This window comes from Chenopodium quinoa, unplaced genomic scaffold (assembly GCF_001683475.1).
Source record: "Chenopodium quinoa cultivar QQ74 unplaced genomic scaffold, ASM168347v1, whole genome shotgun sequence".
In the NCBI taxonomy this organism is placed as follows: domain Eukaryota; kingdom Viridiplantae; phylum Streptophyta; class Magnoliopsida; order Caryophyllales; family Amaranthaceae; genus Chenopodium; species Chenopodium quinoa.
Window position 1 is genome coordinate 717,658 of NW_018743014.1, and position 72,089 is coordinate 789,746.

At 37.4% G+C, this 72,089-nt stretch overlaps 4 protein-coding genes across 4 annotated transcripts; all 4 read left to right on the top strand.

The window, feature by feature from the left end:
• The first annotated feature begins 8,610 nt into the window (after positions 1-8,610).
• On the top strand, positions 8,611-9,069 carry LOC110729924. The gene has a single exon (XM_021909716.1). It carries the CDS (start codon positions 8,611-8,613, stop codon positions 9,067-9,069), a length of 459 nt encoding a protein of 152 aa, XP_021765408.1.
• A 15,290-nt stretch (positions 9,070-24,359) lies between these two features.
• Positions 24,360-24,830, top strand: LOC110729926. Its single transcript, XM_021909717.1, has one exon. The coding sequence runs from the start codon at positions 24,360-24,362 to the stop codon at positions 24,828-24,830; it is 471 nt and encodes a 156-aa protein (XP_021765409.1).
• A 5,760-nt stretch (positions 24,831-30,590) lies between these two features.
• On the top strand, positions 30,591-31,448 carry LOC110729927 (70 kDa peptidyl-prolyl isomerase-like). The gene has a single exon (XM_021909718.1). It carries the CDS (start codon positions 30,591-30,593, stop codon positions 31,446-31,448), a length of 858 nt encoding a protein of 285 aa, XP_021765410.1.
• Positions 31,449-48,362: 16,914 nt separating this feature from the next.
• LOC110729928 lies at positions 48,363-48,983 on the top strand. The gene has a single exon (XM_021909719.1). It carries the CDS (start codon positions 48,363-48,365, stop codon positions 48,981-48,983), a length of 621 nt encoding a protein of 206 aa, XP_021765411.1.
• Positions 48,984-72,089: the final 23,106 nt, after the last annotated feature.

Sequence of the window (72,089 nt, forward strand, 5' to 3'; positions counted from 1 at the left end):
CTCACAGGAAAATCACTCGTTAAAAAACTCACCCATCACAACCACAACCACCATCGCCATAGTGGCGCATACGAGTTTAGTTGTGGTAATACCCCAAATCACCCATTTCAATTTAGCCACAACAAAAAGACCCATAAAAATAAAGACTACACTAAATTTCCTATTTATGAGGAAGTTGAGGGATGTGAAATTCAAGCCGTCAACAAAGTGCTTGAAATGATGATTAATTCAAATTGTCAAATCAACGATGTTGAGGGTTCTCCATTCCCATATTTCTACTCACCTGTTTTATCCGGGTTTGGGACAAGCCGAAGCCCAATTGTGAGGGTAACCGACTCTCCATATATGTTGCATGATGTAGAAGCGGGAAATTATAAGGTGGATGAGGCTGCGGATGAGTTTATTCAAAGGTTTTATAACAACCTTAACCAACAAAGGATAATGGATGCTTAAAATTTTGTGACAATTTTGATTATGCATGCTTGTACGTAGGATGTATCTATAATATATAGTGATCCTTGTAGAAATTTTTCTTGCACTTCTTTTTATAATTGCGCTTTTGTACTCGCTACACTTATCTATCATGTAAATTATCTCGAGTGAAGAATAAATCAAAGAAGAAGAAATATAAGAAAATCTATTACTTTTTCTATAACTACTAGTATTAGATAAAAACAACATATATACTCTTTAATTACATGCTCTTTACTCTTAATTAAGTAATGTTGGATCAAAGATAACTCAAAGGTATGGAAAACAAAATTGGGTGGAGAATTGCAAGTACGTCTAATTAAAGTTGGTGTAAAATTGCAATTAAAACCTGAAAATTAACTTAATTATATTTTTGAGTATCATGTATGGTGTGGTTTCTAATGTAAATCATTGATCATTAATTTCTTTCAAATAAAATACTAATTTTGTTTTAAAATTATTCTCTGTAATTGAAATAAATCTAACAAGAAGTAACACACAAATTAATACTCTCATATACTACAAGTATGTATAATATGATTATGATAAAACACAATTAAAAATTTCAAGCTTTGACCCAAAGAAAGTAAAAAAACAAGACCTAAAAAATAGAACAAACGTAAATTAATCAATTTAAGCATTTCCCCCCCCCCCCCCCAAAATTTAACCCACCTATGTAGTATGTAGTCATACACTCATAAATGTCTATGTATGTACTCCGATGACTTTGAAAATTCCAACATCGTGACCTAGTTTGTCACTTTGTATAAATTTATATACCTACACCTTTTTGTAAAAATTTTAATACCTACACATTCCTAAATAATTATTTACCTGTATATACATGTTAAGTCATCCTAAAATAGGAACTATACATTTTAAATTTTAATTTGCTGATTAAAATAATACTCATTCAGTCTCTTTTAATCTTTATACTTTGATCACTTTGCTCACAAAAAAATTTCAAAAATGAAGATACAAAGAGATGGAGTGAGTAGCGTGCATTCTAAAAATATACTACCAATTATATTGGGATAAATGAGATATGTTCGGTGTGACTCAAATTTTATAGGCCCATTGTTTTGGTGGATTATTATTTATGCATGCTCTAAAAACTTCTGGATACATTTAGCATAATTAGCACTGCTCTTTATTTCTCTGGATTATTTTCAACTAGCTTATGGACACAAGCTTCTTAAACGATCTAGAAAATTCTTGACATTGAAAGCAATTAGAATATATGGTTTATGAGATTAAATTACTAAACACTATAGCTACAAAAATGTAAGATGAAGGAAATTCTAGAATATTCTTGTCATTTCTTTCAACCTCCATCTTCAAATCTAAATATTGGGTAATTAACATACAATTAAAGGACACGCACATAAGAAGTCATATCAATACACAAATCTTCCTACGAATCCATTATTCTTTTGTATCATTCCTTTTTGAGCAATAGTGAGAATTATTAAAATACTATTGAGTACTCACCCCTAATATTTTACAGTAGTTGTACTTCTTGTTATTTATATATATATATCTATATATACACATTGTGCGTCCATTTCTCTTTTACTATTTATCTTGTCTTTACTTGTTTTTCTCTATTAATGCTTCTGAATTTCTATATATTTAATTTGCTTTCGCTACACACTCACCAACCATAACAAGATTTATATGTTTAAGAAGAATATGACAAGCATTCCTTTGATTGAAGTGCATTAATGTTCAAAAGTTATTGACTTAATAAAGTTGTTTTGTTGGAATGTGAGCCATTTGTTATGTGTCAATAAATAATGAAGCTTTATCAAATGTGACACATTATTCAATATGTTCACTAACATAGTAACATATATATAATTGATGTGCCATAAGAGATGGGGCATAAAAACTTGACTAATACGAGTGTATATCATTACACTTGTGTTTGTCAATGATAAGTTGAGGATTTATGAGATTCATTTTGACGTAATAATTTATTTACAACAATCCAATTAGAACAGAGACTTAGTTGTATTCTCAATTTTGAGGTAACCAAATCAGTATAATAAGTTGTATGTCTCTATTAATTGTTGTTCTTGTTGTACCTCTTATAAATCTATGTGACAACGAGATTACTAAATAAATTATTACATATTTAGAGAAAGTAAGTAAGTTGTAATTGATATCAATATGATATTATGAAAATCATCTATCCCTCTTCTGCGAGTTTAATCATCTAAAATTCGCTATTTAGTTGAATTGCGATGAAACAAACAATTGTTTTATTTTAAAATTGGAAGGAAAATTGAAATATGTAAAATCAACAGGATGGTTTAGTTGAATCTAAGTACTCTAATTGTATTCTTAGAAATAAAATTTTAGATTTTGGTTTGACGATAGAAATATTACAAATTATGGAGTAGTAAAATTCATAATGTTTACTAGAACCCGTCTACCTGTCATTCATGTACGCAATACAACTTTAGAAGTGGTTTATGTCTTATTCTCCATATAGATTTCGTTTAAAGTCTAATACAAGGTGACCTCCGTATCCTTGTTCTTCTTCAGCATCTAAACAAGTATTGTTGAGCCAGAGTATAGGATAATCTGCTGGTAATTATTAGATAATAATGCCCATCGAATAGCTTAAGGACAGGCTAAAGATTTTTGATACGAGGAAATGTTATTGTATGTTTATGTATCATGTTAAATATTATCATATGAGTAATTAACCGGGTTTGTGGTGGGCTAAAACCTCCCCTGTTTAGGTTAACTGGGGATGTTAGTGGGGCAGGTTAAGTAGGAGACTCGCCCTAATGGGGCGGAGATGGGTCTCGGTTTGGCGGGTGGTGGGGCAGGGATGGGGATGAAAACCATACCCGCCATGGGTGATGGGGTGGGGGTGGATTTTAGGTTGTACCCGCCCTATTCCCACCCCGCCCCGCCCCAACTGCCCCACTTCATACACGCCCCATACCCACATCTATTTAATTTTTAAAACAAAACTTTATACTTTTATACTATTTTATAAATAAATTATGTAAAATAAAATTGTAAATATAAAAGTTTGTAATACAATTATATTATAAACAAAAAAAAAAGTGTACTATTGTCATTGATTTTTTTTTATAAAAAAAAAAAAATTGTATTCTATATTAATTATGTAGGATTGTGTAGCGGGGATTAGGCAGGTCTTGGGTGGGGTTTAGGTGGAGGTGAATATCCAAGAGGGGGTGGGGCGGGGATGGTTTTGGAATTGTATCCGCTGGGACGGGGATGGGGATAAATTTTTGACCCACCACGGGGATGGGGATAGGGATGATGATGAATATTTTAGTTGGGGATGGGGATGGGAAAGCCAACATCCGTCCCGACCCAACCCATTGACATCCCTAAGGTTAATTGTTATATGTTGCAAGTACTTCGTATTATGTTTGAATATTATAGCTGAGTGAATTTAGGCCCTGTTCTTTTGAGTTGTTCAGCTCTGCTCTACCTTGCCCTACTATGCTTTGCTGGAATCTGTTCTGCTTTGCTGAAATCTGCTCTACTCTGCTCTGCCTGCCCCGCTCTGCCCTACCCTGCTCTGCTTGAAAATAATAATTAACAATAATAATGATAATAATAATTATATTTAATAAAAATTAATAATAATAATAATAATTATTAATATTTAATAATAATAACTAATATTTATAGATAATAATAATTAATATTTAATAATAACAATAATAATTAATATTTAATAATAATAATAATTAATATTTTATAATAATAACAATAATAATAATAATAATTAATAAATAATATTAATTGATAATAATAACTAATATTTAATGATAATAATTAATATTTTATATTATTTAAGACATTTCCTAATGTTATAAAAAGAGTAAAAAAATCTAAAAAAAATAAAATAATAATAAAAATAATAATAATTATAAGAATAATAGTGATAATAATAATAATATTAAAAATAATAATAATAGTAATAAAATAATAATAATAATAATAATTATTATAGTAATAGTAATAATATTAATAAGAATAATAATGATAATAGTAATAATATTAATAAAAATAATAATGATAATAATAATAATAGTAGTAGTAGTAATAATAATAATAATAATAATAATAATAATAATAATAATAATAATAATAATAATAATAATAATAATAAAATCTGCTCTGCTCTGCTGAAATCTGCTCTGCTTTGTCCTATCTTGCCCAAAAGTTCAAAATAACACGACCTTAGGTGAATATAGATATCCATTTTCTAGCTTCCAAGTTTGAAGCCTTTGTTTAATACACTATATTATTATGCATAAATACAACCCCTCTAATATTAGTGGGACCTATTTGAAAGGGGTCTCTGCCGTCTATCTTGGATTATTATGTGCACTAGAAATCCTTCATCAGAAAGAAAGTGATGAAGTACAAAGCCGTTAACTAAAGTCCTCCAATCAAATTTTTATTTTTATTTTCTCAATTTTTTTGGTACGTGTAAATGTGTAATAAGCTAAATCTCATATTGCCAATTAAAAAAAAGGATAAATATCATACTCGTAAAACTTTTGGTTTTGGATCACCTTCTGTAAAACATGGTGACCGTGCCGCTATAGGACTAATGTGTGAAAATAAAAGAGAGTTGAAGATGGTGATACTTCCTTGAATATTCATTTTCATATGGTACAAAAAGCATGGTAGTTTTTTCTTCATTTTATATTATAATGTTATTTTTTTTAAAAGAGATGAACATTAAGCATGATAGGCTAAGGTTAATAAGGCACTACCATACACTCACTCAACTTTTGAAAAAGTTAGGGAACATATGTGAGAATCTTAATAGAATTTTAATAAGATTCTCTTCTAAGGTTAGTATGTACTAAATGTACTTGATAATTCATGATTATTATATACGACCCTAATAAGTCCTTAGCGACTTTGATTGGTTGATCTCAAATCCTTAATAGATTGAATCTTTAGAGGATTTTGTTTAGTGTTTATACTTAATTTATCAGCTGATAATTTTTATTGGGCGAACACATGATTAGTAATATGAGAGTTTGACAGCATGCAAGTTCAACATATCGAGTTTCATTCTAAAATCAATTGGTAATAGCTAATAATATTTTCATTGGCTTTTCTTAGGGATTATTAGTCGCTTCCTTATCCCACACAGCTAATATCAATGGTTAGTTGAATATAAGTAAAAAATTATCATTTCTCGGATAAATTTAATCGCTAAATCTACCGATTTTTATAGACAAAACATGGGACCTTCTTACTCAAAATTTAACACTACACTACTTTGAGCTCTATTCTAGAAGTATATCATCAATCAAAAACTTAAAAAATTAAAAGACGCCTCCACTTACATCAATTCATGTTTTAGTGGCACGTATTAGTAAAAGAAGAAAACGGCCAAAAATAATGGCTAAAATATATAGCCCACCATTAAAGCACCCAAATAATTGTGCTCCTTATTATTAGCTTTATTAAATTAATTTGTCACTTTTTGCCACCTTACCATCAAGCAACCTCAAAACCCAAGAGCAAGTAAAGTAAAGGCTTGGATTTCTTCCCTCAATCTACTCTTAACAATTTTTAAAATCCAACAACTCCTCCTCTCATTTCTTTAATTACTCAATCTATATCTATATTATTAATTAATAATGACTTTTTTTTGGTGGAAGTCGAAATAATTAAAGCTTAAAGAAGGGCCAAAAAAAAAAAGGCTAAGTTTTGTTATATAAATTGATCATACTGTTATATTGTGTGGTGCATAATCTAGGTGCATTATATTATATTCAAACAATTTTCACTTATCAGAGCTTATATAAAATTGTTTAAACTTGTTTTAGATGCATGTACTGTGTAAGTTGATTTTGTATAGCCTTTATTAACTCATATACTTCCTCTGTTTTTTTTTATTGCATCATAGGGGTTTTGGAGGCAAAATTTGGTAGTGGGAAAAAGTAAGAGAGAGAAACGTAAAAATACAAAATTGTCCATGTAATGTAAGATAAAATAAAAAGTAAGTGTGAAAAAGTAAGGGTATGTTGGGTATTTGCAGTGTGAACATAGATATTTTTTATCCTAAAAAGGAAATGATGCAATAATAAGTAAACTTCCTAAAGTAGTAAGTGATGCGATAAAAAAAGAACAGAGGAAGTATAAACTTAACTTAAATTGAATTTATTAACCCTTATTTGAATTGGATTTACTTTTCATAATTAAGAGTACATGAGGTGAATAGAACATGACCTTAATTACCATATCTAGCTTTATATTGTCGATAACTTATGTGACGTTAAGGCGTTAACTAGCCATATGCACATGCTAATTGATCATAGCACAGCTGATTTTGGCAAATTAATATGATATATGGATATGGATGAATTATTGAGGTATCTTTGATTTGTTGGTTCATTCCTTATCCACATGTATTTGTTTAGCCTGATGAATCATTTATCCTTAACTTAGCTTGTATGAGTTCCTAAACTAGTAGTTATTTTACTTTTTACTTGTCTACTTCTTTACGAAAAGAATGCCTTACTGTTATAAAATATGATGGGAAGGAATGCCTAACAATGAAATAGATAACGAGGATATAATTTAAAGTTTGTAGGCAAGATTTGGATAAAAAATACTCCTTTGCTTCTTTACATTTATTCCATTTGCAATATTTCTATTTAAATCGAGAGAAACTTTAACCACTAAATTTTCTTCATAAATAATATATATATAAAAAACTATCTTTCTCATAATTTTAATAATATGTATCAAAGATATTATTGTACATGTATAAAAAAAACTATCTATTTTAATAATATGTATCAACGATATTATTGTTGCACAATTCAAATACAATGTGTATTTCCTCCAAAAAAAAAAAAAAAAATTAAATAAAAATAATACAATGTGCAATGAAAGCATATGAAACAAGGCAAATGAGCCAAAGAGAGTATCATATTAGATTGAATTGATAGGCATGAACAAGGTTGATAACAACATGAGACAAGGTTGAGCACTTGAGCATTATCTTAACTTGAATTGTCTTGAACTTAATTATTCGGTCTGATGATAGGACCTAATCAAAACCGATCGAACCTTATTTGGTGTTGTTCTGTTCAATTATTAAATATATATATATATATATATATATATATATATATATATATATATATATATATATATATATATATATATATATAATAAATTACAAATTATAATAAAAATAATTTGAATCCGATACGTCAAAGAACACTCGAGCCAAGTTCAAGTTTCTCACAAATTGCTTAGGCTCTTTATCAAACCCTAAGCAAGAGAGTGGTAGAACGGAGTCTCAAACTCCAAGAGCACAACAATTCAACAATATTGTTTAATGTATCTCAATGTACACTTGCACGCTTGTTGTTAGAGTGTCTTCTCGTGGGAGTTCATATGATTTTAAATTTAATGCAAAGCAAGGACTGAGCTAAATATAGTAAAAGCCATAGAGTTTATTTTGGCGTTGCTCTAACAATATTGAGCTCGAGTTATATAAAACCTTGTTTATAAGTGTACAATAGTACAAAGAGTCAACTCACAAAAGACAATGTTTTTGAAGAGATCCAAACATATTCCTTAACAGTTTAACTAATTAATATAGCTGACATTATATTCATGCTCAAACTAATCAAGGAACGCAGCCTCTCCAATAATAGATGCTTGATGGACATACCAATCATGCAATAAATTAGATAATTTTAAATATTACTCCATTGTATAAACTGAAAAAGCTAAAGCAAGGCGAAAAGGATAGATACGAAACTATTTTGCCTTAAAGGTGTGCTAGTAGAGTGGCCGGTGTAAAGATTAACCTTTCCCAAATCTTAATCAACCTTTATTTGTAACACTACTAAAATTAATAAAAAAAAACGCCAATAATTTAACGTTTCTATAATTAAAACCTTCATTTCCCCTTCATATAAATACACCCATAACATTGTCATTTCTTTTCAACACAGCAAAAACATCTCTCATAAACACAACATTCTCACAAACATCTATATATTTTTATTGTTAAACCTAGTTTGTTTACAACTATTCCAACAATCTAGGAAAAAGATGGAGCAAAACCTACCAATTATAACAAAAAAGCTATATAACATGGTTAAACTAGCCATCTTCATGCTAAGAAAAGGTATCTCCAAGAAGAAATTACTCTTGGACCTCAACTTGATGATGAAGCGAGGAAAGACGGCCTTTACAACCTTCAAAGTCTCCACCACTCGAGGTGATGGTGTTATTGGTTTCGACGTTCAACAAGAGTACGAGTTTAGTTGTAGTAACACCCCTTTATACCGTCATTACTTCACCAACAAGAAGAAAAACCACTACTTCATGCCCTCACCGAAATTTGAAGATATTGATGATAGCTTAGAAGCTATTAGCAAGGTGTTGGAGACCATGGTGTCTAAGAAAGATCGCGGTGTCCGGCCTCTAAGGGTGACGGACTCCCCGTTTCCTTTGCAAAATGAAGGAGATTGTGGTGACCAACGTGTGGATGAAGCTGCTGAGGAGTTTATTCAAAGGTTTTACTTGCAACTCAAGGAGCAAAACTGCTAGTAGTATTAATAGTTTGGTTATTTTTATGGTCAAACTTTTGGTTGCTTATATGGTGAAATTTAGTGTAAGATAGTAGAAAGATACACAACAATTTAGAAAACAGTGATGCTGAATATGTGCGTCCGTTTTCTGAAGTATCATGCTAGAGTTTTGGACTAGCTTATAAGGTAAAAAGACTTGTAATTTTGCATTACTTTTTATTGTGTGTGCAAAATATAAAGTATATGGCATAATCAGTGGCAGATCCATGATTTCCGATATGGTGAGTCACCATCAATTATTGATAATCTTTTTTCGAGTATGGTTCATAATTGATTTCAATTAAAAAATTATATAAAAGAAATTACTCGTGATTAGGGGATTTTTCCCCACCAATCACCATCTGACAAGTGGACCAATCAGGTTCCGCCATGTGTCCGTCACATGGGCCAATAGGAGTCTGCCACGTGTCAAGCAATGATCCGTCCACTATGGACCAATTACGACACGACACGTGTCCTTCCCATGACACCTGGGATAACCGGTCACCTAGGCCCAACTTCCGAGGGAAGCCCAATCAGCCCAAGGTTAACCTAAACCTAGATTGGCACGTTTCCCGAGGTTATAAATACCTCCCTTAATCCTCATTAAGGAGGGGACGCGAACAACGCAGATTACACACATTAAACACTCTCACCTAGAGAGACCCAATCACTTTCATTTCCGCATTAATTACTCCTTAATCAAGTACTAACTTGACCGTCGGAGGCGGATCTCCAATCATCCGGAGCATCCGTTTGTTTTGCAGGTACAGGCGTCCGGTTCCAGTCTCGGAATTGTAACTCTCCCGCAGGACATCAGAAAACCCCGAAACATCTTGGCGCCGTCTGTGGGGAGAGTACTTCTGAGATGGCATCCACGTTTGTACCGGCTCCTGAAGAGAGACGTCCCCTGGACGACCCTCTAGTTCAGTCGGACCACGATACTGAGAATGAATTTGAAGTTGAAGCTCACACAGCTTCAGACGGGACCCTAAGGGCCCGACGTACCCGTCATACCGAAAGGAGGGAACGGGAACATCTTCAAACTGGAAGCGAGCCAGCAGGCGCACCGCCTGTTCGGCAGCAGCCGACTGATGGGTCTGCTCCCATCACAAGGAACGAACTCATGACCTTCATGAGGGACTTCAAGGGAGAAATTCAAGAGTTAATCAACAAGAAGCCGCCTGCTCTGGACAAGGAGCAGTCGGCTAAGAAACCCTCCATTTCACGGAAGAGGAAGCCAGTTCAAGGGCGAGAGGCGACCCCTCATCCTAAATCTAGGAAGTGGGAGCCACCTGCCCTTGATTTCACAAAATACCGTTTTCCTACTCCAGGAAATAGGAAACCTGTTCGTCATATTCAGGCGGACGGGTCGAGGAAAACATACACAGACGCTCGGCTACTGCTAGAGCAGAAGAAGAGTGACCGATTGTCAGAGTCGGCCTCTACTTCAAACTTCCAAGACAGTCTGCGAAATACCTCGATGAGGCATACTCAGTCGTATCATGAGAGTCAGTCAGGCGGCACCTCCCGTCAGTCCGGCTTTCATAGCGACCAGGCGGTACCAAACTTACCGTTTGTACCGCAACAACAGTATTTTTTACAGCCACCTCCGCAAACAATCGAAACCAAGAAAAATTCTGTGATTATCACGAAGATGTTGGTCATCACACCAATGAATGCATCAGTCTCATGCGGTATCTGGACCGCCTGGCTGAGCAAGGTGATCTTGACACTTATGTCAAGAAATCTACGGGGAACACTTCCTCGAAAAAGCAGTCGACCAAAAAGAATCAACAGGCCGACAGCTTCGATACAGATGATGCAGTCGTCTACACCATTGCAGGCGGCTTCTCAGGAGGCGGCCCCACTATTAGGGGCGACAAAGACAATATCAGACGGTTAGATGTAAATTCCGTTCACCAAGAACGGCCCTCCAAATATTCATTTCCTGAGATTGTCATCACTGAAGAAGATCTAGGAGGGGTAAGAGGGCCGCATGACGACCCTATCGTTGTTGAATGTAAAGTGGCCAACCAGAGAGTTGGCCGAATCCTCATAGATACCGGAAGCTCCTCATATCTCATCAGTAGAAAATGTCTGTCGAAACTAAAATATCAGACTGATTGCATACATCCGGCATCCCACCCTTTAGTAGGGTTTGGAGGAGGAGTCGTCCACCCAGTGGGACGAGTGGATTTACCCATCTGCCTGGGCGAAAAAGGGGAAGGACGACACATGGTAGTCCGGTTCCTGGTAGTAGAAGAACTCTCGGCCTACAACATGATTCTGGGACGACCAACCCTGAATAATTCCAAGGCTGTTATAATCCCATCTCTTATGTTGCTCAAGTTTGAGAGGGATAATGGAACAGTCGGGTCCCTAAGGGGAGATCAGAGGATGGCCCGAGAGTGCTATCTCTCGGATGTCAAGCCCACTGTTATGGCCACTGGGTCGAGTGGTGGAAAAATAGACCTTGACAATGTCAAGGAGAGTGTGCCTGTTCAAGAAGCAGGCGGCAAGAAGAGAAAGGCATCCCAGACAGGGGCCGCAAGAAAAGACAGAAAATAGCAATCATTGGCAGAGGAGCGGTCGGATGAATTCCGCCCTCAGCCAGCTGGTGAGCATACGGACCTGATGTTAGATGACTCGCGTCCTGACAGAACAATCAAGGTTGGGACGACTGCTCTAAGGGACCTGGGTGACGACTTTCACAAACTATTGAAAGAATACAAGGACATCTTTGCATTCGAAGTCCATGAAATGCCAGGCATTAGTCCTGATCTGGCAGTACATAAACTGGCCGTGGATCCGAAAAAGAAGCCGGTACGGCAGAAGAAGCGGAACCATGGCGAAGAAAGAAGTCAGGCGGCAGCCGCCGAAGTTAAAAAATTACTTGATGCAGGGTTCATTCGGCAATGTTACTTCCCAGACTGGGTTGCAAATGTGGTGCTTGTTAAAAAGCCGAATGGAACCTGGCGAATGTGTGTAGACTACACAGACTTAAACAAGGCGTGCCCCAAAGACAGTTACCCTCCGCCTAAAATTGATAACCTGGTCGACTCAACAGCCGGCCATGCTTTGATGAGCTTTATGGACGCCTACTCTGGTTTCCATCAAATTCCTTTATGGAAGAAAGATCAGGAGAAGACGGCCTTCGTCACTGATCAGGGGTTATACTGTTACACGGTCATGCCGTTTGGTCTTAAGAATGCCCCGGCCACTTTCCAGCGAATGATAAACACTGTGTTCTTTGATCAGATTGGGAGAAATGTCGAGGCATATATTGATGATATGATTGTCAAGTCTAAACTTCAGAAAGATCATCTGTCGGACCTCCGAGAAACTTTCGCCACACTCAGGCGGCCCCATGTCATGCTCAATCCCAAGAAATGTGTCTTTGGAGTTGAGTCTGAGAAATTTCTCGGATTCCTTATCAATCAGAGAGGAATAGAGGCGAACCCTGAGAAGGTGCAGGCGGTCATCGACATGCAGTCGCCTCGTACCATCCGAGAGGTTCAGAAGTTAACAGGTTGTCTGGCGGCCTTGGGAAGATTTCTAAGCCGATCAGGCGACAAATGCCTATACTTTTTCCAAGAAATTAAGAAAAAGGCAAGGTTTGAATGGGGGCCGGATGCTGAGGCGGCCTTCTAGAAATTGAAAGTTCACTTGCATTCCTTGCCGAGGCTGGTCAGCCCTTTGCCCAAAGAAGTACTCTACATGTACCTGGCCGTCTCTGATCATGCGTTAAGCGCTGTTCTCCTTGCTGAAAGAGACGACTGTCAGCTCCCGGTCTACTTTGTCAGTCATGTACTGAAAAATCCCGAGTTGAGGTATCCCTTAGTGGAGAAATTTGGTCTTGCACTCTTCATGGCTGTTAAAAAATTGAAGCCCTACTTTTTAGCACATGCAGTCGTCGTGTATACAGACCAACCTATCAAGCGGCCACTGACCATCATGGAGTCGTCAGGCCGAATGATCAAATGGGCCATAGAAATACAGAGCCTCGAAGTTACTTTCGAGCCTAGAAAAGCAGTGAAGGGGCAAGCCTTTGCTGACTTTATTGTTGAGATGACTCGTCCTCCTGACTCTCAAGTTACAGACCAAGTCTGGAAGGTATATGTGGATGGAAGCTCTACTTCAAATGGTTGTGGAGCAGGAGTCATATGTCAGTCGCCAGAGGGCGACAGGTACGAGTATGCTTTACGCTTCAGTTTTCAGGCCTCAAACAATGAGGCAGAATATGAAGCTTTACTAGCCGGAATCCGCATGTGCAAGGCGGCAAGAGCAAGAAAAATAGACGCCTGTTCCGATTCACAATTGATAGTGAGTCAGTACAATGGCGAATACGAAGCAACCCATCCGGCCATGATCAAGTATTTACAGGCAGTCCGACAAGCAGTCGGCTCCCTTGAGGATTTCCATCTGACCCAAGTGCCGAGATCAGAAAACAACCAGACGGATGCACTTTCAAAATTAGCATCATCCGCCTCCTGTGATACTCCTCGAACTGTTTTTTGGGAAGTAATGGAGAGGAGAAGCATTGACTAAGAACCTATTGGAATCTTAGACAGAAGCTCAACCTGGATGGATCCAATCAGGGCATATCTGACAAATGGTACCCTGCCGGATGATCATCAACAGGCGGCAGCACTGAAAAAACGAGCAACCAGTTTTGAAATAATAAAGGGAGAACTTCACAAAAGGGGGTACCTTTAACCCTTCTTAAAGTGTGTTACTCCAGAAAAGGGGCGAGAGATATTGGACGATCTTCACTCTGGTTACTGTGCTTCCCATATAGGCGGTAGGACGCTTGCTCAACGGGCAAGGCGGCAGGGCTACTTTTGGCCTACTTTAGAAGCAGATGCGATGGAGATGGTGAAAAAATGTGACAAGTGCCAAAGGTTTGGCAAACTAATTCACCGTCCGGCTACTGACCTCACTACCATTCATAGCCCACTACCGTTTGCTAAGTGGGGCATGGATATTCTGGGTCCATATACGCCTGCTACAGACGGAAGGAGGTACATACTTGTTGCCGTCAACTACTTCACTAAATGGGTAGAGGCGGAGGCTGTAAAGGGAATCAAGACGAAGGATGTAATTTCATTCATTTGGAAAAATGTCATCACTCGGTTCGGGGTTCCCATGTCTATGGTTTTTGATAATGGTCCCCAATTTGAGACGCCTGTTCTCAAAAGCTGGTTGGGTGACCAAGGAATTGCACACTACTTTGCATCTGTCGGCCGTCCACAAGCAAACGACCAGGTAGAAACCTTTAATAAAATCATCTCAGACGGTCTCAAGAAAAAGATTGAACGAGCAGGCGGCCTATGGGCGGATGAATTACCACATGTTCTCTGGGCCATTAGGACGACTGAAAAAGGGGCGACTAGAGAAACTCCATTCCTCCTAACTTATGGTGCGGAAGCTGTTCTTCCAATAGAACACTACGAGCCGACTCTTCGAGTAATGCTATATGACGAAGAGGCAAACTGGGAAGCCATGCGCCTGGCATTAGACTCACTTCCTGAAAGGAGGGGCAATGCTGTCTTGCGCCATGAAATTTACCGCCTGAGAATGACTAGATCATACAACAAAAAAGTACACAGGCGTCCACTCAAAGTGGGGGACTTTGTACTTAGAAAAATGGAAGCAGTTGGTAGGGCTAATGAGTCTGGCAAACTAACTCCCAACTGGGAAGGACCCTACCGAATCTGTGAAGAGGTCAGGGACGGTACCTATCGTCTGGGAACACCAGACGGACAACCGTTGCCTCGAACTTGGAATGTAGATAATCTTAAGAAATATTTCTTTTGAATGATGTAAATAGTCAAGGGCTACTTAATTAAAGTTTGCTGTTTCATTCAATTTTGTACTAAGAGGGGCACGCCTACTAACAAACAGTCGGCTACTCTCGATACTCAGTTTTCATTTTTACTGAAGAGGGGCATGCCTACTGACAAACAGTCGGCTACTCTCCATGTTCAATTTTTATTCTTACTTAAGAGGGGCAGGCCGCCTATACATTTACAGTCGCCTACTCTCCTTTGAGTATTTCACTTTATCTTCAGAGGGGCATGCCGCCTGTACCTTTACAGTCGGCTACTCTCCATTGAATATTTTACTCTATCACCATAGGGGCATGCCGTCTGGACATATAGTCGGCTACTCTCCATAGAAGAGGGCCGACTGGTTCCAAAGCACACAACCACCCCCCTTATACTTAGCTAAAAATGATCAGGGCCTGGCCGACCCTGTGCCTAAACAGGCGGCTACCCTCCTCTTACTTAGCACATACGTTCACCAAGAACTAACCAAGGCCACAAGCCGAATGATCAGACCAGGCGCCAAGCCAACTGATCCAATCTTCAAAACTAATACGACCTGTCCCAACATCATAGCAGGCGTCTGGCGGCATCCCTCCGGATGAAATTCGTCGCAGAGAGCAGCTCCCTTTTGGGTGGAACATTGCTCTATAAACTAATTACACGGAACCTATACGACTTCCCCCAAGGGCAACCACGTAGCCGTTTTTGAGACAAGGATAACTCTATCACTAACCAAACCAGTGGTAGCAGTTGACATCTGAGTCAGATGACCGCCTGTATTACTTGGGATAAATGCAGGGGGTACCTCTTGAGTTAATAGCCAACAAACATTGGCGAGTCAAAAGGTTCAGCCGGCCTCCGCCGCCTGGTACCTTTACTACTCAAGCAGGAGTGACGGCGACTGAGTAACACCAAAGTTAACTCATAGTCACTCTCTCAAACATAGTATGGAGCCTAAAAGGTATGAGTCGTCCGCCTTTTTTTAGCAAACAGGGGCTCTCAACCACTACTCCTGCTAGGTTAACAACCTATGAGTTAAAAGCCAACAAACATTGGCGAATAAAGGGGAACAACCGGTACCAACCGCTTGATACCTCTACTACTCAGTTACTTGGCGACTAGGTAACAATCATGTTTACTTGGTTACTCCTTAAAAATTTAGTATGAAACTAAAAAGGTGTTCATACAGCACCTGTTCACACTAGATTAAATATGGCGGGGAACAGTCGGCCTAGACGGCCTAAAGTCTCTAGCCTAAAAACATGACAAGTAGGAAACCACTTTCCTGCTTGGTTAATTTTACAAAGGACAGAACCGCCTGCCTAAAGGGGATCTAGTCTTTAAGATGGTTCGAATACCGATTGGATAAATGGCCGACTGATCGTCTAGCCTGGAAACAGACAACCAGTCGTCCAGGGGCATAGGCGGCGTGACTAACTATCCGTACCTGTCTGCAACTATCGGCCATGTAAAACAGTCGGTATAGTGTACAATTGGATATCAGAATATTCAATACTTGAAAAAATTTGAAGCAAAACAAAAATATTCATTAAAAGGAAGCCGGTCATTAAAGACCGGGAAAATATTCAGAGCCCTGGCCCCCTGGCCGGGTAAATTCAAACAAACGGCACGCAGGCCGTGGAAAGAAGACATAAAGCTTAAGAAGGGGGCAGATCTTCAATATTAGCAGCTGCCGCCTGGTCAGCACTCTTCTTGCTGGACTCGGCTTCAGCTGCATCCTTCTTTGATGCATTACCCCCAAGCGGCACAAGCGCCACTACCGGCTGCTCCTCCTCCTCCAACGCCTCTTCCTCAGCAGCCGCCATGATCTCTTGATTATATATATCAGAACACTGGCGGTACATTTTTTCCCATGAGGCAAAGTCGGCATTGGGGAAGAGGCGGCCCCAAGTCATGCGCTGGATTTGAGCAGAGTCTTCCATCATCTCCCGGACCAGCTCTTTCTTTTCTTGCTCGGCCTTTTCCGAGAGCTCCTGAGTAAGACTCTTCTCCTGGGTCACCAGGCGTTCCTTTACGCTCGCCAAGGATTTCTCCAAGGTTTCGTATGAGGACATCTTTTGGCGAAGAGGTCTCAGCTCGGCCTTGAGGTTGTTGATGGTCGCCTCCAGCTCGCTATTCCTCTTCTGGGCCGCCTCTAACTGAGCCCGGATAGCGGCGGTAGCCTGTGCCTGATAACAAAGAATATCAATGGTCAGAACTTCATTTTGGGCAATTTGAAACATTGCCTTATCACAGTCAGAGGCGGCCATAGCTTTTGCAGCCTTTACCTCTTTGTTCTTCCGGTCAAGCGGCTTGCGAAGGCCGTTCACTCGGAGCAGGGCCTAAGTAAAAAGGGGAACAGGCGTCAGTTTCCAAACAAAAAAGAAAACAGGCGTCCTGGAATTCAAATACTCAAAAATATGCTAAGTATACCTCAGCAAGGACCCCTGCAATCCCGTCTAGGTCAAGGGTGCCGACACCCCTGACCGCCTCCCTTTCAGCTGGAGGAACGGCCTTGATCATAGACTTGGCCACCTCGACCAAGTCAGGCTCCTGAGGGCCGGCTGCATCAAGCATAAACAAATGGATTAGACCTAGTAAAGAAGGGAGCAAGTCTAAAATTTACAAGGATAATTTCATACTTCTAGGTGGCCCAGCTGGAGTTTTAGAAGAAGTGGCCGGCTGTTTCTCAGCCGCCGCATGTTTCCTGGCAGAACCAGGAGAGCTCGCAACAGTCGTCCTCCGGGCCTTGGGGTCCGGCTGTTGGGAAGAAGAAGCTCTTGGAGCGCCCGTCTAAAAAAGAAGAAAAGAGTCAGTATATGCATAAACACAACTCCAAAAAGAGGGTGAAAGGTTCGAAGCCCACCAAGGGTGCCCCCTTGTTGGGGGAGTCGGTTGAAGACTGTTGCATGATGGAGGCCCGCAACATGGCCGCCGCAGTCTTGGAGGCGGTAATTTTGCTCATGGCGTCCGCTGCAAAAACAAATAGCAAAGTTAATAAAAGTCATAACAAGAAATGCATGGAACAACAAAGTATTCGACAGGCCGGCTACCTCTTGAGCACCGACTGCTGAGGCCACAGGCGGCCAAACAGTACTCGTCCTAGAGCCATTTGAAGCTCGGGACGCAGTGCAGGGGTACTTGCTCTCGTACCCCTGAAGTAGAGTTCACCTTTGACTCTACTTTGAAGAGTCCTTTATCTAGGATCTCTCTTAGCCTTGGGGGGAACAGGCGGCATGCTGTGGCCGCCTGCAAGAAGGGGCGGATCCCTGTTCCACCTGTTGAAGCGCTTGTTCAGCTCTGTGTCTGAACTCTCAATAATAAGGAAGGTGCTCCGCCAGTCCTTCCATTTGTTTGCTTTACCTCTCGTCATGAGGTAGCCCCTGTGGCTCGTCAATTGATACCAGCCGGTACCGCCTGCCTTAGGGGTCCGGCTGAGGTAGTTCATGTGGGCGAAAGCCTCGAAGTTCGGCTCCACCCCGTGCAGTTCGCACCCGGCCACATAGCCGAGTACGTTGACCCAGGAGTTCGGGGCTAACTGCCATAACCCCAACTCATACCCATCCAAGATCCGCTGAACAGCCGGATGTAGTGGGAAGCGCAGCCCAGCCTTGATGGCCGCCTCGTAGCAGCCAAAGCAGGCGCCATCATAACTGGTACCAGCCGGCCAGACGACTGTGTCTTCTGGATCCGGCACGAACACTAAAAAGCCGGGGCCCATTGTGTGGTTTGCGATAAAGCTCTCCACTTTCTCTTGCATGGCCGTGATCCGGCCCCGAGGTACCGTGCAGTAGTAGGGGGTATTTTGCTCTCGGTGAGAGGCGGATGGCTCCGCCCAATCGTCCCCCTTCTCAACTACGTGAGAAAGCCTCGCCTCTTGTAGGCGACTGTTTTTCTCTTCTGTGTCCAGAGAAGCATGGCCAGAAGAGCTAGACTCGGAATCGTCCTCTGACGAGTCCGAAGAGGACGACTTCTCCCCTCTCCCGGAGGGGCACGCCTCCTCTCCTTTAAAAGGAGCAGGAGAGAATGTAGAATTGTCAACTGTAAAATGGGAAGGGGTCACTTTGACTCCTCCCTCAGAACTGCCGGCTTTCAAGCCGCTTTGTTTCACTTCCACATCTGGCGCCTGGTCAGATGTTTCACTAATCGGCACCCTGTGGGAGGAGCCGTCTGAGTTTCAGATCCTGGCAGTCTTTTTTGTTCTGGCCATCACCATCTGACAAGTGGACCAATCAGGTTCCGCCATGTGTCCGTCACATGGGCCAATAGGAGCCTGCCACGTGTCAAGCAATGATCCGTCCACTATGGACCAATTACGACACGACACGTGTCCTTCCCATGACACATGGGATAACCGGTCACCTAGGCCCAACTTCCGAGGGAAGCCCAATCAGCCCAAGGTTAACCTAAACCTAGATTGGCACGTTTCCCGAGGTTATAAATACCTCCCTTAATCCTCATTAAGGAGGGGACGCGAACAACGCAGATTACACACATTAAACACTCTCACCTAGAGAGACCCAATCACTTTAATTTCCTCATTAATTACTCCTTAATCAAGTACTAACTTGACCGTCGGAGGCGGATCTCCAATCATCCGGAGCATCCGTTTGTTTTGCAGGTACAGGCGTCCGGTTCCAGTCTCGGAATTGTAACTCTCCCGCAGGACATCAGAAAACCCCGAAACAACTCGTATATTACAAACAAATTTATTTCAATCACATAATACTTAAAAAATCATATTACAAGCCGAAGTATTACAAATAACATGTAACAAACAAATATTACACACCCATTACTCTTAAGAGTAGCCAAAAATAAAAAAATATAATGACCTTAGAGACCTGTTATTAGATGTAACAGGTCTCTTTTATCTAAAAAAAAAAAAAAACAGAGAGAAAGAAGGAGAAATACTGCTAGCATCTAAGAGACCGGTTTAACCGATCTCTTTTAATTACAAAAGAAAACACAGAGAATAAAGGGGAAAGCGCGGGAGTGATACCTGCTGGAACCTAAGAGATCAGTTTTTTTTTTTTTTTTGGGCTAGTGATACACGTGCACCAATGTAGCTCTATCCCTGGGTATAATAGTTTGCACTTTGTAAAATTGCACTTGCTTCTAAGGTGGTGTTAATCTTTGATTTATAAGTTTACATATAGTAAAACAAACCTCACTCTCCTTAAAAGCTAAATATATTTAGTTAAATCAGCACAAACTAAATTGTTGCTTCAAACAACATTTTTTTTTTTTTACAATCTTTATGTAAGAATCGTTAATTATATGATTGATAAAAGATGTATTTGATAGGTAGAGCTTAGTGAAAGAAACGAGTCTTTAAAAAAATCATGAGAAATAAGTCAATCGCAGTAGGCTACCAATTCCATCTAATTAATCTAACATTAAAAATGACTCTTTAATAGTGACAGACTTATGTAGTTTTCAAAAGATTGATAAAAAATTCTCATAGATGGATACACTAATTACGGAGTAGCAATAACCGAAAATAAAATCACGATTATCAGTAGTATAACCATTAATATGAGACGGCCTAAAACAACAACTTGAAATTAGACGGTAGGATTTTGATGAAGAACGCCTGAAGAGATAGAGACGCGGTAACTAACTTTACTATAGTTTGTAATCTTTTATTCTGTTAATTAAGCTTATGTCCAAAAAAAAAAATCAAAAAAAAAATAAAAAAATAAAAAATAAAAACTTTACCAAAAATGACTTTCACCGAAGGAAAGAAACTAACTTTACCTCCATCGAGCAACATTTTAAAAATGTGCTACCCTTTCTATCTTGGACCACAAGCATGGAAAAACTTTCATTTACGCCTATTACCAGTTCAAAATCTTCACACGCATACACAGTCTATCCTAACCCATATGGATCACAATTACAAATTACGCGTGGGAGCTAACTTTATTTTTCTACTCTTCAATTTGAGGGAAAGGGTCGTCTTTGTCTCACATAGGGGTGTCAATTTAGCTAAACAGTACGGGTTTGGGTTAGGTTTATCAGTTTCGGGCTATAATGACTCGGTTTATGACGGGTTGAAATGATTAGCGGGTCGGTTTTGAAAATTATCGAGTCACTTCGGTTTGGGTTTTTTTTTTAATTTTTTAATTTTTTATTATTATTATTATTATTTATTATTATTGTGGTTTCTATTCGGACCGAATCATAATCGGGTCGGGTTGAAGTCGGTTCGGGTCATAATCAGTTTGGATTGAATCGGGTCGATTTGAAAACGGGCTTAGCCAGTTTAAAGTGGGTTTTAATTCAAAATAGTTCAGGTCCTAATCGTGTTGGGTTGTAATTGGTTCGGGTCATAATCAGTTTGAGTTAAACTGAGTCGGTTTGAAAATGGGTTTTGGTTCAAAACAGATTGGGTGAAATCGGGTCCGGTCATTATCGGTTCAGGTCATAATCGGTTTGGATTGAACTTGGTCGGTTTGAAAGCAGGTTTACCCAATTTGAAGCGGGTTTCAGTTCAAATCATATCGAGTTAAAATCGAGTCGAGTTAGTCAGATAATAGGTAGGAACGGGTCATGTTATAATCAAGTTAAGTCATAAATAAGTTAGGTTTATCAAGTAGTGGGTTGAAACGAATCAGATTATAAACATATTGAGTTACGGGTTGTAAATGACTCAGCCATAACAGGCTACGGGTCGTAAACGGTTCGGTCTCAACAGGTTACGGGTTATAAACGGTTCGGTCTCAACGGGTTACGGGTTGAAAACGGTTCGGTCACAATGGGTTACGGGTTATAAATGGTTCAGTCACAACGTGTTACGGGTTGGAACGGTTCAGGTTTATCGAATTTTTGCCGGGTTTAACCGATTTTCGGTTTAAAATGAGTCGGGTTACTATCAGGTTCAGACGTAATCGGTTCGGGTTGTTTTCAGCTTCGGGTTGTAATGGTTTGGCTTGATAACTGGTCGGGTTAGTAACGGTTCGCACAAATTCGGTACAGTTCAGTTTTGGATTGGAATAAATTGGGTCTGGTTGGTTTTCGATTTCCAAAAAATAGGTTTTAAACGGTTCAGTTGCTTTTCGAATCTGATTTAATGATTCGGGTCAGAAACTAACAGCTCTAGTCTCACATAATTGGTGGGATAAGAAATTTTTACTTTGCTTAAATATGTGGATTTTATACGTGAGGTTTTAAGAGTAACTAATAGTGGTTTGGGCTATAAGAAGGCATCACCACGCGCTTGCGGTTTAGTTCGTGACACGTGTGCGGACCTTTCAGTACATACGTAATTTTACATTTTAAATGGTTTTTGTAACTGTCACTTGATTTCCACCTCATTATTATCTTCCCTTGATCTTCTTTTTCAATTACAATATTATGCTGGTTTTAAAAATTGATGTGTTTTTCACATATACTCCGTATATTCTTTCGTATATTTTAGTCATTGAGGACAATAACACTAATAATAAATAGTACTCTGTACGTGGATATAATCCAATGCACGTATAGCACATTATGATATGTACTAACATGAGGTCCGAAAATACATACCAACAAATAATTAAACCACAATAGTACAAATCCCCTTCAAAATGAAAGTTATAGTAATAGGTAGCACTGTCAAAATGGTTTGATGGTTCGTTTTGAAACTGATCGTTTTGAAATCGGTCTAGTTGGTCGACGGGTCGGTTTTAGTTCGGTTATAATTATTATCGGTTCGGTTCTGTTTCGATTTATTTTTGGTTGGTTTTAATTCGGTTCGACTCGTAAACGGTTTGGGTAGTGAACGGTTTGGTGCAAACGGGTTGCGGTTTGTATATGGTTTTTAACCGGGTTCAAACGGTTTCGGGTTAGAAATGAGTCAGGTTAACAATGATTTGGTTACTTTTCGGTTCAATATTATTTCAGTTCGGTTTAGAATTGGTTCGATTCATTAACGGATTTGGTTCTTATACGGTTTAACATTTATTTGGATTAGTTTGGTTTCGGGTTTACTAAAATACGGTTTTGGTCGGTTTTCGGTTTCAAAAAATCGATTTTGGTCGATTTTCGGTTTCAAAAAATCGGTTTTTAATCGGTTCGGTTCCAATTTGTTAAAGATATACACAAATACTTTCTTTTTAAAACTAGAATTTTGGAGTCTCTTTTTCAATTGATAAAAAATCAAAGGATACAATCTCATTCTAAAAATTTGGAGAATTATAATAATACATCATACGAATTTGAGTAGGCCAGCTTTGTACAACATAATTTCGAACAAAATATGAAGCACTTTGATGATATCTTTTAAAGAGAACACGAAGATTATTTTTGCTTAATTCATAATTACAAAAAAAAGAGTCAGGGAAAACAATGATACACTTCATAGTAAACATGTGTGCATAATTAGATTTCATTTAAAATTCTTTTAATGTGATTTTAATCTTCCCTTTATACTAAGCGGTTTGTAAACTTTCGGTTCATAAACACTTCGGTTTGTAAGTGCTTTGGTTTACAAACAATTCGGTACAAATGGGTTGCAGTTTGTTAACGGTTTGGTGTAAACGGTTTAAATCCGGTTCAAACGGTTTCGGGTTGGAAATGGCTTCGGGTTGGAAACGGTTTGTTTTTTTCGGCTTTGTTTTATTTCAGTTCGGTTTTTATACGGTTTAACATTATTCGGATCGGTTCGATTTCGGGTTTACTAAAATACGGTTCGGATCGGTTTTCAGTTTCAAAAAATCAGTTTATAATCGGCTCGGTGCTCATTTAGGTCGGTTGGTTTCGAGCATTAAACGGTTTCGGTTTGAAATTTAATAGTGCTAGTAATAGGGTATCATGTTTCTTTGTTATCATCATTTAAGACAAGAATAGTTATTGACTCCAAAAACCTCTCCAATATTTTTTCGGTTATTGGCACATTAATCATATACGCATTTTTTTTTTTTTGGTTTTTAGAGAGCCACAAGGGTGGGGTGAAAATCAATTCCAGGATCTTCTGTAATTGAGAGGAAAGCTCTAACCACTTGAGTTATCCCTCACTCTATACGCAGTATGTAGTAACATACATAATTATTATTATTATTTTTTTTTTAAAAAAAGCTAAAGTTTAAAATTGAAATGGACAGAAACGAAACCTCTTTGATTGCCTTAAAGCCTTAAAGTTGATAGTGCGTGGCCGGTTTATGATAATATTGAGGGCCTTTAATTTATTCATGCAACGCTACTACTAGTATTGGGAGCTCCATTAATTTAAAGTTCCTATTTTTCCACTCATAATAAAAACCTTTGTCTTAAGCTTCATCTCTAATTTTCTAGCTATATATACACCCTCTACCATTTCTTTTTCCACCACACCAAAAATCACTCTTATAGATAAAACACAACATTCTAACAAACAAGCTAGCTTACCACTATTACAAAAATCTAGGAAAAGATGGAGCAAAACCTACCAATAATCACAAAAAAGTTATACAACATGGTGAAACTAGCCATCTTCATGCTAAGAAAATGTATCTCCAAGAAGAAATTACTCTTGGACCTCAATTTGATGATGAAACGAGGAAAGAAGGCCTTTACAGCCAACAAAGTCTCCACCACTCAAGGTGGCGGTGTTGTTGGTTTTGATGTTCAACAAGAGTACGAGTTTAGTTGTAGTAACACCCCTTTATACCGTCATTACTTCACCAACAAGAAGAAAAACCACCAAAACTACTACTACATGCCTTCTCCGAAAATTGAAGAAATTGATAATAACTTAGAGGCTATTAGCAAGGTGTTGGACACCATGTTGTCTAGGAAAGATAGCGGTGTCCGGCCTCTAAGGGTAACGGACTCTCCATTTCTTTTGCAAAATGAAGGAATTTGTGGTGATCAACGTGTGGATGAAGCTGCCGAGGAGTTTATTAAGAGGTTTTACTCGCAACTCAAGGAGCAAAACTGTTATTAGTATTATTACTTAGATAATGTTATGGTCACACTTTTAGTTGCTTAATGTTGTGTTAAGTGTAAGTTGAGGTAAAATTAGTGCAAGATAGTAGAAAAATACACATATATAGGTGTCTGATATATGATACAATTCAGGAAACAGTGATGCTGAATATGTGCGTCCGTTTTTTGAAATATCATGCTGTCTGTTTTTGGGACAAGCAATATGGTAGAACTTTGGACTACCTTGTAAGGTAGAGAAACTTGTAATTTTGCATTACTTTTTTATTGTGTGTACAAAATATGTATGGTATAGTATACTATATTGGCAAACTCACTCTTGAATAATTTGGATGTTAGCCCTTTGTAAAATTGATGCACTTGCTTTTAAAGCTAAGTGAAATTTATATTCGGTTTATGTCTAAAATTGAAATCTGATTCGACCACATTAATATACCAAAAAAAAAAAAAAAAAAAAACCCTCAAGTTAATCATGGAATTTTTATTTTTTTTTGTTAAATCAGTAAATTGATGTAGGAAGCGTGAAGTTGATTTATGATTGATAAAGATTTGTTTGATAGGTAGAACATAGTGAAAGAAATGATTCAAACATCTATGATGAAAAATAAGTCAAACGACAATTTTACCTAACTAGTTTATCATTAAAATGACTTTAATAGTGACAAGCTTAATAAATACTTATCAAGAGCTTCGTGAAAAGAACTCTCGTAGTTGAAGAGTCTAATTACTAGCAATCAATGAAATCAAAATCAAGATTTTTCACTAGTATAAGCATCGATAAGACACGACCTATAATAACTAATTAAAATTGGACAGTATGACCTTGAAGAGCCTCTAATGAGAGAAAGACACGGTAACTTTACCTACATGACTTTCACAAAAGGAAAGGAAAAAAACTTTACCTCGATGAGTCGTCAACAAAAAAAACTTATGAAATGGACTCTCTCTCTTGGTTTGCGGGTGTGGCCCACACGTGTATTTAACATGGTATCAAAGCCAGACCCAAGGTTTTGGACCTTTAATGGCATTAAGGGGTCGTTTAGTTGGATTATTTGGAATGAAGTTAGAATTCGATCCATTTAATTTTTTGTTTGTTTGAGACTTTTAGTAATGAAATCTCATACCCAAGGGGTTCTAATTCCCCTCCATACCCATGGAATCTCATACCCATTTCTCCCCATAAGATTCACAATCCATTGTATTAATGAAGGATAGAATCCATTTCAACAATAAAACCAAACAACTTTGGACTAGTATGGGTTTTAGAGTCCATACCTCTCTAGCATGAGCTTCCATACTAATTCATTCCAACGTGATGAACCAAACACGCCCTTAGTATTCTGGGCCAAATTTAATTGGATCAAATAATACTTGAGTTAAAGGGACCTTACATGTGAAGGAGAGCGTTGAAGTATATCATACCAAATAACACATGTAAGTGTCCCAAATTGAGAAAAGAAGAGAGAGTCAAACTCTTTATAAAGCTAAGGGGCTACTCCTCCTATTGTCATATAATTTTGGGATGGAACCTCTTTTGGACTTGTGAAATGGACTCTCTCCCTCTTAGTTTGCTGGTGTGGCCCAAACCCATATTTAAAAATGAAATTTGGGATGACTAGCAGCTATATATGCTCGTTGTATATACAATGTCTGACAAATCAACTAATGGAACATAAAAAAGCCAAGTGATTACTATCAATTGCCAATTCCCAAACAAAACTAGAGCATCTTCATTTTTTTATTTATTTTTATTTTTTAATTATCAGCTAAGTTACTTTTTTTATTATTATTATTATTTTTTTTTTTAAAGATTTTTAGTGTGACACTCAGGGGCGGACCCACCTTTAGTCATAGTGGGTCCGGTGACACAATATTTTTTTTTAAAATTAAAATATCAAAGAGACCCCTTATTATAGATAGGTGGTCTCTTTGATGCTGCTATTGGTAACAACAAACAATATTAAAGAGACCTCTTATTAAGATAGGCGATCTCTTTAATGCTGCTATTGCTACAAAAGACTTGTTGTGGTTTTTTTTAAATATTAAAGAGACCTGTTATTTATATAAGAGGTCTCTTTGATGCTGCTATTGCATTTCGCAATTTTTTTGCGCTACTTTCCCTTTTCATTAAAGAGACCAGTTATATTTAATAACTGGTCTCTTAAGTTATCTCACTTTTTTTGTATAATTTTTTAATAATTTTTTTTCCCTTTTTATATCTTATATTTGTACAACCAATTTTAATATTTCCCCATAAAGCTTATCAATTAACTAAAAAATCATAAAGTTAATTCAATATAATAATTTTATTGTACCATTTGTTTATAACATGTTATTTGTAATATTTTCGACTTGTAAAATTGAATTCTTAAGTACTGTATTTGGTTGTGGTATGAATTTTTGTGTCCTATTTTTGGATTGAAATCAATTTGGTGAAATATATATATATATATATATATATATATATATATATATATATAATTTTTGGATTGAAATTAATTATGAACAAGACATGGAAAAAAAAAATTGTACTTTCACAAATGATCAATAATTGATGGTGACACACTATCTCGGAAATCCTGGATCCGCCACTGGTGACACTGGTCGTAAATTTCAATTACCTTTTGTAATTTTTAGATATTAAATAATTCTTTTTTTTAATAATCAATTTGTTAATATGATTATATCAAAAATAAAAATAGATGATTGACTCAATACGAAATAGTTTCTATATATATAGCAAATAGATTTAACTAGAGGATCTTGGAATCAGTTAAGCAACCTTTAAGCTTAGCTTCTATGATCTACTCTACACCACACATATCATTATAATCTAACACACTTTCAGTTTATTTTATTTTATTTTCTCCAAAGTTGGTGGGGAATCTTGTTATTCCAAACTTCAAAAGCATCGACTATTAACCACATTTTTTGGCCTCAATAATATCTATATGTTGGACTATGTATTATGATTGAAATGCTAAAAATAATAACTTTAATTTGTTATCCTTTATAGTATCTATCAATCACAAAAAGCAAGGACACATATATTGGTATATCTAGTTAATTTATTATAATATCATTTGAGGATTCAAGATTCACTAAAATTCTTGTACCGTAGTACTCTTTGACACAAGCCACTTGTCAAGCATTAAGTACGCGCACTATCTACCATGCTTGAATTTTAGTTTTCATGCTATACCCTTTCGTGCGTGGTTTGACAAGAAAAGTGCATACAAAGAATAATGGAAAAATTAAATTAAATTAAATCAAATCACATATTAGTTGATGGCCATGCATTTTGTAATTTAAATAAAACTACTAATAAGCACTACGAAGTACATATATACTTCCTCCGTTTTTTTTAGTCGTATGGATTCGCATTATTTTAGTTTTCACGGATTCCTAAGCAATTTTAAAAGTAGAGAAAAAATAAATGAGGCCCATGTGATAGGACAGTGATAGAAATGAACAATCCTAAATTATGCCTCCTTTATGAGGAATGATCACCATACCGCCAAGCCATAGAAGAATTCAAAAGGCAAAATAATTATGATTGGCGTGTCGCATACCTAACAAAAATAAGTTAACAAGACCACTACTATGTAGATAGGCAAGTAAGGATCGAATCCCAAGAGACTAAGGTTTGACTAATTAGACAGACTCAAATTAATACTAAGCAAGTAACCAAAGTAATAGTAAGAATTAATAACTAAAAATAATTAAAACGATTAAATCTAAGTAATATGACAAATCAAATGCTAAAAACATCCAAGATCAAGCATCACCACAAATACAATTAACACAATAGTCGTTCTATCCTTAACATATAATTTAATTGATTAATGAAGAAAAGTAATCCCTAAATAGTATCAATGGTCTCTCCCGAGTTATCAATGGCTTCCCTAATCACAATCAAGCCTACTTCCGTGGAATCATGTAAATGAAAGACTTTGAGCACATTACTCTATCTTCCTAATCATCCATTCAACTACTCTCCTGATGAACTTTAAACCCTTAATTGATTTATTCAAACCCGTTAAAACCCAACTCCCGTTGCGATAAAAACAATGGATTAATAACAATACTAATTATCCCTAATCTAGTATTGGCATGAGCACAATCAATTAAGCATATCAATTGCAATTATCATTAGAGAATTTAAAGAATTAAATCATGCATTAATCATATTCGGGTTTCACTAGATCTTGGAATAAAGAAAATACTTACACATATTAATGAAAACAATAACAAGAATTAAGAAAAACATAATTAACAATCAAAGGAATTAAAGAGAATAAGAAAATACCGAATCTTGAATTACTAGAGATAAACGAAGAATCTTGAGTGCATAATCTTGAATTACAATGAAAATAAAGTCTAGAGAGAAAACTAGGGTTCTAAGATGATAGATAATGAAATTATAATGCTAAAGAGTATTTATAATAAAGCTAAAAGATAGGATAAAATAAGGAAAGAAATCGGATGAAAATCGATCAAATTCGTCCAGGCATGGGCGTGCCACACAGGACATGCCCGTGCCTAAAGTCAGAAACAATTTTTCTTCAACTTCCAGCGAGACATGAGCGTGTCTAATTCTGACATGGCCTGGGCGTATCTCACTGGAATGGCACCCTCAGTACCTACATCACTCGAAAAGACACGGGTGTGTCACATCTTGGCATAGGCGTGTCTTGTTGGGCCAACTCCACTCGACGAGGCATAGGCATGCCTCAAATAGACATGGCCATGCCTCAAATAAAACTTCAAATTCAACTTTCTTCCTCTTCAAAACACAATGGCATGCCCATGCCCTGTGTGACATGGGCGTGTGGCTGGGATTTGGCTTCTTTTCGCTTCAACATCAAACATTAGCCTTTAAAATGAATTGCAAGCTATGATTAAGATCCGTAACTTTGTAAATCCTTTGAATAACCTCGTTAAATCCTAAAATATATCAAAAACAACAAAACTACCCATAAAAGCATCTAATGACCACAACCAAACCAAATCAAGCCAAAATAAGCTATGAACGACTAATCTAGACTCGAAAACTTCCTAAAAAGACCCTATAAATATGCACAAGACACAACTTATCAAATTAATTACTGACTTGTGGAACGCGCCTCACACGTTTCCTTCTTGAAAACCCCAAACCGTGAAAATCATTAAACCAGCCCCTAGTTTTTTTAAAACCAGCTTTCCCCTTCAAGCAGTAAACCGTTGGGCCGCCGGAAAGTAGAGTGGGTTGGGTTGCTCCTTGATCACCGCGACCTCCCTGTCAAGACTCTAACCTAGCCGGCCAACACTATTTTCGATAAAGTGTTATGGCTATCCGATAATCGACCCCCTGCAGCGATCTGATGGTTCCTTCGCGTGGGTGTCGACTTTGGTCGCCGCTTCAAGTTTTCATTTTCTGGGTTGTTCTTTACACATTCTCTATCAAGGACGTGTTTGTTAGTGGTGGTGCTCCGATCACCTCTAAGGTTGCCGCCCTTTCTTTCTGCGACTCTTGTGGGTGCCGGCATAGCTTAGCCAGATCTTGGACCTTTATCTTTAGCCTTGTCGCAATATTTAGAAATTCTCTTTGATTGAAAGTTCGAAAAAAGGTCTTTATGGTTTGATTTTTTTAGTTCTCTAGTTTGCTAGTTTTCTAGCGTGTTGCTCTTTGATCTGGTTTTCATAAAAAGACTATTAATTAGTGTGTAGCTTCTTTTGTGGAGTTGTCAGTAGTTTTCATTTTCGTATTAGAAGTTTTAGTATGGACTGTCGCAAATTACTAAATGCTCTAATCCATATTCACTTGAATGATGACTATGACGAAAGCATTGTCAACTTTGCTAAGAATAATTGCCCCCGGAATATCCTCAATCAAGCAAAGTTTTTGAAAGAGGAGGGCAATGTTCACTTCAAGAAAGGTGAAGTCGTTCTTGCTGGGGCTAAGTATAATAGAGGACTGAAACTCCTATGTTTTGTATTGCCAAGAGATGAAGATGATTGTGTTTTTCTAAGGAATCTTGTCATATCCCTTGAGTTAAACCTCGCAGCTTGCGCCTTAAAAGTTCGGGATTACGAACAATCAAAGGAACTCTGTTCGCTAGTCATTATGCTTGATGATAACAACACTAGAGCCCTCTACAGAAGGGCTTTAGCCGAAATCAGGCTTTACCAACTTGAAGAGGCTTTTGAAGACCTAGGCAAAGCAGTCAAGGCTGAGCCTAACAACCAGGACATCCGCCGTGAAATGGAGAAAGTGGAGGGTCTAGGAAGTAAAGCTAGCAAGCTAAAGGGTAATAGAGCAATTGAGAATTCCGACCTGCCACATGCCATCTTCAACAAAAAGGGGAAGATCAGTAAGTCAGATATCAGTGTAGAATCTAACAAGTTATCTAGTAGTGATGTTCAGAGTGATGTTACAGAGTTACCTAACATGGACACTGCTAGTGAGATGGCGGTAGAGAACCTTACCCCAATAGTAACTAAAACTCCTCCTTTGGATAAAGGGGACGACGAGGCTACCAGCTCCCCAAAGAACCAAGATTCTAGGCATGCTAAAGACAAGGGATCGAGGAAAATCCATATTTTCCTCAACAGATTGAGAAGCAAATCAGTCCCTTAAGATTTCAGATGTGTCTTACTTAAACCCAAGTCAAGGGAAAACCTTGAGTTTCTTGAAACATTCTGCTGTTTCATGGATGACTGTACGAGTGAAGGAAAAGACCACCCAAGATGAGCATCTTGATTCTCACAAGGCTAAGGACTCCAAAGTTTCTGAAACCTTGTTCATGCCCACTATGATGGTGGATCACGTCAAGAAGAGCCAAAAGAAAAAGGTTAAGCAATCTCTAGGCACCACCGTGGTCAACCATATTGTTGGAATTCCCAATCACAACATCACTACCATTGAGAAGTTAGATGATCATATATCTACTGGCCTAGCTTCTAGCAGGCAATGAGGGTTCAAATATTAAGGAGGGGAATGAGGTTCCTACGAGACATATAACTACCACTGATATTGCTGGTGTGGAATCCGTATATTCTAATGAGGAAGACCCCACGAATTTTGAACTTGAACAGGTACAATCATTTCCTCCACACCCTACCTTCACGTTTTCTGCCATGTTGAGGAAGTATGGAAGGTAAATCAGGTCAAAGGCAAAGAGCAAGAAAGGTAAAAGGTACTCCAGGTTTTATTTTTGCAGAATCAAGAAACGCAAAGGAACAAGTTTGGAACACCCTATGACCGGCGATAGATCCCCTCAGTCCTCTTATTTGCATTGTTAAGAAGTTCACGACGTTTGTATCCCCAATCCCCACTTTAGTTCTTGTATTATCTTAGCTTAGAGAGTTAAATTTTCGCTTTGTAGTCTTAAGTCAGTTGGGAGTTAGCCTCCTTTTTGGACCGTTGTAAAAAAAAAAGATCACCATACCGCCATATCAACAAATGTAAATAAAAGTAGTTTAAGGTAAAACCGCTAATTGAATTGGTGGTTTTCACGAAAGATAAAACCGACACTTCAATTAGTTGATAATGCAAGCAAATTAAACATTCAGGTGTCATTTAGTATCGTTGTGGTCTTCTGTTTTTTTGTTTTCCAAAATCATATGATATATGACATTAATGAATCATAAATTGGTCAAACTGATGAAAACCATGATAATTTTGAAAACTGACAACAAAAAAGTGAAAACACTTTTTTTCTTGTTTCCTTTTTGGGTTTTTGTTTTTTTTTTTTAAGAAAAAAACAAAAAACGATGCCAAAAAGCCCTCAATTAGTGGTTTTATTAGGTAATAAATCGCTAATTAAATTATCATTTCTCTTTCATGTAACCCGGCCTCCATCCTATTCAATCAGTGATGTGTTTCCTTTTGTAGGCGTCGCACGAAATATGTCTACTTTAGCATACGTTAATATTCTAGACAATCATTAGGAAGTTGGATTTGACTAATACGATAGTGATAAGGGATAAAGTAGAGAGTCGCCAACAACTTTTTAAGGAACTTGTATACTGTTCATGGATTTTAACAAAAGAGACAAGACAACCAAGAATTTTGAATCTTGAAGGTTACACCCCATTCATAATCCATGAGATTAATAACTCCATGTGGTCACGAATCATGATTGGAGGTACGGGGATGAAGGTACAAAATTGAGTCAAAGAGACAATTTCACCCATATTTCCCTCTGCTCGATTCTTATTGCGACAAGTATTATTATTTGCAATTCACAAGACATACAATCAAATTAAAGTCAATAAATTTTCTTTAAACTAACATTACTAATTAAGTAAGTTGAACATTTAATGCACACATAATTCTAAATATTGTGATCACTAATTAGTCCACAAGATTAAGAAGGAACATAACTTGGTCATCCAAGTTATCTTGTTAGGCGTGATTTTCAATTACATATTCTTGATTAAATATACAAAAAGGTGATCAAAATAAATAAATTATACAACATAAATATTAGTTACAACATAATAATATTAATAACACAATTAAAACATATGGAAATAATAATCAATAAAAATCGTAATATGATACTAACAAAATAAAATAAATTAAATCAAGAACGAACTAAAATAAATTAATTGCTTAAATTGTATGTATTTTCTTTCAATTGCTACATCAAAATAAAATATTAGTAACTTTATTAGAAACAATATGAATAAAATGAAACTAATTGATTGAAATAAAGTACATTAAGTTTTGTCAAACCCTCAGTAATAGTTCAACCTTCACGCCTTGGTTTAAGAGTAGTTTTTGAGTATTATAACGTCTCTTTGAATTTCTTGAAGGAATAGTAGTGATTGGGAATATTAGGAGTATGTATGTAGTAGAGCTAATTACGCGTCTGAATTAATGCCCGGAACCCTAAAAAATGTCCGGTATGTATAGGATAGGATACGAGAGTAAATAAAAAGAGGCTAAAAATTGTCGCGTTGTGTCAGAATTTGCCGCGATGCGTCAAAATTGATGTGGCACGTTAATTTGGCAGTTCTTACACGGTTATCAAAACTTCCATGACTTTGGATCTATAACTTAGAATAACATTATACTCCATATAATATATCGTTGAAAGCTCTATAAGTCAACTTTCCAACCCAATGGAATTTAGGTCAAAATCATTTGTAGTATTAAGATATGGTCGAAATAGTGCAAAGGTGTCGGTTGTGGGCCGAGTCTAGTATTTGGCTCATATCTTATTCGTATTTAATCAAAATTAGGCTTATGATATATCATTGGAAATTTTATTTCAAGGGCTATTCAACCATATAAGATTTGCATAAATGTTACGAGGCACGAAAATCATATTTGCTCGGTAAAAGGATATGGGCTTAAAATGAGCCGAGTTTAGATAGAACTTGGTTTAGAGATAGTGTAAAAAGGAAAATGGACTAGGCTAAGGGAAATAAAGCAATTATCTGATCTAATATGCAACCTGACCTAATGGCGGTGAAAGGTCATTGACAAGGGTTAAATCGGTCGCTACAATCTAACTCTCAATCAAACAATACTTATACGAACACCCTATAACCAAGTACAATGGCAAATAAAGGTTCGGTCCACGAGGAACGAGAGTAATTGCAAATCAATCTTAAACCTAAGCTAGTTCGAAATCAATGGAAAATGGTGTTCTAAAATACTACTAATGAGATGGGATAAACCAAATAAACTAAGACACTAGGGAAAACGGGAATTCACCAAACCCTCGGTAACTACGCAACAAGGAATCATAGAGACAAACGGGATAAGCAAAGACTATATGTCTGATCAATATCGTGTGATAGGAAGACAACGGGCAATACCAAGCTTGGATTTCTCATGCACTTAACATTACTCGATACATAATCAAACCACATTCAATAATGAAATACTCAATTCACAATCTCTTGTTCAAACCAAGAATAACATGCAATCAAATTCAAGACTCTAGGTTAGCTACTCCTATTATAATGAATTAACATGCAATCGCATATAATCAATTTAATCACAATCCGTTTATCAAAATCAAACATTAATTGCGTAGATTACCTAGGCCGGGTTTCATCCCGAAACCCTAGCTAGGAAACTACTCACACTTATTCATAATCACAGCAATAATAGATTCCATAAACATCATAGATCTAAACATAAATTCTGATTAAGGAATAATAAAGCTAGATTAATAAACAAGAATGAATAATACCAATTGTATTGATGCGAATCAATGGAAAAGTTTAGAAATTTGATATCCGTCGTCAATGGATAATACAAAGAATCTTCACAAATCTTGCTTCAAATCAATCCAAGAAAACTAAAATCACTAGAATAATCTTTAAGAAAACTAATGAATCTCTAATACTAAGAACGTTCTCCAACAGCTCTCTACAAAGGCTCTCAAAAACTATCTCTAAAACTGTCTAAAAACGCCCCTTAAAATCGGGCCTTATATACGCCTTCTAATTCGGAGAAGTCAAGTGCGCGGTTAACCCTGGATCAGCACGGCCGTGCTATACTTGGCACGGCCGTGCTAGCTTGTCAGTAGCTAAACCGGATTTCTTCTTCAATTTGGCACGGCCGTGCAGATGCCTGGCACGGCCGTGCTGAAAATGACACGGCCGTGCTGAATATGCTCTAGCACGGGGCTCATACTGAAGCTGACACGGGCACGGGCAACATCTGGCACGGCCGTGTTAATGGCCTGCACGGCCGTGCTGGTGCGTGGATACTGACACGGCCGTGCTATTGGCTTGCACGGCCGTGCTGCCTAGTCTGGGGCTGCTTGCTCATAGGCCAGCACGGGTGTGCCTATGGTAACACGACCGTGCTGCCTGTGCTATGTAATCAATGCACAGCACTTGAACTTCCCTAGCTCCTCGGACTTCGGTCAAGGCTAGCTCGGTTACGCATCAAGGGCTCGGGATCCGACTAAACTCGGTTGATATTACCTGAAAACACATCAAAAACAAACCGAAAACCCGTGAAGCACGTAATATGGGGGACGTAAGCATAACAAGGCAATAATCGGCCAAAACGGCCCCAAATACATCCAAAATCATCCTAAAATATGCTCTAAAGCGCGCCCTAAAGTGCGCTTGTCAAAACCCCCCAAGCTACCCTTTTGCTAGTCCTCGAGCAAAAACCAAGGGAAACACACACAAGATCAAATAAACTATGCCATTGCGTACAAATCAAATTAAGCACGGAATGAAATCAATGGATCCTACTTAGAACAACCATGCACGGAATGAAAACTCACTCAAACAAGCAACGAGACACACAATCCAAGATATCGTTGATCAAAATGCGAACAAGACCTAAACCAAGCATAGAGAACAAAGAAGTCATGCTTCCCTCTAAACCCAACCAAACCGGCCACGTCCTCCCCTTTTGCTTCAAATCACCACCCTAATTGGCCCCTCGTGATTCCTCGAAGGAACCGGAAAAAGTGATGTTTTGAGGAAATAACAAAAGGTATCCCGACATCTCGATTACGCATAATCTTTCCATAGGGTTGAAAGGTATCTCCCTCCACCGTTTGAGAACCGAACACCTCTAAAGTCTAAGGGTCTTAAAGGGTTGCAATGTATTGGCAATGGGTAAGGTAGGTGAAAACAATTTACAAAAGTGGGGTTAATTCCTAAATGAAGCGCAAGAATCACAATTCTCAAAAACAAAAGTTCAAAAGATGTAGTTCACATTCCACAATCTCATTGATTCACATTCTTACACATCCCAAATTATCCATATATTACACACTCAAATGACCTTTTTCAAACTTCAAAACTTTATTTATGTGTCCTTGCCTTTTTCACAATTCGGACGGCTTTTCTCTTCTTTTTTTTTTCCTTTTTAGATTCTTTTTCTCTTTTTTTTTTTTTTTTTTTTTTTTTTTTTTTTTTTGCAAAATGACTTTCACATTACATATTTACAATTAGGCTCACTTTCACACTTGCTCAACCCAACTATCAATCATTATTTCTTGATTAGTAAACAATAAGCTCAACAAACCTATCTAAGTAAACGCTTCACAACTAAGGGTTGGTAAAACATTGGCCATCGGGTTTGTAACACGGTCAACCAAGAATGGAATTGAAGCTCAACATGGTTAGCAAGTAAGATGATGTAAAAAGAAAATCAATTTGTAACAAAACAAAAGGAACATAATAAGAAAAATGAAAAAGGTTGCCCTCTTCCTCCCTTAAAAGTGTCAAGTCGGTCTCGGGAGCTACTAGTCAACACAAAGATCGAAAAATGCGTAATCAAGGATCCAAATATGCCACTCAACAAGAATGATGAAGGCTAGAACAAATAAACCTCACGGGATCTAACAAATAAAGCAACTACCAATCAAGGGGGTCAAATCCACAACCGGGAAGCGACTCCATCTTACCACAGCCCAAAGGCATAGAGTTTCACATGACAAAAGTGTTCTATCCCTACCCTTCGCCTAGACTCGTCTACATTGATCAACAATAGACTCAAACTGTGTATTCATCACTGGATTAAGTGGAAATAGACATTCCATACACATTCATTCACATTTCGAATCCAACATGAACAATATTCCAAAATTTTGCAATTAGACAAGTTTATTATGATCCAAAAAACATAGGAAAAGACTGAGGCATATCATATAAGCTAAACCACACATCCTCATAGCAGAAGCTTTTTTTATCTATCACAAACATATGTAAAACTAAGCTAACTGAATAAGTTGAAAGGCACATAACGAGGCATAAAAATCACATAAAATCCTAATCGACAAACAAGTGATCGAATGATATCAACATCAACGATCCCAGGTTCCTTAGAACCGATCAAACATCCTCGAACCATTCAACTTCTTCCTAAACTAAACTATCCTAAGCACACAAAAAAAGGAAAAGATCTCACCAAATTTGCTTCCCGGGAGCTCCAATTAACGGCCATAGCATCGTTCTTCAAACTCATGCCGCGTCTCGAATGTTCCCAATCTGCAAAAAGGAAAGACATACTAGCAAACAAGTTAAGGTTAGTCTAGGAAAGCAGTAAATCTTTTTGTCTTTTTTTTTAATAAACAAGTAAAAAAAAAAAAAAAAAAAAAAAAAAAAAAAAAAAAAAAAACTAAACTACCTACCAAAAATCCAAATCCCTAAATACAAGTAAGACCCCCCCCAAGCTAGAATCAAACATTGTCCTCAATGTTTACACATTAAGGACTTACAATGGTAAGGAGAGGGAGGTAACTAAAGGGAAAGGGAAAGGGATCACGAGCTAGGCCCGCCCGGGCCATAAGGGAAACGGGAGGCCATATCATCAACACTCCTCTTCAGGTCCAAAGGGATAATCCTGCAAATTTGTCCAAAAAGGACGGGTTATTAAAAACAATACCCATGGTGTCCACCGTGGGTGGAACCATGGATGAGGATGCATCGTCCCGACCCGGCCTCCTAGTCGATGTCTTTGTTCTAGGCATGTTTGATTCAAGAAATTAAGCACAATATACCAATTAACAAGCAAGAAACTATCCTAGCATGCAATGTACTACCCTAACACTACTAATTCACCCAAACTTGCAACAATAAAGCACAATTCAACAACAAATATTCAATAAAACTAATGAAAGTGGACAAAAATTGCGAAAATCAATGCGTTTAAGAACGAATTCACCGAGGACTCCACGAAGTGGAGTTGTGTCGAGCTTAAAGAGGGCCGAATTTTTGCTTCCAATCACTTGAAAAGTGCTCCAATGCAAGGAGGATGCCGAAATCTTGAAGAAGAATATGGGGAATTAGGGTTTGATTTGAGGAATTGGGGGAGGAGGTTGGGAGTTTGGGTTAGTTTAGAGAGAAAAAGGGTAGGAAAGAGTGTTAGAGAGTTGGGAAATAATGAGAGAGTTTGAGTGAAATTGTGTTTAGAAGAGCCAAAATATTGTCCGGAACCCGCGCTGCACGGCCGTGCTATAACTGGCACGGCCGTGCTATAACTGGCACGGTCGTGCTGAGGTTTGGCACGGCCGTGCCAAATTTGGCACGGCCGTGTTGGCTCGACAGGCTTTTTGCGAAATTGAATTTCAGATGGCACGGCCGTGCTATTACTTGGCACGGCCGTGCTGAATATGACACGGCCGTGCTAGAATGTCAGTAGGCTTTTAAGGTTTGGCACGGCCGTGCAGAATTTGGCACGGCCGTGCTGGATTCTGGCACGGCCGTGCTGTCTGCTGCAGTCTGCAGGTTTTCTTTTCCTTCAAGGCACGCATGACTCTCTTCATTCCGACTTCTAACCAATCTTCTACCTGCACAAAAACACACAAGAGCACACAAAACTCACACAAATTAGGAGCTAAACCAACTACAAAGCAAAAAAGATAAAGCAAAAGGAACTACTCTAGTAAAAGCAAGAAAATCGGGTTGCCTCCCGGAAGCGCTAAGTTTAACGTCGATAGCTTGACGTGGTCACATTCAACTCTTGTGACCGCATTTGAACACATCTATCACACCAACATGGGCTCCCTCATAGTATGTCTTCAACCTTTGCCCATTAACCACGAAGGATTGCAACCCACTAGAATCATAAAGCTCAACAGCACCGGAAGGGAAAACATCTTTGACAGTGAATGGACCCCTCCATCTTGACATCAACTTACCGGGGAAGAGCTTCATCCTAGAGTTATATAAGAGGACTTTGTCACCAACATTGAACACCTTTCGCTCTATCTTCCGGTCATGGAACTCCTTAGATCGGGACTTGTATAGGTTCGCACTGTCATATGCGTCCATCCGAAGCTCCTCCAACTCATGAAGGTCCAACATCCGTTGCTCTCCCGCGCTTGCTAGATCAAAATTTATCTTCTTGATAGCCCATTGAGCGCGGTGCTCTAGTTCGACCGGGAGGTGACATGCTTTCCCGTAGACCAAGCGGTATGGGGTGGTGCCTATTGGGGTCTTGAAAGCAGTCCGGTATGCCCAAAGTGCATCATCAAGCTTATCAGACCAATCTTTCCTATTCTTCTCCACTGTCTTCTCAAGGATGAACTTTATCTGTCGATTGGAGACTTCCGCTTGCCCACTAGATTGAGGGTGATAGGTTGTCCCGAACCTTTGATGTACTCCATTCTTTTGAATCATCCTTTGAAAGGCCCCATGCACAAAGTGTGACCCGTTGTCACTTATAACCGCCCTAGGAACCCCGAACCTTGGAAATATAATCTTCTTGAAGAGTTTCACTACCACCTTGTGATCATTTGTAGGGGAGGCAATTGCTTCCACCCACTTAGACACGTAATCCACAGCCACAAGTATGTATTGGTTCCCACGGGAGGAAGGGAAGGGTCCCATGAAGTCTATGCCCCACACATCAAAGATCTCAAGTTCAAGTATGGGGTTTTGAGGCATTTCATTCTTCTTGGAAATGTTTCCACTTCGTTGGCAAGCATCGCAAGTCTTCACAAATGCCCACGCGTCCCTAAAGATATGGGGCCACCATAGCCCACATTGCAAAACTTTTTGGGCCGTTTTATTAGCCCCCATGTGACCTCCGCAAGGGTCTGAGTGGCACATTTTCAGCACACTATGAACTTCTTCCTCCGGAACGCACCTTCTTAGGAGACCATCTACACCTCTCTTGAGCAAAATTGGATCATCCCATATGTAATGCCTTGCATCTCTCCTAATCTTTTTCCGTTGGTTCTTGGAGTAATCGGGGGGAAACTCCTCACAAGCCAAGTAGTTTACCATATCCGCAAACCATGGTAGAATCTTCTCCTTGAGGAGGTATAACACATCATCCTTCAACTCATCACAAATGGGCAGCCCATCATCTTCTTGTTGCTCCCTGTCCATGCGGGAAAGGTTATCCGCAACCACATTCTCGGCTCCCTTCTTGTCCCGGATCTCCACATGAAATTGTTGTAAAGAGAGGACCCATCGGAGGAGGCGTGGTTTGGATTCCTTCTGCGAAATTAGGTACTTGATGGCTGCATGGTTGGTATAGACAATCGTTTTGGAACCAATGAGGTAGTCCCAAAATTTCTCAAATGCATGAACAATGGCTAGGAACTCTTTCTCTGTAGTGGTGTAGTTCCTTTGTGCTTCATTTAAGGTCTTGGACATGTAATAGATCACGTGAAGCCTCTTCTCAACTCGTTGCCCAAGAACACCTCCAATAGCCGTATCACTAGCATCGCACATCAACTCAAAAGGTAGATCCCACCGTGGTCCTTGCACAATCGGTGCCGAAATCAAAGCTTTCTTAAGTGTGTTAAAAGCTTGTAGGCACTCTTCATCGAACTTGAAGTCGACTTCCTTTTGCAATAAGGCATTCAAAGGCTTGGCTATAAGAGAGAAATCTTTTATGAATCGCCGGTAGAACCCCACATGCCCTAGGAATTGTCTTACCCCTTTTGCATTGACCGGTGGTGGTAGCTTTGCTATAACTTCAACCTTTGCTTTGTCCACCTCTATGCCTGCATTTGAGATCTTGTGACCGAGGACAATACCTTCTTCAACCAAGAAGTGACACTTCTCCCAGTTCAGGACTAAATTCACCCTCTCACACCGTTGTAGGCACTTCCCCAAGTTCACTAGGCAATAATCAAAGGAGGCTCCTCCAACAGAAAAATCGTCCATGAAAACCTCCATCTCGGCCTCCAACATGTCCCCAAAAATGCTCGTCATACACCGTTGAAATGTGCCCGGTGCATTGCAAAGTCCAAAAGGCATTCTCCTGTAGGCAAAAGTACCATATGAACAAGTAAAAGTCGTCTTCTCTTGGTCATCCGGGTTTATAGGTATTTGGAAAAACCCCGAATAACCGTCAAGAAAGCAATAATACTTGTGCCTAGTTAGTCTTTCGAGCATTTGATCAATAAAAGGGAGGGGAAAATGGTCCTTTTTGGTAGATGCGTTTAGACGTCTATAGTCTATGCACATCCGCCAACCGGTCACCGTTCTAGTTGAGATGAGCTCACCATTCTCATTCTCAACTACAGTCATTCACCCCTTCTTAGGGACAACATGCACAGGGGAAACCCATCTAGAGCTTGAAATGGGGAAGATGATACCTGCATCAAGGAGTTTGGTGATCTCTTTCTTCACCACCTCCCCCATTTGAGGATTGAGTTTCCTCTGCCTCTCAATAGAAGGCCTCGCACCATCCTCGAGAGTTATGTGATGCATACATATAGCAGGGCTAATACCCTTGAGGTTATCAATGGTATAGCCTATGACACTTTGGTGCTCTCTCAATACATCACACAACTTCCGAGTTTGATCCGCATCTAAAGAAGAATTCACAATGACAGGATAAGTGGAATTAGGACCAAGAAATTTGTACCTTAGATGTGATGGTAGAGGTTTCAATTCTACCTTAGGGGCCCCATTTACCTCTTTTGTGGTGGCCATAGCAAGTGCATACATGGGTGTAATTTCTTTGAAACCGTCTTCACCATCATCTTCCTCTAGCGTTTGCTCCTCTATGTACCTGCTCTCATCGGTATCACTTGACTCAAGATCATGGTTAGTAGAAAGCAATAGTGTATGCATACTAGAAACAATCGAATCAATAGTGTCAATCATCATGCAGTTTTCGGAAGTAGACAAAGGATATTGCATGCTTTTGTTCAGATCAAATTCAAGGACCTCCTCTCCTACCTTTAAAGAAATCTTGGCACTCTTCACATCAATGAGAGCACCAGAGGTAGCTAGGAAAGGTCGCCCAAGAATAATAGGTATATGAATATCTTCGTCCATTTCCAAAACTACAAAATCAACATGTATCACGAATTTCCCAACCCGTAGGGGAATGTCTTCTACCTTACCCTTAGGAAATTTGATCGAACGATCAGCTAACTGTAGGGTAATGTTGGTAGGAAGAAGTTCTCCTACCCCTAATCTTTGATATACAGAATATGGCATAAGACTAACACTAGCCCCAAGATCACATAATGCATTATCAATTTTCATTTTATTAATAGCACAAGGGATTGAGAAATTACCTGGATCTCCCAATTTGGGAGGCATCTTGTTCATGATGATTGCACTACAATTCGCGGTGAGGTTAACAGTTTCCACCCCATCACAATTCCTCCTGCCACTCAAAATATCTTTCAAAAACCTAGCATAGTTAGGCATTTGTTTTATAGCATCGGTGAATGGTATGGAAAGGTGAATTTGCTTCAAAGTCTCTAAAAACTTACCAAATTGAACATCCAACTTATGTCTCACAAACTTATGGGGGTAAGGAAGTTTTTGCAATAGATTAGGTTCTTTGACTTGTGTTACTTCCTTGTCTTTTAGGACCTCAACTGGTTTATCATTCTCTCCGGTCCTCTCCTCCTCACTCTCTATAACAGTATCAGTGGTAGGTGTAGTCACATATTGACTCCTAGGTAGTACTACTTCATCGCTCCCCCTCAATGTCTTTCCACTCCTAGTGGTGATAGCATTTATAGGGTTTTTAGGGTCAATACCTTGAGGTGGGAGTTTTGACACTCCAACCCCATCCTTTATAGCACTAGCCAACTGAGAAATCTGGGTTTCAAGCATTTTATTATGTGTCATCACTTCATTAAACTTTTTGTCACTGGTGGCCATGAAAGTGTTGAACATTTTGGTCTGTGCTTCCATCATCTCCTCCAAACTAGTCCTTTGCGATGGTCCTTGAGCATTGTAGTTTTCATTAGAGGCTCGGGAACCACGCGCATTGGACTGTTGGGGATTTTGATTTTGGAAGTTGTTCCTGTTACCATTGTTATTCCAGTTTCCCATGTTATTGGCATTCATGGTCTGATTGTATTGCCCTTGATTACTTTGATTACCTGCATTTTGTTGGTAATTATTCTGATTACCAAAATTACCATGTTGATTATAGGACCCTTGGGGATTTTGGTCCCTTTGGTTCCTGTTTCCCCACTGGTTTTGTTGTTGGTAGTCAGAATTATTACCCTGTTGATTATAGTTGTTCCCTCTTTGATTGGGTGGTAAATATTTGTTATTGTCATTCCTAGGTCTATTATCATAAGACAAGGCATTGACTTGTTCATTATCACACTCATTACCATCATTATAGTTGGATTGAAATTGGGAATCTACGTTGCAGGCAGAGGTATCATGGTCATAAGACCCACAGTTTTCACAGAATATACATCCAGCAGGCATATTATTAGAGTTAGAGTGCATACCTGCTCCCTTAGAATGGGATGGAAGATTTTGATGCGGTGGAGCATCGAGCTTCTCTTTGATAATTGACATTTCCTTACCTAGATTTACAATTTGCGATGTCAAATTCCCGATTGCATTAAGATGGTCTACCGAATAGACCGTTCCTCCACTCTTGCTCGTGGCCTCTCGCTCTCCATCTTGCCAATCCATGTGGTGTCGTACCACATCTTCTATGATATCAATGACTTCTTCTTCGGTTTTGTTCATAATGGGGCCACCTGCTCCCGCATCCAAACTGGTCTTCCCTTGAGGACTCAATCCTCCATAGAAAATCTGTAGAACTTGGTATGTTGGGATTCCGTGGTGTGGGCACTCTCTTTGGTACTCCTTGTACCTTTCCCATGCTTCGTAAATTGACTCCCCATTCCTTTGTCGAAATCCCTGGATCAAAGCTCTAGCATCGGCCGTCTTCTTTTGGAATAAAATCTTCCCAAGAATGCTGTCGTGACATCATCCCAAGTGTGTAGAGAGTTCGGCATCACCTCCTTCTCTAACCATTCGAGAGCTCTCCCAAAAAGTGAAAAGGGGAAAAGCTTCAATCTCACGAACTCTTGATTCACCCCATTAACCTTGATGGTATTGCAGTACTTCTCAAATTCGTTCAAATGAGCCAAAGGGATCTCATGCTTGGCACCACTAAACTGCCTTCTCTCGATGAGGGTGATCATAGCCGGCCGGATCTCGAAATCATTGGCCTCAGTAGTGGGTGGAGCAATCCCACTTGAAGCTCTATACGCCCCAGGAGTTCCCAAATCCTTAAGAGGTCGTGGTGCTGGCCGATTAGGTTGGCGCGGTATGTCTGTCATTGGAACCTGTTGTGTGTTGTATTCCTTTCCTTGAGAGTTTGATGACGTCGATCGAGATTTACGATTTCTCTTCAAAGTCCTTTCGATTTCGGGATCGAAGGGTATTAACTCTCCCTGTTTAGACCTGCGCATACACACTAACCAAACCAATCAAATAGCAGGGCTACAAGTGTAGCCAAAAAGAAAAATCTTTTTGTATTTTTGTTTGAAGAACTAGACTCAAGAAATCAAAAAGCAATCAACAAACACCGTTCCCCGGCAACGGCGCCATTTTGACAAGGGTTGAATCGGTCGCTACAATCTAACTCTCAATCAAACAATACTTATACGAACACCCTATAACCAAGTACAATGGCAAATAAAGGTTCGGTCCACGAGGAACGAGAGTAATTGCAAATCAATCTTAAACCTAAGCTAGTTCGAAATCAATGGAAAATGGTGTTCTAAAATACTACTAATGAGATGGGATAAACCAAATAAACTAAGACACTAGGGAAAACGGGAATTCACCAAACCATCGGTAACTACGCAACAAGGAATCATAGAGACAAACGGGATAAGCAAAGACTATATGTCTGATCAATATCGTGTGATAGGAAGACAACGGGCAATACCAAGCTTGGATTTCTCATGCACTTAACATTACTCGATACATAATCAAACCACATTCAATAATGAAATACTCAATTCACAATCTCTTGTTCAAACCAAGAATAACATGCAATCAAATTCAAGACTCTAGGTTAGCTACTCCTATTATAATGAATTAACATGCAATCGCATATAATCAATTTAATCACAATCCGTTTATCAAAATCAAACCTTAATTGCGTAGATTACCTAGGCCGGGTTTCATCCCGAAACCCTAGCTAGGAAACTACTCACACTTATTCATAATCACAGCAATAATAGATTCCATAAACATCATAGATCTAAACATAAATTCTGATTAAGGAATAATAAAGCTAGATTAATAAACAAGAATGAATAATACCAATTGTATTGATGCGAATCAATGGAAAAGTTTAGAAATTTGATATCCGTCGTCAATGGATAATACAAAGAATCTTCACAAATCTTGCTTCAAATCAATCCAAGAAAACTAAAATCACTAGAATAATCTTTAAGAAAACTAATGAATCTCTAATACTAAGAACGTTCTCCAACAGCTCTCTACAAAGGCTCTCAAAAACTATCTCTAAAACTGTCTAAAAACGCCCCTTAAAATCGGGCCTTATATACGCCTTCTAATTCGGAGAAGTCAAGTGCGCGGTTAACCCTGGATCAGCACGGCCGTGCTATACTTGGCACGGCCGTGCTAGCTTGTCAGTAGCTAAACCGGATTTCTTCTTCAATTTGGCACGGCCGTGTAGATGCCTGGCACGGCCGTGCTGAAAATGACACGGCCGTGCTGAATATGCTCTAGCACGGGGCTCATACTGAAGCTGACACGGGCACGGGCAACATCTGGCACGGCCGTGTTAATGGCCTGCACGGCCGTGCTGGTGCGTGGATACTGACACGGCCGTGCTATTGGCTTGCACGGCCGTGCTGCCTAGTCTGGGGCTGCTTGCTCATAGGCCAGCACGGGTGTGCCTATGGTAACACGGCCGTGCTGCCTGTGCTATGTAATCAATGCACAGCACTTGAACTTCCCTAGCTCCTCGGACTTCGGTCAAGGCTAGCTCGGTTACGCATCAAGGGCTCGGGATCCGACTAAACTCGGTTGATATTACCTGAAAACACATCAAAAACAAACCGAAAACCCGTGAAGCACGTAATATGGGGGACGTAAGCATAACAAGGCAATAATCGGCCAAAACGGCCCCAAATACATCCAAAATCATCCTAAAATATGCTCTAAAGCGCGCCCTAAAGTGCGCTTGTCAAAACCCCCCAAGCTACCCTTTTGCTAGTCCTCGAGCAAAAACCAAGGGAAACACACACAAGATCAAATAAACTATGCCATTGCGTACAAATCAAATTAAGCACGGAATGAAATCAATGGATCCTACTTAGAACAACCATGCACGGAATGAAAACTCACTCAAACAAGCAACGAGACACACAATCCAAGATATCGTTGATCAAAATGCGAACAAGACCTAAACCAAGCATAGAGAACAAAGAAGTCATGCTTCCCTCTAAACCCAACCAAACCGGCCACGTCCTCCCCTTTTGCTTCAAATCACCACCCTAATTGGCCCCTCGTGATTCCTCGAAGGAACCGGAAAAAGTGATGTTTTGAGAAAATAACAAAAGGTATCCCGACATCTCGATTACGCATAATCTTTCCATAGGGTTGAAAGGTATCTCCCTCCACCGTTTGAGAACCGAACACCTCTAAAGTCTAAGGGTCTTAAAGGGTTGCAATGTATTGGCAATGGGTAAGGTAGGTGAAAACAATTTAAAAAAGTGGGGTTAATTCCTAAATGATTCCTCGTGCTATTGGCTTGCACGGCCGTGCTGCCTAGTCTGGGGCTGCTTGCTCATAGGCCAGCACGGGTGTGCCTATGGTAAAACGGCCGTGCTGCCTGTGCTATGTAATCAATGCACGGCACTTGAACTTCCCTAGCTCCTCGGACTTCGGTCAAGGCTAGCTCGGTTACGCATCAAGGGCTCGGGATCCGACTAAACTCGGTTGATATTACCTGAAAACACATCAAAAACAAACCGAAAACCCGTGAAGCACGTAATATGGGGGACGTAAGCATAACAAGGCAATAATCGGCCAAAACGGCCCCAAATACATCCAAATTCATCCTAAAATATGCTCTAAAGCGCGCCCTAAAGTGCGCTTGTCAGTCACCCATCATTAGGTTTGTGCTCGGGAGACACAACTAGGTGTCTACACCTTTTGAATTTCGCTGCAAGTGAATTGAAGGGTACGTTGTCTTGCTAGGCTTAAAATAAGAAATAACAATTCCTCAGGATGAACGAACCTATGATTTTTGTTTCTAATTAAACTTTATAATTGGGTATTAATATCTCACTTAAGTTATATGGCTATTAAAAAAAATATCTTTTTAGCCCTGAGGGTACTAGCTAGAAGTGACTACATACAAATAATCATGCATATTCCATTGTTTTAGCTTACTAGCTAGATACATGAAGTTCCATACCAAAAAAGATGTAAGAAATTGTACTATTTGTACCAATTTAGCTAACCAAAAAAAGTGTTATGGCCTAACTAGCTAGCTTAGGAAATTCAACACGTTTAAAGTTCAAACATGTCTCAAATAAACCACTTTGCATTATTACAACTCAAGTCATTCCATTAAACGTGCCCTTAATAACTAGTATTATTCAATAAAGGTAGAAAAAGTAGAAGTGGTACAAGTTAAGAAAATTGAAGCTTCTACTCACCCTCCCACAATCAAAAGTACTCAATGATACTTTAACATTTCCTAATCAACTTTTTCCTTCTATATATACTCCTTTCAATTTGCATCCCTTTCTCATCATAACAAGTCTTGTCTTCTCAATTCACTTTTCTCTCCTACAATTCTAAACACTAAAAAAAAACATAAGTATTAGAAATGGAGCCTAAATTAGAAGGCATTTCAAGAAAGGTATGGAAAATAGTAAGGGTGGCCATTTTCATGATAAAGAAAGGTCTATGCAAGAAAAAAATAGTCATGGACCTCAACTTTATGATGAAGCGTGGCAAAATCGCCGGTAAAAAAGCCCTAGGAAACCTTATGTTCCACAACAACAACCACCTCTTCTCCACTCAATACGGCGTTGGTGGGTCATCTAACCTCACCAACAACGCCCGGGAGTACGAGTTTAGTTGTAGCAACACACCTTTATACCATCGCTACTTCACCAACAAAAGAAAGAACCATCACCACCAAAATAATGATCACTATTACATGCCCTCCCCTTTTCCCTTGGAAGATGGTCAAAATTATAATATAGAGGACGTTAACAATGTACTTGAAATGATATTACGTAATGATAAAGCTGCTGGTGGTGTTTCGGCTCCTTCACCGGCTTTGCCGGGTGTAGGGTTTGGACAGAGCCCTACGGTCCAGCCTCTAAGGATAACGGACTCACCGTTTTTGATACAAAACAAGGATCACGATGACGAGCATGTGGATCAGGCCGCTGAAGATTTCATCAAGGATTTCTATTCTCAACTTAAACATCAAAATTAACCATTATTATCTTCTCGTAGGAGGAACTTTTTTGTCGAGTATGATAACATTTTTATTTTTACAAATTTATTTTTATCTATTTTGGAGTGGAATCATATAAATGTCAATAAAAAGAAAAAAAAAATGTTCTCTTTCAATGCAAAATTTGCTACTTCTTTTTTTATGGCATTATTGCATTATACTTTCGTATCAATTTTATTTTTAAAGATACTTGTAAACAGACAAGCCAAAGTTATTGCATTATACTTTCGCATCAATTTTATGTGTACATTTTATTATTTATTTTAATTATTCCCTTTCTTTGTTGAGGGGAATTTCTTTAATTGCCATATTTTTGGTACCTTTGAGTAAAGTGAAAATCAAATCAACGTAGTTGACCAATCAACTTGCTTTCTTTAATTGGGAAAGATTAAAGATAGATCCTTGTTTAGTTTTAGTGAAATTTGTTAGACTGTTCTTCATTCTAATAACATACAAAGTATATATATTAACATTCACATGCATACATACAATTAATGGGTTCTTGAGTGAGTTAATAGATGCCTTTGTATAGACGTGTTCTTACATAAATATATGTGATGGCCATACAATTAATCAATGGTATTATAATATAGGAAAAATACACTTTAATAATCCCATTTATGAACGATTTACTTTTAATAATCCTAACTAAGGTTTATTATCTAATAATCCCAACTATGCTATGTGTTTGCCTCTAATGTTCCCAACCGGTCAACACTAAGTCAACGACTTGTTATAACAAGTTACCAGACACGTGTCAACACGTGATTGGTCCAAAATTTAAAAAAAAAAAAAGAAAAAACCTAACAGCCACCACTCTCCTTACCGTACAACCCAAGACAAAACCCCCAGCCCACCGGCAAACGGCCGGCCGCCTCCCCTAACCCCCAAAATTGGTCGGCTGGCCCCTCCTAACCCCCGAAACTACCTTAGTCGGCCCATTCCCGCCCCCAAACCAACCCCTCGTTCCGACAAATTGTTTGAATCGGTTTGAATTGGTGGTTGAATTGTTGGAGCAATTGTTGACTGTGTGAGCGTTGCTAGCGATGTGGGAGGAGCAATTGGGTGACTAGATTTATGAAGTTGTGTTGTTGCTGTTGTTGCGGCGTCAAGCAACGAGCAGGGTTTACAGAATTTGGGTTGTTGGTGGCGGAATTGGAGGTTGTCGCGGTTGGTGCGGTGATTGAAGGGTTGCGTCTGGGTTAGTTGGTGAAGGGTTGCGTCTGGGTGAGTGAGTGGTTGCATGGGTTGGTGGGTGAGTGAGTGAGGGGTTGCGTCTGGGTTGGTGCGGTGAGAGAGGGGTTGCATCTGGGTTGCGGTGGTGGAGAGGGGGTTGTTGGTTGTGTAATGTTGGTGGTGGAGTTGCGGTGTAGGTTAGGGGTTGATGTGGTGTAGGATAATGGTTTAGGTGGTGGAATGGATCGTGGTTGGTGGTTTGGGGGGTTGGGTTTCTAGTTTTTTTTTCTCTTTTTTTATTTTTCATTTTTTTATTTTAGACCAATCATGTCACTAGTAGAAAAACACAAATTAGCACCGAGAAATTAGCACCGGTTCTTTTAAACCGGTGGGAAAAAAACAAGGCGGGATTTAGTGTAAGAGCAATGGCACCGGTTCAAACCAAACCGGTGCTAATTTCTTGAAATGGCACCGGTTCAAACCGGTGCCAATTGTAATAAAAAAAAAAGCCGCCCTTTTTTCCTCCTTTCCATTTCCCCTCTTCTTTCTTTCTGCTGTTTCAATTCCTCAGTCTCTCGTTTTATCTCTCTCTTCTCTCTCCTCTCTCCTCAACATCATCTTTTTCCCCCCATTTTGTTGTTCCTCACTCTCACTGTCTTCTTCCATCCACCATCTATTCATCTTCTTCTTCTTCTTTAGTTTCTAGGTTCGATTTTCCTAAAATCAATTTTCTATTCATCTTCTTCTTCTTTGTTTTTCTGGGTTCGATTTTCCTATAATCGGTTTTCTATTCATCTTCTTCTTCTTCGTTTTTCTGGGTTCGATTTTCCTAAAATTGATTTCTATTCATCTTGTTCTTCTTCGTTTTTCTGGGTTCGATTTTCCTAAAATCGATTTTTCGCAAATCAGAAACCCTAGATCTGTGTTTGAGTCCCTCGATGTCGGCCATGAATGTTTTCCCATTACACCTTCCATTTGTTCGTAGGGTTTCTTATCTAACCCTCGGAAGAATTCATGGAGTTGGGGCAAAAATCTTATGCGATGATGAAGATGATGTGAATCTTGAGTCCCCCCCTGATTCGCTTCTTAAGCGCTAGATCCAGTAACTATAGCTGATGGGTAAATGTCTCTGTGAAACCCTAATTTATTTATCATTTCGTTTATTTTTTTTTATTTTTTTTTAATAAATAGCAGCATGTTTAGGTTGGTGGATTTGTTTGTGGTTGTGACTGTATGCCAGTAACTTCAGTTGCTGGCCAGGATGGATTTTGATGATATTTGTGTTGGTGTTCATTGATGTTGTGTGGTGGTTGTTGCTTACTATGTGTAGCTTGCGTTATTGTTGATTCCTTTGCCCACCCTGTGTAGCTGTTTGTTACTCTGCTCAGCCTGTGTTGTTTTTGTTTAATATGCTCATTCTGTGTTGTTGTTTTTGTTTCATATGCTCATCCTGTGTTGTGGTTCCTATGGTCAGCCTATGTTGATGTTGGTTCTAATGGTCAGCCTATGTTGTTGTGAATGCCTATGGTCAGGGTGTGGTAATGTTACTTCCTATGGTTACCATGTGTTGATAATGCTTCATGTGATTAGCCTGTGTTGTCGTTGGTTCCTTTGCTCAGCCTATGTTGTTGTTGCTTCCTATGCCTAGCCTGTGTTGTTATTGCTTCCTGTGCGCCAGTGTTGTTGTCGGTTCCTATGGTCAGCTTGTGTTGCAGTTGATTCCTGTGGTTAGGTTGTGCTGCTGTCCCTCAGCCTATGTTGTTGTTGCTTCCTATGCGTAGCCTGTGTTATTATTGCTTCATGTAGTCAACCATTGTTGATGTTGATTCCTTTGGTCAGCCTCTTTTATTGTTGCTACCTATGCTGAGCTTGTGTTGCTGTTATTGCGCATGTTGAGTCTCTGCCTTTGCCTATGCTGAGCTTGTGTTGCTGTTGTTACGCATGAAGTGAGGTTTTTGTTGATGAATTTCGGTTTTTGTTGAGGAATGATGATGAATTTTGCAAATTTTTTAATTAACTTTACTCGTAACATATACGGAGTAGTACATGTCATGCATATAAATTGATAAAATCACAAGTTTTAACCTTTTTTTAATGAATTGGTTTCGGGTTTATCTTCTTTTGATGAATTCATTTTTAATTATGAATTATTCTTCTGATTTTGATCCAAGTGGTTGATTATGGATTATTCTTTTGATTTTGATCCAAGTAGTTGATGAATTGTCCCTTTAAATGCATACATTCTTTGAATGTTAAAGATATGTGTCCCATCCTAATTGTAGATAACTCTAATTTGAATGCTTCATCGCTTCATGGATGAAGCAAAAATTAGGGTTCTCCTTTGGTTAGGTAACTTGATTGCCCTTGTATATGTCGTCCCTCAAATTTATTGGATTATGTCCCTTGATGTTGTTGATGAAATTTCTGATTTATTGTTGACTGAGATGGAGGATTGTGTGTTGCTTGTTGATAAATGGTCGCCAACAACTGTGATCTGTTGCTGGCCAGGGGATGTATGATTGTGATATGTTGTTGTTGCTATTGATGTTGGTGCGTCTGTGATATGTGCCTGAGTTTCTTGGATTATGTTCCTTTTTAATGTCCCTTGATTAATGTTATTTGGAATATGTCCCTTAATTATGTCCATTGTTTAATGTTGCTTGGAATATGTTCCTTGATTATATCCCTTGATTAATGTTGCTTGGGATATACTCTGTCAAGAGGTTCTTACCTTTGCTTTCCATTTATATATGGTTGGAAACTACCTAACAAAGAAGCAAAAGCTGAAGGAAACAAAGGAAAAGAAAGAGACTCTCTTAGATGAAGGAAACAAGTGCTTGTTTGACAATCTATTTTTTTGTTCTGCTGCTATGCCCCTGCTGTTATGCCCCTGCTGTTGTTCTGCTCTATAGCTACTATTGATGTTGCTGTTGTTCTTCCCAATGAACCTCTTTGAGCAGACATGTTGTGTGCTATAGATATCATAATGCGTTGAGTCCCTTGGCCGTAAATAGTTACACTAGGATAATCCATATGATGGAGGGACTCACTTTCATCGTACAGCTTCTCACTGTGAATTGCTCCGGTTTGTCCGTTGAGGTAATACAGTTTGAGAAGTTTTTGGATGAAAAAAACCCCTGATGGATTCATAAATTATTTGCTTAATTTTGATGAAGTTTGCAGTTTTTGTTGATGAATGTTGTTGAAATTTATGTTTTCTGTTGATGAATGAAGTGAGGTTTTTGTTGATGAATTTCGGTTTTTGTTGAGGAATGATGATGAATTTTGTGAATTTTTTTAATTAACTTTACTCGTAACATATACGGAGTAGTACATGTCATGCATATAAATTGATAAAATCACAAGTTTTAACCTTTTTTTATGAATTAGTTTCGGGTTTGGCTTTTTTTGATGAATTCATATCGGTTTTGGCCTTAATTATGGATTATTCTTCTGATTTTGATCCAAGTAGTTGATGAATTGTCCCTTTAAATGCATACATTCTTTGAACTTTAAAGATGTGTGTCCCATCCTAATTGTAGATAACTCTAATTTGAATGCTTCATCGCTTCATGGATAAAGCAGAAATTAGGGTGCTCCTTTGGTTAGGTAACTTGATTGCCCTTTTATATTTCGTCCCTTGAATCTATTGGATTATGTCCCTTGATGTTGTTGATGAAATTTCTGATTTATTGTTGACTAAGATGGAAGATTGTGTGTTGCTTGTTGATAAACGGTTGCCGGCAATTGTGATCTGTTGCTGGCCAGGGGTCGTATGATTGTGATATGTTGTTGTTGCTATTGATGTTGGTGTGTCTATGATATGTGCCTGAGTTTCTTGGATTATGTTCTTTTTTAATGTCTCTTGATTAATATTATTTGGAATATGTCCCTTAATTATGTCCATTGTTTAATGTTGCTTGGAATATGATCCTTGATTATGTCCCTTGATTAATGTTGCTTGGGATACACTCTGTCTAGAGCTTCTTACCTTTGCTTTTCATTTATATATGGTTGGAAACTACCTAACCAAGAAGCAAAAGCTGAAGGAAACAAAGGAAAAGAAAGAGACTCTTTTGGATGAAGGAAACAAGTGCTCGTTTGACAATCTTTTCTTTGTTCTGCTGCCATGCCCCTGCTGTTGTTCTGTTGTATAGCTACTGCTGCTCTGTTACTGTGTTGCTGTTGTTTTGCTATTTTGGTCTTCCTAAAATTGTAATTTTTCATTTTTTTTTTGGACGATAATTGTAATATTACAACCTTTTTTTTAACGAAAATATGTAACTTTATATATATGTTAGTGTTTATATATCAATTGAAGTGAAAAAAATGCAAAGAAAAAGAAAAAAAAATTTATTTTTTTAATTTTTATTTGGGGCATTAAGGGCAACGGTTTTGAACTGAACCGGTGCAATTGTTATTAATAACACAAAAAAAAGAGGCGCGGCTGGAGACTTTTAGCATCGGTTGACCAGTGCCAAAAATATAAATTAGCACCGGTTAACCGGTGCGAATCTATGAATTGGCACCGGTTTTGAACCGATGCTAATGCTTCTAGTTTTTGGCATCCCTCAAATCTGGACCGGCTCAAAATCGGTGTTAAAGGGGGGTTTTGAACCGGTGCTCATTTACATTTTTTGCATAGTGTGTGCTGACACGTGGCTTTTTTTTTAAAAAAAAAAAATTACTCCTTCAGCAGGTTACCGGTCATTGGGACCATTGGAGGCAAACACATAGGATAGTTGGGATTATTAGATAATAAATCTTAGTTGGGATTATTAAAAATAAATCGCTCATAGTTGGGATGATTAAAATGTATTTTTCCTATAATGTATTCAAATGAAATTATTGACAATCAATACATAGATGATATTATTGACCATGCATGAAACAATGAGATTACAAGTACAAAAGTGAAATTATAGTTTTTATTGAGGTTACTGACGATGCATATAAGAGGTATGACTGAGGTTATTGATGAGGAGCAGATCATTCATAAAAGGTGTTACCGATAAATAATTAGGTTATTACTTCTGATGAATCCATGTTGCTACTAATAAAGTTGTGGATGCGTTACGTTATAAAAAATGGATGATAATTAGATGGAGTTATTGATTACTCAATGCATACCATTAGATATGTGTGTATGATACGTGTCACTCATATAGCTTATTAATTAATATACAATATAAAGTAAGACTTTATTTGTTTTGGTGGAAAATATTTTGTTGTTTGGTATGTAAAGTGTGGGAAAGTGTTTTCCCAAGATAATATACACAACCTTTCCCTATTTCCATTAATGTGTGGGAAAGTTGTTCATTTACCAACTTTAATTACTTATCAAGCCCAGTCAAAGATTGTATTGCAAATTAAATAAAATCAAGCGGAGGAAGTAGTATAATAAGTTAAATTAGTTACGTGTATGTTATTTTCTTCTATCCAATGACTCATTTATTTATATTAATAAAAAAAGATTCTCTGTGGAACCTTGTTCTCAAAGTGGGAGAGCATAACCTAAAAAATAAAGAGAACACTAAACTTAGTCACTTTAGTAGACTCACTCACTAAGTGGCGCTTCATAAAAGAAGAAAACAGCCAAAAACATTTGATATAATACAAAGCCACGACTAATTGCAAGACAAGACACTCAAATAATCATGTCCCTTCTTATCTTTTTTAAACTATTCACTTTTTGCCACCTTATTACCCTCATCTAACCTCAATATTCCAGGATCAAACCTAACAAAGGCTTGGATCCATGGAAGATCGATCCATCAGATCCATCTACTTATCGATGATGCACGTCAATAATAGATTGCTAGCTAGATTACTTTACTAAGACTTGTACTCGCCACATGTAAGCTAAGGCAACCAGTCATATCACAAATTATGTTGCAGCTTTAGGTCATCATTGGAATACTCATCAGACATATTAATCTGTTTACAGACAACAGATTTTCTAATACTCGTTCTTTAGATAAAATAGGTTATAGTTTTAACTAAAGACCGTCTTAACCATCTCATATGCTTTTCATTCTCAATAATTATTGACTAAAATATTTAAACCTTATTGAACTCCAAATTAAGTTCTCTCCCCTTTATGTGCTGCATAAACTAGATTTACAGTTGTCGGACAAGATATAATCAATGATCAACAACTAGTCTATACATTAACTAATAATTAACAAAATCATTTATATGGATAAGTGGATATATATCCATATGGCTACTGTATATATGAATAAATAATTGAGGGATCTTAACTAGTTGATTGTTTATCCATAAATCATTTATTCGTTGCTTGTGGGGAAAACTTCCTAAACCACCACATAATCTTCTTTCCACTTGTCTACTTTTCTTTAAATTCTATGGAAAACAAAAACTTAACAATGAAGTACATATACATACTATACATAACAGAATATACATCAAAGTATCGTAGCTCATAAGCTCACACTTTTGCCAGATCGATATTATGTACGATCGTTGGGAATAGCATACACTCTTGTCAGAGGAAATTAAAGACCTTTTGTCACGCTTGAGTAGATACCATGTTAATTAAAGGATCAACTCAACCATTTTCAAACTTAAGCTAATAGTTGAGGCTCGTGAAAGCTAAGTTATTATTGATTTATATACACTATCACAAATACACCAAGTGCTACTTAGGTAAGAAAATAAAAGTGTAGAAATTTATCATACAAGTAGTATAAATATTATTAAAAGCAACAACCATAAAATTGAAAGACAGGAACGTATCATGTATTAATATGGTAAATTTTTTTTTTTTTTTTTGAGACAGTATTAATATGGTAATTAATCACAAATCAAACACGAATGTTTCATAAAAGATGAAATAAATAAATAAATAAAAACCAAACAGATTTATGTTTGACTCAGGCAGAAGTTGAGAGCAGTGGAATAAGCATTCGTAAAGAATTCACGATCCCGTTTAGTGTCTATAGTAGAGTTTTCTTTGTCTTGTTTTATAGCATCTTCCATCTTTTGACGAACTTCTTTTCTCTTCTCGTTGAACTGCCTTATTTTCTCTAATACCTCCTCCTTGGTCGTTTCGGCGGCATTGGTGCGTACAACCAAAGAAAAGATGATTACAAGCGTAATGACATACATTGTCATGACATTGAAGCTCTTCTTCTGCTTCAGAGCCATTGTCGTTGAATAATGTAGTCGTACTATTTAAAGAGTTAGGGAAAGGTACACAATTACTAATAGTCGAGTTAGTACTATATGTTGTAGTATTAACTTGATGCCTGTCCAAGGGGGAAATACAACGTAGTATTTGTTGTACGCTATAATCATGCATGCACGTCTTATTATTTTTTTTTTAATTTGTTGATAAAATTGCACTATTGGTTAAGCTGTACACATATACTTGTATATAATACGTGCTGTCTAATAAATTAATTATGATCGATTATGCCCCTCCATTATGAATGTTTAGTGGAAAGCACTACTATTGTACACGATTTTAATTATTAAACAGAGACAGTAACATAAGTTAAAAATTATTTATGCGTTTTGCGTGTAGCACGTCTATACATTTTTAACGTTTTTTTTTATATATATATTTTTTTTAATTTGATAGTAACAGAACACAAAGAAATCGCTAGACATTAGTGTTGGAGTTTCTCTAATCCTTGTAATGCAAATCAGAATGTTGTTAAGTGAGTGTGGTCACCTTGGTGACGATGTGTGCAAGGAGCTAGCGAGAAAGAGATGTAGCACGCAAGATTAGTGAGCTACGCAAGGCCGAGCTAGCAAGGGAGCTATAGCTTGCTGCTAGCAAAGGCTTGCAACAGGTCCGAGCTATAGCTCTCAAGCGAGAGAGCTAGAGCTCGCTGCCCAGAAAGCCTACGGCAGGGCCGAGCGAGAGCTCTCATGCGAGAGAGCTATAGCTCGCTGCCCAGAAAGCCTATGGCAGGGCCGAGCAAGAGCTCTCATGCAAGAGAGCTATAGCTCGGCCGTGGGTTTGGGCTTTGCGTGGAAGGCTTGCCTTGCTTTGTTTCCTTTTCTTTCTTCTCCTATATATAAATACTACTCCTTAACTCTTACTTCATACGCACTTTATTTTTATTATTGAAAACCAAAACACACAAACACAAACCTACACTTTGAGATCTTAACAGTTCTTGAGTAATTTCCCTCTTTGGGTTCGGGTACACGAATTACGGAGAGAGTTGTGTTAACATTGGGGGGCATGTGTCATCAGGAAACCTGTACCGGTGGTGGCGTATTTCGCTTCTAATGCAGTAGATTTTGTTCTGCGGCACAACTGTATATTTGAGATCATCAATCAAGTATTTTCCCGTTCATCTTCTTTGTTTTATTATTGGAATCGACAGGTATTTTACCAACAATTAGAATAGGCAACCAACAACCTATGTTTTGAACTATGCATCTTAATCCCTTGATCATCCATTAGAGGAGATGTCTCCAAAATTAATTTCTTGTAGATTAGCAACAAGCTAGACGGAATACACCATTACCCTATAGGAAAGCTCAATATTTAAACTAGAAGTAATTATGGGCCGGGCCGAGCCGAGCCAAATATAAGGCAAAAATTTTGAAGTTAGTGGAGCCCACAGAACGTCAGGGGGTAATTTTGAAATTTGGTGGTAGATTTAAAAGTGGTAAAAGTAAAAGTGTCTAAAGTCAAATATAGTAAATGTCCAAGAATTTTATTATATAAAGAGAACAAAATCGCTAGCGTAAATATAGTAAATGTCCAAGAATTTTATTATATAAAGAGAACAAAATCGCTAGCGTTTTAATTTCTATTGATTTGACTTTTTAACTTGTTGATTTTGTTCTCAAATTATTGGTTAAAACTTAAAATAAATAAAGTTTAATGAGATCCAAAGTTATCATCTCTCTATGTGCTGCATATACTTTGTACTCCATTATATTGTGATGAGTTTTTGAGTTATCGGGCAATATATGACTATTAATTAACCACTAATCTATACTTTAATTAATAAACACTGACATTAACAAAATCATTTTATGGATAAGTGGATAATATGGCTATACTGTATATATGAATGAATTATTCAGGGAACTTTACTGATTCTTTATCCATATACATGTGTTTAAGCCTAAATCATTTTGAGGGGAAGAAACCACCACATAATCTTCTTTCCACTTGTCCACTTTTCTTGGAATTTGATTGGAAAAAAAAATACTTAACAATGAAGTACTATACATATAAGAGAATACACATTTAAATTCGTAGCTCACACTTTTTAAAGTTTTGTTTTTTCTCCTTTTTGTGGGGTTGAAGGATAATTAGATAAATAATGTTAGGATTTATTGTCAATCAAGCCAATTAAGGCTTCACACAAGTCTCTTTCTCTCTAATTAATCAAAGCCTTGATTGGGAGCAACATGATTGTTTGTTTGTTCCATATATAGAGAATGATTAGCGTTCCTAATTAACATAATACTACCATTGTTTTGAAAAACAAGTTTCCCGCTCACCAAAGAGATTACAAATAATTTGTTCAATTCTACACTAGGAGTAATTCAATACAAAAGTATCCATCACCCTTCCTTCAGATTCTTCTTTACCAACCCTGCTATACTGTAGTCAAGAAATTCTTATATACATTTCGGTGTAAGTTTCACTAAAGAGTAAAGATATGTTTTGCTCATTTAATTAACAAATAAGGAAAATCACTTTATGTGTAGCTTGCAGCTGATTCTATATAAAAAAATTTAACCAGGCTATTAGTTTACCATGTTCTTTGCTACTGCTTCAATTCCCTTTGCACACATTGTAGGGTTTGAAACTTGACTTTCGGGACCAACTCTCTACATAAATTAATTAGCAAGATTATCGTAGGGATCCTTACATCTCAATTGGTTATTTGAGTCGAGGAAAACTAATTAGGTATCAGAGAGTGATCCACCAATTCTATTCGACCCATTCAACAACTAAGTAATCATTCATGTTAGAATCACCACATAATAACAATTAGTTATATTACCATAAAGATAATTTGGACCCGACCATCGACCATTCCTAGATAAGATGATAGGAACATGCATGATGCATGGTTTTTTCAGGTCATATTTGGCAAGGTAGAGAATAGAGAGGGATAGTAATACTCAAAGACTACCATTGGAAAATGATCCAAGGCCTAAAGCTAGCTAGTTACCTTTTCAAAGACTACTATACTAAAAAATTAATTTGTGTGTTACATCTTGTTGACTTTAAATTTGACTACTCGTAATAATCTTAAGTCAAGTTGCTGGCTTTAACAAGAAAGTCTAAGATAACAACTAATCTTGATATTAAAGACAATAACATTATAACACTACAAATATGTATCAACATGAAGTGAAAGTATCACCAAATAATAGTCCGCAATACTAACACCTTCGATCAAAAGGCAATAATAATACTCAACTGAGCCTTGGATCTTATTGCTAGGGGTGGACATTACAGGGTACCCTGTTAAAATTTCTAGAACTGGAACCGGTTGCAACAGGTTCCTTAAATTGGGAACCGGAACCGAAACTTGTTGAACAGGTTCTTGGAAATTGGGAACCGGAACCGGAACCTACAGATTCTGGTTCCGATTCAAGGTATCTTGTCTTGTAATATTTTTAATAATCTTTTGCTGAATTTTTTATAATAAACTAGATGGTCATTAATTTATATGTTTATAACTCGCAAATAAAACAAACTAATAATAATAGCTGTTGAGCAAATTTAATACATATATTTATAATTGTAATCTTAATATTTATTATTTAAAAAAATAGGTTGAAATTGGTGAATAATTTAAACTTAAGTGATACTTTTATCAAGTTACATGGTACCCTACAGGTTTTGGTTCTAAAAAATTGAGAACCTGAACCAAAACCTGTTGTAACGGGTTCTCCATTTTACTACCTGAAACCAGAACCTCTTGTACATGTTCCAGTTCCTAACAGATCCCACTTTCAATTCAGGATACCCTGAATTTTTGCTCACCCCTAATAATAATAATAACTTTATAAGCCAGGTATCATCTTACTATTGTTATCATAATTTAAGACAAGTTATAGATCACAATTAAACCTCTCCAATAATAATTTCTCCCTGATTGGCAGACCAATCATGCAGTAACGTACTCCTTAAAGCTAAAGTTAAGATGTTACTGCAAACCTCTTTGCCTTAAAGCTAAGATGGTGGCCGGTTTATAATAATTTTGAAAGTCTTTAATTAATTTAGGAAAATTCTCAACGGTGACCCCTAACTTTTACTACGCATCAATGGTGACCTCTTTTTTTTTTTTTAATATACAAAATGACCTTAGTTAAAAATTTCATCTTACTCATAACCTTATTTCATTAAATATAACTATGATTAGATTTGTATTTTTTTGAAAAAAAGAAAAATTAAAAAAATTAACCCCAACCACCAAAAACCAGCCACCCCCACCTGCCAGCCACCATCACCCTTTCCGGCGACGCTACCCTAGGTTTCTCTTACCGCCAACGATGCTACTCAGGCTCCCCGACTGCCAATGACGCTGCGCCAGCTCTACCTCGACTACCGCCAGTTAGATTCCCAAATCCCCGCCCACGACCCTCACTCTCTCCTCCTTCTCACGTCACCACCTCTAAATTGCCGAACTCAGATTCCCGACCACCCCCAGACCATCAAATTACCCAGATTCGACCACCGGTCGATCTCTCTCTCTTTCTTCTCCGCCTTCTCCTTCACCAGTCTCTCTCCGATCCTCGCCCAGAATCGAAACCTCAAACCTCAAACCCTAAACCCAGCACCCCTCCTCGACCAAAACCAACCCCACGACGAGAATCGAAGGTCACAGGAGAGAAAGCTGTGAGGTTAGGGTTCGAGTCTAGGCGGTGGAAAAGGATGGTTTGGCGGTTTGGTGGGAGGTCGGTGTTTCAGATGAGGGGCTCGGTGGCTCCGGTGAGGGTGGAGGTGGTGTTGGCCTGGCTATGTTTAGTGGGGATAAGGGTGGAGGTGGTGGCTAGGATGGTGGTTTTTCTTTTTCTTTTTTTATTTTTTAAAGTTAACCATAGTTAGTTTTTTTTAACTAAATAACACTTATTAATGTCATAAGTGAGATAAATTTCATAATTAGGGTCATTTTGTATAATAAAAAAAAAGGGAGGTCACCATTAGTTTGTAGCAAAAGTTGGGGGTCACCATTGAGAATTTCCCATTAATTTATATATATTATTCATTGCTACTAATATTTGGAGCTCCATTAATTTAAAGTTCCTAGTTTTCCACTCATAAAACCTTTGTCTTAAGCTTCATCTCTAGTTCATTCCCTACCTATAAATACACCCTCTACCATTCCTTTTTCCACCACACCAGTAACAACCTCTCTCATAAACACAACATTCTCAGAAACATCTTCTATATTTTTATTATTAAACCTAAGTTAGCTTAGTTTACTACAATTCCAACAATCTAGGAAAAAGATGGAGCAAAACCTACCAATAATCACAAAAAAGTTATACAACATGGCAAAACTAGCCATCTTCATGCTGCGAAAAGGTATCTCTAAGAAGAAATTACTCTTGGACCTCAACTTGATGATGAAGCGAGGTAAAAAGACCTTCACCGTTGGCAAAGTCTCCACCACTCGAGGCGGTGTTATTGGTTTCGAAGCCCAACAAGAGTACGAGCTCAGTTGCAAAAACACCCCCATATACCGTAATTACTTTACGAACAAGAAAAAAGATTGCCAAAACTTCTACTACTCTCCCTCGCCAAGTTTCGAACACACCGATAAATCAAAAGCTATTAACAAGGTGCTAGAGGCCATAGTATCTTGTAAAGATAGCTGCGTTCGGCCTCTAAGGGTGATGAACGTGTGGATGATGCCGCCGAGGAGTTCATTCAGAGGTTTTACTCGCAGCTAAAGGGGCAAAGTTGTTGCTAGTTAACAGTATGTTGCAGTGAAATTAGTTAGAGATAGTATGAATTATGAAATGTAATACAATTCAGAAAACTGTGATGCTTAATACGTGCGTCCGTTTTTTGAATTAGTATATATGATGTTGTCCATTGTATACGCAGTTTGTAAGGACGTACTTTGGACTGGCTAATATCCTATGGAGTATATTTTTTTACATGTAAACTGCAGTATATAATTAATTATATTAGGAAAATTGTGGGTTTTGTTTAAATTTATTGTGTAATTTGGTACGACAAATAGTGTTAATATATGAGCACAAGCTACACCCATGACGATAGAGGAGAGAAAATCAATTTACTAAATAATACAAATTGAGCTTTCATCTTAAAATCTTTTGGTTATTAGACTTATACAATGAGCACATTTGATCTTTCATGAAGTCAGAAATGTTTCAACAAATAATGTGCTATTTCTTTTACTGCCCATATACTTGCTTGTATAAGCTAGGTTCTTACACTCCAAAGTCTAAACTAATATCTCATCAATGAAGTGGTCCACAAAATTAAAAAATAATAAATAAATAAAGAGTGTAACAAATTTTTATTATTGGTGATTATTATTAATTGTAATTAGCTACTCCTATTAACTACTACGGAGTAATTATACTAAGATGAAAGAAAAGTACTCCCTAATTATTATTAGGATCCCAAAAATACTAATAGGACTATCTTTTTATTTTTGACTAAAAGTTAGCTTTATTTATTTATTTTCAACGAGTTATAAAGCCAACCGCCAAAAAACAATTAACCAAAAGTCATTTACCAAACACCTATTAACTAATGTTTTAATTTTCATTAATATGCGAAATCTCTGATCCATTATTAGGAAATCCAATTTACAAACAAGTTTTAGACCAATGAAATCTAAGCCAACCCCAATATTTTTTTTTATAATTTTTTTTTATTTTTTTATTTTTTTTTTTTTTGAGAACAAGCCCAACCCCAACTAAATGACTAGCATTCAGTTGAAAATTGGAGTGAGAAAGACTTTCACAAGTAAAAATAAAAAATAAAAAATTGGCTACCCTTTATTCCTTTGGACCACAACCATGGATATTTTTAAACATTGTTTCCTTGGCAATGAATCACAATCTCAAAATTCAACAGCTAGCAAAGCAAAGGCTTATCTCATATATATATATATATATATATATATATATATATATATATATATATATATATATATATATATATATATATATATATATATATATATATATATATATATATATATATATATATACTCCAAAGTACGTTACTATTAACCACATACCACATTTATTGCCCCATCTTTATAGAGTAAATACGGAGTACTTCATATACATGATTGATTTTCATTATGACTTTATTATCCTCAACTTATGTAATACTCAAGCTTATATATTGTTCACAAATTTTTATATGTGGTTGGTCACGTCGTGTAGACGGAGTTACTTATAAGGGTTACTTATTTTGGGGTTACTTATAAGTAATCCCTGATTGACTGAGTAAACTCTATAAGTAACCCCTAACCGACCGAGTAATCTCTAATCGACTGAGTAACCCCTGAATTAGTCACCCCCTAAATAAGTAACCCTTGACCGACTAAATAACCCTTAAATAAGTAACCTCTATAAGTAAGTAACCCCGGCCGTACGGTGTGGCCAGCCACACAGAAAATCCACCGTATATTGTAGAGATTGATAAAATAATTAGGAGAAAGATAAAGACCAGAAAAGTACTGAAGAAGAAATGGACACACAACATTTAACGTGGGAAAAATTCTCAATAAAGGCCAAAAAAACCCACGACGACGAGCACCAAAAATAATCCACTAGGGTGAGTATTACAAGAGAACTCTCACTATAGGAACTCACAAAAATGGAATAGTGGATTCGTAGAGAAGGTAATAATTTACAAGGAGGGTAAATAAGTAGGAAGGCTTGTGTATAGGTATGACTTCTTGTGTGTATATGTATGTACAGTGGCGAACCTGGGCTTGTGCCTGGTGGGTCAAGTGACCCACCAGGGCCCAAAATTTTTTTTTAGTTATTTTTTTATTTTTATTTTTAAAAAAAAAAAAAAAAACTAACATTAGCTTCCCGTCTTCCAGAGTTACTGTCTTCCTCAAAGTTCAAACCCTAGCCTTCTTCTCTAGTTCTCTTCGCCTCTTCGCTTCATCTCCAGTTCTCCACCCAGCCACCGTTCTCTATCGACTGCTGATCTGGTTGCTCCGTCTCCGTCTAGTCGGCAGTCGCCTGCTCCGTCTCCGTGGACGGTGGACTCCGTCCTCTTCGCCTCAGCGCCTCTAGTCTTCGCATTTCGAAATCGCTAGTGCCTAGTAAGTTGATTTCTAATTTTTATTTTTAATTTCTAATCTTCAATTTAATTCAGTCTAATTAGTTAATTTTATTAAACTTTGGTTTAAACTTTGGTTGATTTGTAGTTAACGCAATTTAACTCACGCCTCGTCGCCTACTCGCCTCAAGTGCTGCTGACTGCTGTGCCGCCTGTGCGGGTTGTGCTGATGACTTGCTGAGTGTTGGTCGTGGCCCTGCTGCAGTGCTGCTCCGCCTGCTCCGCTGCTCGCCTCAATCAGCGCCTGCCGCCTCCACCTAGCAAGGTAGATAATCATCAATTGATTCTTTTTTTTTTTTTTTTTTGTGAATTTTTGATCAAATTTGCATTACTTGTCTCTTAAAATTAGTATATACGGTGAATGTTCATTAAATTTGCATAATTTGTGTAAATTGTGTTTTGACTGTTAAATTGAACTTATTAGTTTATCTGTTTATGTCATTATGTGAATATGTGATGCCGGACATTGTATAAGACAACAATTAGACTATTAGAGTATTAGTGTAAGGAGGATTATAAATTTATAATTAGATTACAGTGTGGACTGGTTAGTGCTTAGTGGTGCTAGTCGCATATTCAACTGGAAGTTCCGTATAGACTAGTGGAGATATTAGATTGGAAGTTCCGTAATCTTGTCAATTTTCTATTTGGATGATCTTTGTAAATAATTTTCTTGGGGAATATTGCTTGATTTAGTTGAATATTTATTCAAATTTCAGAATGAAGAGAAAACACATTCTAAATGAAATGCAAAACATTACTAGCTTCTTTGCTAAAAAGAATCCTACTCCAACTTCTCTTCCACATCCAACACAAAATGAACAAACTATATCTCCACCTCAAGAAAGTGAACAACTTTCATCTCCATCTCATTATTCAACTCAAATGTTGAATGATTGTTTCATTACTTATTTGGAGAATGATTTGTTTTTGAATGTTAGTATGGAAGATATCATAAATCGATATCAAAACATGAAAACTCGTCGAGAACTATTGTAATAAGTTTGCATTATTATTTAATTATCTTTTGTAGTATTATATGAACATTTGGTTGTATTTTGTACTATTTGAATATTTAGATGTATTTTTTAGTACTATTATTTGGTTGTTTGGTAAAAAAATTTTTTTACATATTTGATTATCGATTGTGACTCACCAGTCGGAAATTTCTGGGTCCGCCACTGTGTATGTATATGTCTTGATTGAATGCCCATGACCAATATTTATAGTTGTAGATGGAGCTTGGAAAAAATGGCCGGAAAATTCTAAAACCTCCTTCATTACTCTTGTATCCATAATATTCTAGAACGTTCAAGAACCATGAATTCTAGTTGTTGCCAATTATGTTAAGAATTCTCAAAAACGATAAAGTAGATTATTTTAGAGAAAATATGGGCAAGGACTAACCTTGCTTGATTTTTCCGGAAACTTCGAGAATATGCATAAATACTCCACCAAAATAATGGACTTATAAAATTTGGGCCACACGGCCACACCCAACCTACTACCTCCATTTCATATTGTTTGTAACTTTAGGGTATTATTTGTGAGATATAAAATATTCCAAAGTTACAAATAATATGAAACGGATGTAGTATATCAAATTGATTTATAACAAAAGCAAGAGCAGATTTATATTGGTATATACTTGACGAGATTTATGAAAAAAAGTCACTCGCTCACACGGTCACACCCACATGACCGGTGTATTCAATCACTTGGAGGATTAGTTGTACATGATGTTAAATTCCGTTATTCACAACAATGCAAATTATTTTACCCAACATAGCTTAATTACAATCAATTGCGAACTTTTATATGAACAAACTAAAGTTGTACATGACGGTGTTCAAGTTTAACTCATCACTAATCTTAAATTTGTCAATGTCTAGAATTTTTATTATTCTAGGAGTAATTGAGTTTCAATATCTCACCTTTTTTTAAAGAGAAAATTTCAATATCTCCCTTAAGTGATCGCTATTCAAAAAATATCTCTTTCACCCTAAGATACAAGAAGTGACTACATACAAATAATCATGCATATTCCATTGATCTCTCTAGCTAAGATACATGAAGTTCCCTGCAAAAAAGTTACAAGTAATTGTACTATTTGTACCAAATTAGCCAACCAAAAAAGGGTGTTATGGCCTAACTAGCTAGCTTAGGAAATTCAACACGTTTAAAGTTCAAACATGTCTCAAATGAACAACTTTAGCATGCATTATTACAACTCAATTCATTCCATTAAACGTGCCGTTAATGAAAAATATTAATCAATAAGGTTAAGAAAAGTGTTTCCGTCAAAAAGTTAAGAAAAGTAACTATTTTGATTGTATATTTTGGTTTACTCCCTTTTATCTCTTTATTAAAATTAGAGGTGTCAACAGCTGACCCGAATTGAAAATTTTACCCGAATTCGATTATTACCCGACCTGTTTGAACTCGAGAAAATGGTGATCCGAACCCGATATGATCCGACCCGAAACTAATCCTAGACTCGAGTTAACCTGAGTATTTGAGACCCGGACCCGGACCCGAACTCGAACATGACCGAACCTGCAGATGACCCGACCTGAATATAACTTGTAAATTATTGACCTGAACCGAACCCGACCTGAACCGAGATTGACCCAAACTTGTTTTAACCCGTCGAAACCCGATTTAACCCGACTTGTTACTAACCAGACTCGAATTCAACCCGTCCCGTAACTAACTCGACCCAAATTCAACTCAACTTGTTATTGACTCGACATAAGTTCAACCTGATGTGTTCCTGACCCATCTCAAATTCAACCTGACCTGTCATTGACCTAACCTGATTTCAAATTACCTCAAATTCATTTACGACCACCTTATTCATATATAGTTATATAGTTACGTACTCCCTTCTAAATTATTTTTACTAAGATTATGATGTTCAATTCGTGGCGCAAATAAGATTATAAGATGATATTATATGAATTAAATGATAATTTGTGTCAGTTTGCATGTGTGCTTGTGCCAATGAGTTACTATGAGAAGCTCAATAGTCAATACATACTACTCCTTAGTTAGACAAATTATGGCTATTTGCTCATTTCTAAGTGTTAGAATATATCTATCTGAACCCGATCATGACCCGACTTGTTTGAATCCGAGAAAGTGGTGACCCAAACAGGATATGACCGAACCTGAAACCAAACCATGACCCGAGTTAACCTAGGTTTTTGAGACCCGACCCGACATGACCAACCTGGAGATGACTTGACCTGAATAAAACCCGCAAGTTATTGACTTGAATCAAACCCGACCCGAATCCGAGAATGCCTATAATCCGTTATAACCTGATGAACCTCGAATTTAACCCGACAAGTCATTAATCCGACCCAAATTCAACCCAACCAGTTATTGACCTAACCTGAACCCGACCCAAACCCGATAGGATGCATGATCCAACATGAATCGACCCACATTGACCCGACCCGAACCTAACCCGTAAAGGTAATGATATTAACCTGGACTAATCCGACCCGAGTTCACCCGACCCACATTGACCCGACTCAAACCCAACCTAAATACTCGATTTAACAGCTCTACTAAAATACGTGTCAAAATGTTATTTGATCGCAAGTGGAAATTATGCATTGATTGATGGTTTTAAGTTTGAATTAATTAATACTCATGCTTAATATTTCCACTTTGAACATTTTATATGCACTGCTAAGAGTTACTCGTACATGCATTATTTTTCTTCTACTCAATAATGACTTGTTTTTATCAATAAAAAAAGATTCTCCGAGGAACCTTGTTTTGAAAGTGAAAGAGCCCAACCTAAAAAATAAAGAAAGAAATAAAGAGAACACTCACTTACTAAGTCACTTTAATAAACACACTGTGGCACTGCTTAAAAGAAGAAAACAGCCAAAAACAATGGCTAAAGTACAAATGCATCTTTGTCCCTTCAAGTCTTACTATTCACTTCTTGCCACCTTACCCTCAATCAACCTCAATATTCTAGGATCAAACATAGCTAAGGCTTAGATCTGTGGAAGATCCATCTACTAATGGATGATGCACGTCAAGAGATTGCTAGATTACTTTACTAAGACTTTTTCTCGCCACATATATTGGGAAATCAATTGTGTAATAAATTATGTTACAGTTTTAGATTACCATTGGAATACTACTCATTAAGACATACTCCGTAACTATTTATTATAGACAATAGATTTTCTTATGTTCTTTCTTTAGATAAAGTCGTTTACAATCGTAACAAAAGATTACTCTATCCTGGCTTTCTGTTGTATTTTTCTTTCTATAATAATAATAATAATAATAATAATAATAATAATAATAATAATAGCTCTTCTCATATAATAGCTTACAATCTTAACAAAAGATTACTATATTATTCTTATTTTGACTTTTATTTTGTTTACTATGAGACAATCACCGTTTAATTAAGAACAACAATTTTCCTTAAAATTCTTGATCTTACTTTTTTTTTTTTTTTTTTTTTTTTTGGAAGAAACGAACATAAAATTTATTTATGAGGCATGTATATGAGAGCTTATTACAACATGACATTGATGGCATGCAACTTATTCTTAATCAAGACAATATTTTAACAGAACAGATCCGCTAGTGTTTCTATTTCTGTCTATATTTCTTCCAATTCGACTTTTCTTACATTATTGAGTAATATAATTAAATCTTAATGATCGAGCTCCAAAGTTTTCTTCTCTTTAAGTACAATGCTGCATAAATAAATTAAATCATGAGTTGTCGGACACTGTATGACCATTAATTAATCACTATATATACACTAACTAATAATTAACACTGACTAATAATTAACAAAATCATTTGTATGGATAAGTGGATAATATGGCTACTGTATATCTGTATGAGTGAATAATTGAGGGAGCTTTTCTGGTTGTTTAATTATCCTTATATCTGTTTAAGCCTTAAGAATTTTGTGGGGAAGACTTCCTAAAACACCACATAATCTTCTTTCCACTTGTCTGCCTTTCTTGGAATTCAATGGAAAAAATACTTTTTTTTTCTTTTTTTTCTTTTGAGGAAACAATGGAAAAAATACTTAACAATGCAATGAAGTACAATACATAAGAGATTATACATTATAATTATAATTCATATTTAGGTGGAACTTTTTTTTATTATAAAGTATATTTATTTATTTATGTGGCTCTTATTCATTGGTGCCACATATAAGATATGACTCATTATATTTTTTTACTATCGATTTATAAAATTTACTATGACGTCAATCATATGGCCGGATGAGAATAAATGAGGGGATGAAATTTAAGAAAATTTGTATATTATAACTATGGAAAATATGTTTTTTCTTTGATCTTGATTCTTGAATGTCAATCGCTAAAAATAGCTAGGAAATTTCATCGAATACTTTTATTTTTAGTAATTTTTTTTATTTTACAATATCTTTATTTAATTTAAAAGTAATAATATATTTTGGTACGGTGAATTAAAATTACATTCAATTCCGGAGGTATCGAATGTCCAAATAGGCCAAGTACCTTACCTGACATCTGTTCTCATAGTCCTTACCCTTACACAAACAAATCATCAGCTACATAAAATTGTAACTATAAGTCTATACATAGCAACTTCTTTAATGTCACAAATTATAACCTTTAGCATTTTCGAAAGGATAATCATAACACAATAGTAAAATAGACACCAGGAATGATACGTGTCACGTTCTGGTGCTATTTATTTCCTTCAAAATCGTCTTTTTTTATTTTTTTTCTTCAACTATTTATTTTAAATTATTCTTTATACATATTCATCAAATCACATACTTGTGATTCATTTTCCCAAAAAAATATATTTATTTGTGATTCGCATATTTTCCATATCTTTTATTGTATAAATTATTATTTATATCTAAATTATTCCATGTGTAATTAATACATTATATAAATTACATTGATATTAAAATATATTTTATTGACTTTGATTGATTCCAAATAACTGATTATATTTTCAATATGATAAATATTTTTCATAGTTTATATATATATACATAAAAATGCACAAATTTTTAAATGTGACTGGTCGTGTGGCCGAGGTTACTTATTCAGGGGTTATTCGTTTGGTCAGGGGTTACTTATTCAAGGGTTACTCGGTCGGTCAGGGGTTACTCTCACACAGAAAACATGCTAATCGACTGAGTAAGTTTAGAATAAGTAACCCCTGATCGACTATGTAACCCCTAAATAAGTAACCTCGGCGAAAACGCGTTAACCGATTGAGTAACCCTAGAATAAGTAACCCCTTGACCGATTGAGTAACCCCTAAATAAGGAACCCATAAATAAGTAACCCCTGATTAAGTAACCCGGCCACACAAAAAAGGCACTGGAATAGTGGAATGAATATGCTATTATTGTTTATTTAATTTCAAAAATATTTGTACAAGTATATCTTTTTCACAACTTATTACTAATTGAATTATGTTTGTTTTTTTCCTACGAAATTAATAGCTTGATTTATAAACCGTGCATCGCACAAGCACTATGCTAGTTCGATAACTAATGTACATGAATTGTGCTTATTAGCTATATATATACATGATGTTTT

Excerpts from the sequence above, each read along its gene's own strand:
- LOC110729924 (XM_021909716.1), top strand. The coding sequence starts at position 8,611 with ATGGTTAAACTAGCCATCTTCATGCTAAGAAAAGGTATCTCCAAGAAG.
- LOC110729928 (XM_021909719.1), top strand. The coding sequence starts at position 48,363 with ATGGAGCCTAAATTAGAAGGCATTTCAAGAAAGGTATGGAAAATAGTA.
- LOC110729926 (XM_021909717.1), top strand. The coding sequence starts at position 24,360 with ATGGTGAAACTAGCCATCTTCATGCTAAGAAAATGTATCTCCAAGAAG.
- LOC110729927 (XM_021909718.1), top strand. The coding sequence starts at position 30,591 with ATGGACTGTCGCAAATTACTAAATGCTCTAATCCATATTCACTTGAAT.